At 38.7% G+C, this 70,534-nt stretch overlaps 5 protein-coding genes and 1 non-coding gene across 12 annotated transcripts; 3 read left to right on the top strand and 3 right to left on the bottom strand.

The window, feature by feature from the left end:
* Positions 1-15,671: 15,671 nt before the first annotated feature.
* On the bottom strand, positions 15,672-34,373 carry LOC115680937 (piezo-type mechanosensitive ion channel homolog). The gene is made up of 21 exons (XM_030604789.2): positions 34,325-34,373; positions 33,607-33,687; positions 32,536-32,695; positions 32,277-32,434; positions 31,833-31,989; positions 31,536-31,722; positions 30,533-30,648; positions 29,396-29,477; positions 28,581-28,790; positions 28,327-28,504; positions 26,193-26,321; positions 25,811-25,984; positions 25,418-25,651; positions 22,748-24,289; positions 19,713-22,204; positions 18,902-19,297; positions 18,204-18,362; positions 17,108-17,611; positions 16,849-16,990; positions 16,615-16,759; positions 15,672-16,239 (listed from the first exon to the last, which is right to left on the bottom strand). Exons 1-21 carry the CDS (start codon positions 34,371-34,373, stop codon positions 16,104-16,106), a joined length of 7,431 nt encoding a protein of 2,476 aa, XP_030460649.1. The 3' UTR covers positions 15,672-16,103.
* A 1,020-nt stretch (positions 34,374-35,393) lies between these two features.
* Positions 35,394-35,466, top strand: TRNAA-CGC (transfer RNA alanine (anticodon CGC)). Its single transcript has one exon. It is a non-coding gene; the product is annotated as a tRNA-Ala (tRNA).
* A 6,062-nt stretch (positions 35,467-41,528) lies between these two features.
* LOC115681044 (uncharacterized) lies at positions 41,529-42,666 on the top strand. Its single transcript, XM_030604904.2, has 2 exons — positions 41,529-41,848; positions 42,070-42,666. Exons 1-2 carry the CDS (start codon positions 41,638-41,640, stop codon positions 42,372-42,374), a joined length of 516 nt encoding a protein of 171 aa, XP_030460764.1. The 5' UTR covers positions 41,529-41,637; the 3' UTR covers positions 42,375-42,666.
* Positions 42,667-42,980: 314 nt separating this feature from the next.
* LOC115680909 (uncharacterized) lies at positions 42,981-48,306 on the bottom strand. Of its 5 annotated transcripts, none has more exons than XM_056310245.1 (12): positions 48,092-48,302; positions 47,648-47,688; positions 47,091-47,191; positions 46,874-46,954; positions 46,390-46,472; positions 46,027-46,123; positions 45,839-45,928; positions 45,500-45,568; positions 45,253-45,354; positions 44,287-44,355; positions 43,641-43,697; positions 42,981-43,354 (listed from the first exon to the last, which is right to left on the bottom strand). In XM_056310245.1, the coding sequence occupies exons 1-12, from the start codon at positions 48,160-48,162 to the stop codon at positions 43,268-43,270; spliced, it is 948 nt and encodes a 315-aa protein (XP_056166220.1). In that variant the 5' UTR covers positions 48,163-48,302; the 3' UTR covers positions 42,981-43,267. The 5 variants fall into 5 exon arrangements, with proteins under 5 accessions (XP_056166220.1, XP_030460606.1, XP_056166222.1 ...); XM_030604746.2 differs by having other exon boundaries at positions 46,027-46,078; positions 48,092-48,297; XM_056310247.1 differs by having other exon boundaries at positions 47,091-47,147; positions 48,092-48,120.
* A 2,976-nt stretch (positions 48,307-51,282) lies between these two features.
* LOC115681022 (branched-chain-amino-acid aminotransferase-like protein 1) lies at positions 51,283-64,075 on the top strand. 2 transcript variants are annotated; one of them, XM_030604877.2, is made up of 19 exons: positions 51,283-51,376; positions 53,022-53,120; positions 53,746-53,817; positions 54,232-54,324; positions 55,528-55,665; positions 56,422-56,480; positions 56,625-56,727; positions 57,404-57,577; positions 57,672-57,772; positions 58,167-58,221; positions 58,384-58,470; positions 58,733-58,784; positions 59,379-59,464; positions 60,916-60,969; positions 61,389-61,472; positions 61,647-61,718; positions 62,193-62,273; positions 62,826-62,861; positions 63,691-64,075. In XM_030604877.2, exons 1-19 carry the CDS (start codon positions 51,302-51,304, stop codon positions 63,811-63,813), a joined length of 1,644 nt encoding a protein of 547 aa, XP_030460737.1. In that variant the 5' UTR covers positions 51,283-51,301; the 3' UTR covers positions 63,814-64,075. The 2 variants fall into 2 exon arrangements, with proteins under 2 accessions (XP_030460737.1, XP_056165837.1); XM_056309862.1 differs by lacking the exon at positions 54,232-54,324.
* A 631-nt stretch (positions 64,076-64,706) lies between these two features.
* Positions 64,707-66,684, bottom strand: LOC115680915 (transcription factor bHLH96-like). 2 transcript variants are annotated; one of them, XM_056309967.1, is made up of 4 exons: positions 66,238-66,684; positions 65,436-65,843; positions 65,007-65,083; positions 64,707-64,900 (listed from the first exon to the last, which is right to left on the bottom strand). In XM_056309967.1, the coding sequence occupies exons 1-4, from the start codon at positions 66,610-66,612 to the stop codon at positions 64,894-64,896; spliced, it is 867 nt and encodes a 288-aa protein (XP_056165942.1). In that variant the 5' UTR covers positions 66,613-66,684; the 3' UTR covers positions 64,707-64,893. The 2 variants fall into 2 exon arrangements, with proteins under 2 accessions (XP_056165942.1, XP_030460614.1); XM_030604754.2 differs by having other exon boundaries at positions 64,707-65,083; positions 66,238-66,683.
* Positions 66,685-70,534: the final 3,850 nt, after the last annotated feature.

Raw genomic sequence — 70,534 nt, 5'->3', positions numbered from 1 at the left:
GAAAGATTTGGTTTTAATGAATTTGTACAAAAAGCATGTGCTCCACAAGCAAAACGTGTTCCTAGAAATTCAATTAAACGAGTAATTAAAGATCTTTACAAAAATGGAAAAAATGATTTACAAAACTTTTTTATGCAATTTAATGGATGCGTGCATATAGGTAGTGATATTTGGAGTGATCATTGGCAAAATCATTCTTACATGGGCATAACATGTCATTGGATAGATGACGAGTGGACTATTCAAAAAAGAGTTATTGCATTTAGAGTTTTCGATGATCATCATACGGCAAATAATATTTATAGAATAATTAGGCAAGTTTTAGAAGAATATTATTTGCTTAACAAAATATTTTCAATTAGTTTTGATAATGCCGCAGCAAATACCGCTTCAATTGCCGAGTTAGAAAATATTTGTAAACCCGCTTTTGGCGGAAAATTTTTTCACATTAGATGTGCTTGTTATGTTTTAAATTTATGTGTACAAGATGGTTTGAAAACTCTTGATATTTTTCTTCAACCAATAAAAACGGCGATTCAATTTTTATGGAAACATCCCAAAAAAATGAAAGAATGGGGTAGATTTTGTAGAGATAATGGCAAAAAACCAAAAAGATTTCCAAGAGATGTTCCAACTCGTTGGAATTCTACTTTCCACTTGCTTAGTGAATCTTTAGCATATAAAGATTTATTCTGTGCATTCATTTCTAATAATATACCTGAGATTAATTTATACCCACAAGAGTGGCATATTTGCCAAAAAATTTTAGATCTTTTAAAGGTTTTTAATGATGCAACTTATACTTTGTCGGGTGTTTATTATCCTACTACATATTTATTTTTAGTAGAGTGTACTAATATTGTCGGAACTTTTGATGAATATGAAAATGATGTTGAATTACAACATACTATAGTTGCAATGAAAATGAAATGGCTTCATTATTATAGTGAAATTCCCATGATTTATTTAGTTGCTTGTGTTTTTGATCCGCGTTGCAAATTGGATGGCTTAAATGATTTTTTGCATGCGTATTATCAATGTTTACATTATGATGTGACAAATGTTACAACCATAGTACGTGAGGTTAAAAACGTAGTAATAGAATTATATAATGAATTTTATACTAAATATAATTTAGGTGATATTAGATCTTCTCAATCTACGGAGATACAAAATGACAGTACAGGTAAAATTAGTAGAGGGTACCAACTTTTATTACATAGACAAAAAAAACAAACGGGAGTAATAGGAAATATTTCTGAATTAGAGAGTTATCTAACCATTTTATTTGAGTTTACTGAAGCCGAAGGTGGTACAGATTTTTTTATTTTGGATTGGTGGAAGAGGCACGCAAGCCAATACCCAATCCTTTCTCTTATTGCAAAACAGATTTTTTCAACCCCTTGTTCCACAGTTGCGGTCGAACAAGCATTCAGTGCCGAAGGTAATATTTTGAACGAACATCGTTCAAGATTAGATCCAGAATCAGTGGAGATGCAAGCTTGTGTTGCTGATTGGACGAAGGCTCAATACCGGCAACAAGAGATAGATCGGAATAATGAATCCGAATTCTTTAACGACGGAGATACTACCGCTACCACTATCGGTACTGGAACGGGTAGTGACGATTGAGGGTAAAAGAACTATTGGAGTTGGCAAATATTTCGGGAACTCTTGTTTCTCATACCGGGTACGCCCACGTGAGCTTAGGAAAATCGAAATATAATCCGACGATATTTGACCTCTGGTCCCCTGCGCACGGAATGCGTAGGTTTTGGGATAATTTTAGGGTATATATATTGTACTCCTTTTTTTTTAAAATCGTTGTAACGAATTGTAATGTGCTTAATGATAATTTATTAAGTTGAAGCCCTCTCTTTCTCTCTTGTCTTTTTGTCCCCAAATTTGAGTACAATTTACATTTTAATCACAATTTATATTGAATGATGTTCTATCACAAGAATAGTATTTTTTTTATTTTCATTTCTGTTTTTCCTTTTCTGTTTTTCTTCTTTTTCTTTTCCTTTTCCTTTTCTGTTTTTCCTTTTTCTCTTTTGTCTTTTTTCCTTGTTTCTGTTTTTTAAAATTATAATTTGTATTTTAATTTTTTTTTCTTCTTCCACGGCCGCCGGCCGGCCATGGCCGGGGCCGGCGCGGAGGTCGCCGGCGTCGGGCGAGGGCGGCCCTCGCTGGGCCGGGCGAGGCCGGCCTCGCCCGACGCCGGCGAGGCGAGGCGAGGCCTCGCCGCAACCGGGCGAGGCTCGACCTCGCCGGCCGGGCGAGGCCGGCCCTCGCTCGGGCCGGGCGAGGCCGGCCTCGCCTGCAACCGGCGAGGCTCGACCTCGCCGGCGTCGGGCGAGGCCGGCCCCCGCGAGGCTCGACCTCTCCGGCCGGGCGAGGCCGGCCTCGCCCAGCCCGGGCGAGGGCCGGCCTCGCCCGACGCCGGCGAGGGCCGCCTCGCCTAGAGGCCGGCGACCTCCGCGCCGGCCCCGGCTGTGACATTCTGGATTTTGGCCCATTTTTGGGGTTTATAAAACGTTTAATTCGTCAGTGCGCTTATAATAGAATTTCGCCCGGGAACTGATCACTCTTGGGTTTTTGTTTTTAAAAATAGAAATTTTGCTAGAATCGCACTCGATCGGATTTGGCCGTTATTTAGACCCCGAACTTGGCAGTCGATTTCCGGGAGTTTCGGGACAAAATAAATTGGACGGTGTCGATATTATTGTGGTCAGCGTCGAGATGATCAGGAATAGTGAGAAAGTGGATTTTTGACCGGGTGCGAATTTGGACTAGTAGACCTCCCTCGTAGTGTCTTGAGATATTTTATTTTGGCCTTTTGCCCTAGATTATTATTGGGATTTATCGTGGACTGTTAGGCCATTTTCCGAATTTGAATCGGGACCGTTAGGTCAATTTTCAGTTTAAACCGTGTCCATTGGATCACGCTCGAAAAGTTTAAATCAGTCCTTTTCTCTATTTTCTCTCTCTTTCTCTCTCCTCTCTCTCTCTCTGCCGACCCCATTCCCACGCGTGCCCCTCTCTCTCTTCTGCCGACCCCATTCCCACGCGTGCCCCTCTCTCTCTCCTTCCCCCTCTCTCTCTCTCTCTCTCTCTCTCTCTCTCTCTCTCTCTCTCTCTTTTCCCCCCCTCTGCCGTGCACGTTCCCCATGCACGTCCCTTCTCCCCCTGCATGCTGACCAACTCCCCTGACACCCCTCTCTCCTCTCTCCTCCTTTTCTCTCTTCTTCTTCTTCTTCGGGCGTCCGTTCCGTTCGTTTGCGCTCGAGCCCGCCGGACGCCGCGCGATCGCCGACCGAGCTCGCCGTCCGTCCCGCCGCCTCACCGTCCGCCGGCCACCGCCCTAACCGATCGCTTCTCTCTTTCTCTCTCGTCCTCCGCCCCAACTCGCGGCCCGAGCTTGCCGTTCGTCCCACCGCCGCGAGCTCGGCTCGCCGGGCCGCCAAGAGCTCGCCGCCGCCATCGCCGGCCGGCGACGACGCAGCCGCCCCGCCCGGCCGAGCCCCGCCACCCCCAGCCTTCTTTCTCTCTCTCTCTCTGTCTCTCACCTTCGCCCCTCCCCACCTCAGCCGCCTTCTTCCCCTCCTCCCTTCTTGCTGTCCAACTCGCCGCCGGTCGCCGCCGTCGCCGGTCGCGGCCGCCGCCGTCGCCCCCGCCGGCCAACCCCGGCCGGGCCAACCCAGCCCGGCCAGCCCAACCGGCCAGCCAAGCCGCACCCGTGCTCGTGCCCGCACCCGCGCCCGTCGCCCGTGCGCATTGCCCATTCAGCCCGGCTCGTCGCCCGGGCGCGTTGCCCATCCACTCGCCCGTGCGCCCGGGCACTTCGCGCGTTCGCCGCGCCGGCGCACCGGGCACGCCGATCGGCCATTGCGCCCGCTTTGGCCGGCCAGCGCGCCCGTGTGGCCCACGCCCGCGCCTAGTCCGAACTGTTCACCCGGGCCATTTTGGGCCCAAGCCGACTTTTCCCGGGCCAAAACTTGGTAAGTGACTCCCTAAACCTTACCTAGTACATTGGGTATTATTAGACTTGTCTAGGGGATAATTAGTATCGGTTTAGGGGCTAAACGTGGTCTGTGGGCAATTTTTGTGCATGCGTAATTAATAGATTAAATTGTGAGAATTGTGGGGCTTAATTAATGACTAATTATGGTGGGCTAATTGATAATATTGTTGTGGCATTCGTGGGTGGGCTTGATGTTCGTATGTGGTAGGCGTGAATGACAGATTTGTGGGCAGGTGGAATGGGCTGTGATGTGAATTGGATTTGTACGTGGGTACTTATAGACTTGTCTCGGGTTTAGAACGGTTAGGGCACGGTTTAATTTAATTATATTGCTATATAATTGTGCTATTTGAATTGGATTAAATAATATGTTTGATTTGGGTGAGTGTGCGTGGCCGACTTGAACGTCGGGTTTGTGGATTGAGGTGGCGAATTGTGAATTGGACTGAGTTGTGAATATGGATTGCTTGGTGGAATTGGCGTGAAATTGATTGAATTGAATGGCGTGTGTATGCCTGTCGGTTACAAGCCCGGATTGATCGGAGGGCTACGGATTTGGGACGTGTTGACGGCGGTCCGTGTGAAGGCATGAATGGCCGGTATGCCAAATGGATGCGGGCTTGAGACGTGTTGACGGTGGCCCGTTGAAGGTGTGTTGGACCGGGACGTGTTTACGTCGGTCATTGGAAATTGAGCCCGGATTGATCGGAGGGCTACGGACTTGGGACGTGTTGACGGCGGTCCGTGTGAAAGTATGAATGGCCGGTGTGCCGGATGGGCCTGAGGCGCAGTGGCGCGGGCAGTGAGAATGGACCTGAGGCGCAGTGGCGCGGGTCGTGAGAAAGATGTTCGACCACGCATGCGATTTGAGTGTGATTGAAATGGCTGGTTGAGTGTGATTGAATTGGCTGGTTGAGCGTGTAATTAAATTGGCTGGTTGAATGTGTGGTCGAATTAGTAAGATGAATTGCGTGCAAGTGTGGTTGGCGTTTGAGTAATTGCGATGTGCTATTTAGTTACTATTACTGCATTACCATATTATGACTAACGTGCAGTGTTAGCATGGGTTCGATGGTGAGGTAAGTATAAGGATGCGATTTTTATATGTTATGTGGTAGATTGCATGTATGACCTGTCTGGGTACGCATTGGCCTACGTGGGGTATAAGGAGTTACTTATTGAGACTCGTTCTCACGGTTATTATATAACCATTTCAGATCCGCGACCGTGAATGAGTGATTGGAGACACTGCAAGAGTATCTCGGAGATCGAGGACGGGTCAAGTACTCGGCATTTGAGTCCCATTTTGTAGAGGAGTTAAGTTTGCGAACATTTGCCTCTTTTGAGGAATCTAGTTCTGTTGTTGTGGCCTAACTTAGGGATTGTCTTTTGTGGACGTCATCTGTATCTGCTAAGTGTAGGAATTACAGTTATTATTTTGTGCTATTGCTAACCTTTGTCATTATTAATCGTCCGAGTTGTTTCTATTTGTTTCCGCGCGTGTTTAATCTCTGATGTTTGGGTCGGGTCGGCGACGTATCTGGGACGTCGCATTCAATGTTCGACCATCGAGGGATGATCGCGCGCTCGTAGGGTGCGGGGCGTGACACCGGCTATGGCCGGCCGCGGAGGAAGAAAAAAAAAAGAAAAGGAAAAGGAAAAGAAAAAAAACAAAAAAAAAATAGGAACCGGAACGGAACCGGTTCCGAACCGGAACCGGCTCGGAACCGGACGGTTCCGGTTCACACTTGGCCACGAACCGGAACCGCCGGTTCCGAACCGTGGCCACCTCTAATGGCAACCGCGTAACCTCTTACCACTTTTCCTTGGAAATTCTTGGTCAATGCATGGTGGGATTAGCTGGCAGAAAGTAAATCTCTTAGTGGGGTTCTTCAAGAAAAATAGAAATATATATATGATTGAAATTAGATAGCCAAATATAGCCAATCACCGTTATGAAAAAAATTACATACTAAGTAAAACTTATTAATATAATTAGAATGATCTATTAAATTATAAGATTAGGAAAAAGAAAATTTCAAGAAACCACGACTCTATTATTCTTTTGAAATGCGTAGCTGAAACAGTACCGTTATAAAATTAAGAAGTAACGAAACAATAAACAGGCTTTTCTTTATTTTAAAAAACAAATCCAAAAAATAATGTTATTAAGCAGTAAGGTATTTATGGGATTCAGTTTTTAAATGGTGAACATAGCCCAAAATAGAAGGAAAAAGATACTGATTGTAAATCATTAACTTATGCATCTACAAACTCTCTTTTATTCTATTTTCCGTGACAGCTAGTACTAATTATCTTTTTATTTTCTAGAAATATACTTAATCACACATTGACTTCTTAATCATATGAGATTGCATGGGATCAGGTATTATGTAGTTATATGCGCTCATTAGCAAATTTTCTTTAATTTCTGCAATTCAATTAGGTCCTAATGCATCTTTTTCTACAAGATTCGATTCAGTAGGTAATAATCTCGTCTAACAATATTACACTGCTCATGTTTCGATCATTTTTTTATTTCGTATATTGTTATGCATAGTGTATCTTCCATTGTTGTTATGCATTGTTGATTTCGCCAATACCTTGAATTAAGGACTTCAGAAGTCCTAGCACAACTTAAGGCATGCGATAAGAAGGTTTTATTAACTTAAGAATGTTAGAAAATATAAAGAGAAAGATATTATAAGATTTGAAATAATTAGCAATTTAGGTGGCACTATCTCCCGTGGATGGCTTAAATATTGCTTGACTGGCACTAACTTTAATAACTTGCCGGTTAATGCTAATGAAGTTGGGTATGTTTAGATGTAAAGTATGCAAGAAACATATAGGGCAATTGCACATTCGTGTATATGAAAAGACAAGACCTGGCTTGCTATTTTGACTAGCCAGATGAGAAACATTAACATCGATGATTCCATCACAAAGGGCTTGACTTATATATAAACTGATATAACGTGCATAGTGGAACAAACAGATCACGAAAGCACATCTCCAAAGCAAAACCATTAGCCTGTCATCCCTGCAAAAACCCTTTTGACTTAAGGAGCAATGGTGAGACGTTGACAATGGATTGCTGTGATCTGGCAGGGTTGCAAGTAAGCGTGGAAGCACAAATTCATCCATGCTTTAGAGACAGAGATTGCGGGCCACCAGGTTGTTGCCAGTGTTTCCCCTTATATTGTGTGTGCAAATGCACACAAGGAGAGAGTTTTGTAGGAGACCTCGAGGGAAAAGGAGATGGCGCAGGAAGTTCCTTGAAAAGAAATGGAAATAAATGAGTCTCTTATGATATCTAAATAATTATTTACCAGTTGTTGCATTTGAAGAATAAAAAATCTGCTAAAAGATATATATATATATATATATATATATGTGTGTGTGTGTGTGTGTGTGTGTCTCTCTCTCTCTCTCTCTCTCTCTCTCTCTCTCTCTCTCTCTCTCTCTCTCTCTCTCTCTCTCTCTCTCTCTCTCTCTCTCTCTCTCTCTCTCTCTCTCTCTCTCAATGCATGTAAAAGAGAGAGTCAAAACATGGCATCTGATTTGAATTCGATTTCGTAGAACATCTTTCTAATGATTTGACCTGCCGGAGGAAGAAGAAATGGAAAGAAAAGAAAAAGAAAAGAAAAAATGAATAAAAAATTCGAAAATATTAAAATGTTATTTGAAAGTTGTCCACGTCATCACCAGTAGTGCCATATAGGCTGGCCGGTGTCCACGTCAGCAATATCCGGCCAAAATTAGCTGGAATGACTAAATCGGCACAAAGACAAAAGGTAGAGGATAGAATTGGCACAAAAAAAAGGTTTATGACTAAATTGACATCAATACAATAGGTTTAAGACTTTTCTGATACTTTTCCCCATTTAAATGTATAGTCAATGTTTTATATCTAAAGAAACACATAAGAAACTGTCTTTTATTTACAGAAACAAATCTACAACATGATGTTATTAAGAAGTAAGTCATTTATGAGATGCCATTTTAAGGAAACATCTATGATTCCATCGTGAGTGGCCTGACTTATAAATACGCTGATATTACACACACGGTGGAACAAACAGATCACAAAAGCATAGCTCCAAAGCAAAACCATTAACCTGTCATCCCTGCAAAAACCCTTTTGACTTAAGGAGCAACGGTGAGACCATCCTTCACATCCATTATGCTGCTTATGTTCTTGCTAGTTGCCATCGGTGATCTCTCTCTCTCTCTCTGTGCGCGCATGAGATAAGGAAGATGTTGACAATGGATTGCTGTGATCTGGCAGGGTTGCAAGTAAGCGTGGCAGCACAAATTCATCGATGCTTTAGAGGCAGAGATTGCGGGCCACCAGGCTGTTGCCAGTGTGTCCTCTTATATTGTGTGTGCAAATGCACACAAGGAGAGAGTTTCGTAGGAGACCTCGAGGGAAAAGGAGATGGCGCAGGAAGTTCCTTGAAAAGAAATGGAAATAAATGAGTCTCTTATGATATCTAAATAATTATTTACCAGTTGTTGCATTTGAAGAATAAAAAATCTGCTAAAAGCTAAAAGATATATATATATATATATATATATATATATATATATATATATATATATGAATGTGTGTAAAAGAGAGAGTCAAAACATGGCATCTGATTTGAATTCGATTTCGTAGAACATCTTTCTAATGATTTGACCTGCCGGAGGAAGAAGAAATGGAAAGAAAAGAAAAAGAAAAGAAAAAATGAATAAAAAATTCTAAAATATTAAAATATTATTTGAAAGTTGTCCACATCATCACCAGTAGTGCCATGTAGGCTGGCCGGTGTCCACGTCAGCAATATCCGGCCAAAATTAGTTGAAATGACTGAATCGGCACAAAGACAAAAGGTAGAAGATAGAATTGGCAAAAAAAAATGTTTATGACATATAAAAAACATCTTTTCCCCATTTAAATGTATAGTCAATGTTTTATATGTAAAGAAACATATAAAAAACGGTCTTTTATTTACAGAAACAAATCTACAACATGATGTTATTAAGAAGTAAGTCATTTATGAGATGCCATTTTAAGGAAACATCTATGATTCCATCGTGAGTGGCCTGACTTATAAATACGCTGATATGAACAAACAGATCACAAAAACATCGCTCCAAAGCAAAACCATTAACCTGTTATCCCTGCAAAAACCCTTTTTGACTTGGAAGCAATGGTGAAACCATCATCCCCATCCATTATGCTGCTCATGTTTTTGCTAGTTGCCATCGGTGATCTCTCTCTCTCTCTCTCTCTCTCTGCATGAGAATAAGGAAGATGTTGACAATGGATTGATGCGATTTGGCAGGTTTGCAAGTAAGCGTGGGTGCAAAAATCTTCAAATGCTTCTATGACACTGATTGCGGGCCAGCAGCATGTTGCCAGTGTCTCCTCTTCTTTTGTCGGTGCACATGCACACAAGGAGAGAGTTTCGTAGGAGACCTCGAGGGAAAAGAAGCTGGCCCGGGAAGTTCCTTGAAAAGAAATGGAAATCCATAAGTCTCTTATGATATCTAAATAAATAAGTATTTATTAGTTGTTGCATTTGAAGAATGAAAAATAAGTTAACGATCTCTCTGTCTCTCCCCATCGGTGTGCGTGTGCGCGAAAGAGAGAGTTAAAAGATGGCGCGTATTGATCGAAAAAGAAGCGAGTTGAGACCGGTGGCCAAATACGACTATTTAAATGATTTTCACAAATTACAAGTGTTAAATGATTTTTTTTTTTTGGGGATAAATGCACCAAAAGTTCTAAAACTTGTCACGAAAGTGCAATTGAGTCCTGAAACCTTCAGAAAACGTAATCGAGTCCTAAAACTTGTCATGAAAGTGCAATTGAGTCCTAAAACTTGTCAAGTTTGTGCAATTAAGTCCTTCCACTTAACTCCGTTGCCACGTGTCTTAAGAAAGTAATAAAATAAGATACGTCAATATTTTTCGTTAGCCTAATTAAACGGAGTCAAAGGAAGGCTTGATCGGACCAATTTGATAAGTTTTAGGATTTAATTGCACTTTTTGAAAGCTTTGGGACTTAGTTATACTTTTGTGACAAGTTTTAAGACTTAACTGCATTTTTTAAAAAGTTTTAGGAATCAATTGCATTTTCATAACAAGTTTTTGGAATTTTAATGTACTCATATTTTCCGTTTTTTCTTCAAGATTTTATAGGAAAGTAGCCTCATTGTTAATTTTCTTTTCCTCTAGCTAAGAACTATTCAATTCACAACGACAATATGGGTCTGTTGGGAGCAAGATAAATTTCGTCCTAAAAAGGTAAGTTTTATCAAGAAAAAAAATATACTAGTAAAAAAAATCTACATACAATATCTATATCCTTTTTACCCAAAAAAAATATCTATATCTTTTGCAATCCAAGTCGATTGGCTTCTTGTTATATAATCGATCCGCAAACGACACGACAATATCACACCAAATAAACTACATGCATCAGCATAGATGATTACCATCACATATTAAAGTAAATTTTTACCATTGTGGACATATGGAACATCAAAAAATGACAAATGCATGATGAACTTTTTTATGGCAAGCAATGTTCACAAATCAAACCAAAATCGCTGGAAATTGGCGGCTGATTTGGTGCGAAGACAGACTTATTGAAGTTGGCTAGTAGCCCGAGGAATTATTCTTATATTTACAGAATGACTCACAACGCATATCTCGAATCAGTACGATCTGATCAAAGTCATAACAAGCAACGTTCTTCCGAAAGCTCCAATGGCTTTGTGCAGATAGTACCATCCTACCTCCTTTAACAAGTACGGTTGAATGGGCAGATGAATCGTGTGTATAAGGATTTTACATATGATAATTACATTGCAAAATGGCATATTGACTACACGATTAACTATAAAGTTCCTGGAGGTTATTGTAGGAGATAACAATCGCTAAATTAGAAAAGCTTGTCAGGATCAATTTGATAAGCAAAGCTATTGATTACTTTAGTGAAAAATTAATTCCTACCAAGGCTCCATTCATTTCACGGAAAACAACTTCGAAGAAAACATTTTTCGGATTTTCCGGTGTTCGCTTTACGAAAAATAAACTAGTCAAGGGAAAAAATTTCCACCAATGGAAAAAACACCTTCAGAAAGTGGAAAACATATTTCATCCTCTTTCTTTCAGCAATAGATCAGGCACTTTCTTTCACCAAACACATTTTCCTTTTATCTTTATCCTTTTTTTTTAAATTCGAGTTTTAATTATTTTTTCTTTTTATTTTTATTTTCTTTTCTTTTTTTTCTTTCTTTCTTTTTTTTTTTCTTGGCGATCGGCCAAAGGCGAGGGACGAGCTCGCCACAGGCCAACAAGGTCGTCGATTGCCGAGCTCTGGCGAGCTTGTCCCTTGCTGTAGTACTGGCGAGGCCATAGCTAGGGTGAGCGCTTCCAGTTTCTGTACAGGTTCCACTTGGAACCTATCCGTTGGAATAGATTCCACATTTTTTGGAACCTAGAATCTACCCTACATACCTTAGAACCTATACTATCATAGGTTCCGGGGTCTTACCCACTTGTATTATTAATTGAATGATTGTAGTGAAATATTAGCATTGATGACCACCATTTGCTAAAACATCATATGACCATAACTTATATTTAGACACACAAATAATATGAAAAATTAACAAAGTAAAAGTCACAGTCATAAAATGGAAGCTCAGACTAGCGGTTCCAGATTTTACACTCATCATTGGACGCCATGGAATACCATAGGATCATGAAGAAATAGACCAAGAAAAACACAAAAACTTACTCCAAGTTCGTGGAACCTGAACCTGCCCGGCGAAATAGATTTCCTAATTTTTAGAACCTAAAACCTACCTGTTCCATATCAAGCAGGTTCCCATTGATTTGGTTCTTTGGTTCCAGATTCTACCATGAAACCATGCTCATGCTCACCCCTAGCCTCAGCCTCGCCTGTGATCGATCGTTAACCATCACTCTGCCAAGGAAGAAGGAAAAAGAAAAAGAAGGAAAATAAAAAGTATAAAATAAAAGTAAAAAATAATTAAAAATTTGATATAAAATAAATTAAAATAAAATGCTATTAAAAGGAGTGCTCGGAGGAAAATCAAATCAGATTTTCCATACTAAACGGTGAAAAATATTTTCTAGTTCATTTTCAGGTTTCAGCCGAATACTAAGAAATTTTGTCATTTTCTTGGAAAATGACTTCTCGAAAATATTTTATAGAAACGTCACATTGTCAACCAAATGAAAGAAAGAAAGAAAGAGCCTAAATTTCGTTTTTCCTTCTGCCCGCTTGCCCTCCGACTCTGTGGCTGAAGTTAGGTCAAATTTCTGTAGCAACCTTCAATTGAACTCAAAAGCACAAGACCACCTAGATTGTTTGGTTACAACGATTGGCCTAAGAGTTGCCCTACAGAACATATTTTTCCCATACTGAGAAGAAAAAAGGTTGCTGCTATAACTGCAATGTCGTCATTCCTTCTATGTTTCTTGCAGCATTCAAATACGGCAGCTCGGAGGAGTTTCTAACATAATCATTATAAAGCAATACAGCTCATGGGATCACATGGTCGACACGCGCACGCTTAACTGAATTCCAATCCCATATCCGCCGAAAGCATCTCGCTCTTGATTTGATGTATGATATCATAAAATGTTTCACCCGACTACGTGCACGTACTGTTAATTTTCTACGGAACATGCATGGTTAAATTAAATATAAACGCAGCGAAAAGATATAACCATATTTGTATCTCCAAAGGCGTTGTTCGTACGTTTCAATCAAAAATCGGAAAACCATAAGGGGTTAAACGGATTACCTTTCGTAGCGTGCCCAAAACGATTTTGGTTCCGATGTTCTTCAGTTCGAGCCCCACAAGCGTCGGACCTCCAGTTCAGATACACCACCAATTGCACGACGAACGGAAGGAAGAACTTGCGGGTAATCACCAATATAATTATGCTAGCAATCTTGTGGCGACAATTCTCCGCATTCTCAAATATTTCAGTCACAGCGTCGGAAGAGAGAAAACGTATTTTCTTAAGTCTCACGAACACATGATAATTCCCTTATTTGCACTCTTTCTTTGTCATCCTCCAGCAACCGTTGCTGATCTCCACCCTTCACACGATCAGCGACCGTTGCTGATCGTGTGTGCATAGAGCACACGACCAGCAACGGTTGTTGGCCGTGGGCGATGCCCACGGTCAGCAACAGTTGCTGACCGTGGGTGATGCACTGTGACCGTGTGCATGCACCACCATCTTCTTTGTTTGTTTGGTTTTTTTTTTAATCTTAAATTAAAACACACGTGATCAGCAAGAAGCTGATTATGTTCTGCACATACACTTTTAATTAATTTAACTTTATAAAATTGAGAGTGCAAGATCATTTGGCACATTAACATGTGTCCACTTTAGGTTTGCGTGTGCATCATATACATGCACGCTCATGACTAAAAATAAAATAAAATTAAATCACATTTAATTTAATTTCAATCTGACTAATCGATTGCTATAATTGCAAACATATTTGCAATATCGCATCTCCCGTTCAATGTCATCCTAAATTGGTTATGGTGTGTGACATCCCTAGATTCATCACTGAGCTAGTAGTAAGACTTGCACTAACACATTAATACTCCCAAGAGAGTTGATTGTCCCGATCAATTTCTAGGTTCTACAAGCCACGATTAATATCTAGCAACATGTCATGGCTACCCAAACAGTGTGAATGTTTTAAGAACATAATAAACCTGTCAGCTTTTGTTATAGTGTAATTCAATTCCTCTATCTTACTATGTCTCGATCGAATAAAGACCATGGAATATTTGTCAAGCCACCAATTCGATCATATGCACAAACCTAATTGACATGCATTTTATATGAGACACGAACAGTTCATTCTCGGTTACAACCCCGGCAGAGGATTTTAATGCAGTGTCAAGATTAGATTGCATAAGACATCATTATTGTACCTTGCGTATAACAAGGAGATAGATTCCATTTTGCGCACACGTGTAACTTCGTATGTGAATGAACTATAGCCATCAAGTACATAGACGGATCAACGAACCAACAATATGTGCACCTATGAACCATAGCCATCCAACACACAAGTCAACATTGTGCCTCAGATCTAAGGATTATTTACACAAGACCAGAGCATGAACGATTAGGCATTAACCACGTTAAAAGCTTCCATGTTACTAATCGTTATATGCGTGTTACGTTCAGTGAACTTGTCTGATACAAGCACTCGTGTTCTAACTCGGGCATCACAATACCCAATGACTCGTGACTCATCATTTCCTTAAATATCCAATACTTAACGATGAAACTAAGAACACACCGGTCTCAACAGGATTATTGATATCCACTCTTTGATCCATCGACCGGGAACAATTTAAAGATTCAGTCTAACTGTGAACCTGTCACACATATTCTTAACTTCTCAAGAATAGGTCCAGTCACAACTGATCTTATGGAATCATTCATATATTTAAATAATTGGACAAATGAATGAATACGTCATTACCATTAAATAAATAATGAAATTGAAAATACAACTTAAATCCCTAACATGTAACTATTACATGATGACTTTAGGGCATACATCTAACATGTACCTCATGCAAATCGCCAACTCGTCTCTCTCTCTCTCTCTCAATCTCGAATGGCTGATCCACCTCTTCCATCCCCAAACAATGAAATCCAGTTAGCAACACATACACAAGCAAAATCTCTTTCAAAGGCTTGCTCACAGCATGCCCTGCACAAAACCCTGACAAGTGCTTCTAACCTTGCCGATCTTCTTCCCACCAGCACCTTTCTATCTTTCCAAGCATTAACACCTTTATTCTCCAACAATGGCTCTTGCCGCCTTTATAACAAGTACCTGGCCAGCTCCTTAATTGTGCTGCGTGCCGTTGTCTGTTACTTTTCTTCATTCACGGACAGCATTTGAGGCAAAGACGGGAAGTTATATTACGGCATTGCAACATTCAGAGGATTTTACATATTCAATTATCGTGATCGTGAAGGAGATGTCATAAATGAAACAGGGATGAAGAAGTTGAGGATTAGTTTCATAGACGTGGTTCATGCCTTTGTGTCACTCTTTGTCTTCTTGATCTGTGCCTTTAGCAACCAGAATGTGTGGTCTTGTTTCTTTCCCGAAGCAGGAACCACGGAAAACGAATTGGTGATGAATCTGCCACTCGAAGCTGGAATTGTCTCCACCTTCTTGTTCATCATTTTTCCGACTAGAAGGAGAGGGATTGGCTACACAGATGTTCCTCCGCAAACCAATTAACGGGCAAAGCGTTCTCTTAACTGATATGTTGAACTCAAGTATGCTTACATATGCAGCTAATCATGATAAGAAGTACCACTTACCAAATTATTTGAAGGTAAATCCAAGATCATCCCAACATATACACGAGAGCATATATATGTACATAGACTCGACTTAATAAAGAAGCTCTTCAACTGATAAATCTTAGCCTGTCAACCAGGAATCGCCGTGAAGAACCAAAAAGAGATTTCTAGACTTCGCTTGCATTCGTATTGGTAATTATGAAGCTGCAGCTAACATTTCACATATGATTGTGAGCTCAAGAAAAGACAGAGAGAACACAAAATCTAAGGACCAGCACTTTAGATCCTTATCCATGTTTGATCAGGTCAATTGCATTGTTAAGCATATGACTACTGGTTTGCTGCTTGGCATAGTTTTGCACTACAAGATTTACAGAAGCTCTCATCACTTACCAGCTTCAAGACTTGTTCAGCAAGCAATACATCCTACTAGAATGAGGGGCCCGTCCTTGTATTTGGGAATCCGCAACACATATTTCAGTGAAGGTTTGGTGGAGCCTCAGCCAGACGGACAACACTGAAAAGGACGGCAAGCTTCTCTGGATAAGATAGAAGCTATACAGGAATGGGGAATTTCAGACAGAGCCTCCTAATAGACTTGCATTTCTTCTATTTCTTGCCTTCAGATCTTGTGCCAAAGCAATGTACGTTGTGGTGCATTCAGCCCCAACTATCTCGCCAACATTCACTCACGTTTGGTGTACTCCAGCAGCATATGTGGTGAACGATAGATTTTCACTAGTGTCCAGTAAAGGACCTCTTCAACCTCAAGCTCACCTTCTGCTCTTGCAGCATATATATCCTCGCATATTGCGAGCAACCTGCATCAATGAAATTGGCTGAATGAAGGAGGTGAGGGGACAAAAATGATTTTGCAAGGCTTTAAGTCATTTCCCGCAATGTACGAGTTTTGTCTGGTAAAGACTTAAGGGAAATGCAATTTATCAGTCATTCTAGACTGAGTAATTATTGTACTTCTTCTCCTTATGACTCGTGCCACCAAGAAACAAAGGAGCTTTCGCCGCCATGCGAAACCCTAACGTAATATTTGGTAGAAATAAGAGCAAAAATGCAGCATATGCTGGTGTTGGAAGACAAATTGGATGATAGATCATTTCCAAGAAACGATACAACGAGTCCGAGTACTAAACAATGGTAAAGATATTGAAAGACGGAAACTTATGCTAGATTAGTACCTGTCACAAGAAGGAAGATTTTCATATGGGATCCTCATTCTCAAGTCAGCACATTGGAGCCTAATAAAGCGGCCAACCGCCAGCACGAAAGTAATGTAGAGGCCCCATATGCTGAACTTGCTAAGTGTCTCACCAAGAATCCCCTCTGCAAAAATTCAATTAACTTCCTCAAAAGTGAATTGTCGAAAGAAACAGCACACAAATCCCCATTCATGATAAATATTCAGAGCTTACGTGGTGTTTCTTCAGAAATGACTATTGCCATGGGTCCCGCCAAAGTCTCACATCCCCTTATAGGAGGGGCATCAGTATCATGAAATGACCACCATTCAGGATGGCCACGATTTAGAACAAGATCTCCACTAACTGACGCTACCTGCATGATCAATGTCTTTTTCTTTTTAGATATTTAGACTCGGGTTGATGAAATCAAATCCTAGTTCCATTAGAGAAATTTACTAGCATGTATTATGTATAACAAAGAATGGCATACCACTGGCTCAAGAAGCCGCACATCCCCGGAACCTGTGACACGGAAGAATCTAGGATAGACATCATAAATTTTAAAACTGTTGGTCGTACCATTGAGAACTTCCATAACTTCTGATGAGCTTGGAAGATTAAAATCATCAACATCTAATTCGTATTTCACTAATTCTTTTCCTTTTGGCCTATCTCTTGTCAGTTGCCAAGAAAAGGTGATTTTCATGCTCCATCTAAGAGACTTGATAAATCTGGCCTGGACCACCGGAGGAACAAGCCAAAAGGTACTTGCATCAGCTTGGCAGCAGATTACTTGAACATCTTTCACATTGTATGCACTCAAATAACCTAGAGGATCCAAGTTGTGATCTGAATCAAGCTCACCCCATGATAGCTTCTCACACAAAGTGGTCTCAAACAAAGTTAGTTTTCCACTTTCAGTCTCTATGTTGACTCGAGCACTTGCATCTTTAATAGGGTTTGCAATATTTGTGGGGTTGCCACTGCTGTACATCTGTCCGAGACATGAAGCATTCATAATTAGGTAGATCAAAAGTCATACTACTGAATTTACAATAAATGGCATCAAGGAGGAATATCACGACTTCCTTCTCTCTTGAAACAGAGAGTCGAACCCCAGACAACACAAAGGAGAGGTTAGTTGTTGTTGACTTGTGAGACAAATTAGAGACCCAAATTACATCGGAACTTAAACTTGGTCACAAAACTTATTTCGGAAGAACTAAATTCTAACAGAATTCAGAAAGAATTTTGACGTTAAATTTAGACTGAGGAGCCTCTTAACTCAGAGTACCATGGGATCATGAGTTCTCGTTCAAGTCCACAGTCCTCAATGGTAATCTGCATATTTCTCACATCATGAAGCAGGCAGATTCACTGTGCAGAGAAATACTATCAACATATCATGTGACATAGAACAAAGGTTAATGTCAAAGGAGAAATGTACTAATACATGGCAGTAATTTTACTATGCTAAGCAATCAAAAAGAGAACTGATGAAAAGGGTGCCTCGAGAAGAATGGTAAAGACAGAAAGCACGATTATCTCCTATGCTTTATGCAGTCATACATGGTGCTTTGCCTTACCAGCATAGGTGCCCAGATAACACATAGTAAGACAAAAAATAGGCATATTCCACCAAAGAATTTCGTCATTTTAGTTTGTTTTTGTCCATGTTGGTGTCTGGCTCTGTTCAAATCCGCATCGCATTTGACAAGAAACAAGCTGGCATGAATGTCCTCCAACTGGGGAAAAAAATATCAGATTCAGCTATATAAATTCCTCAGCATATGGCAACAAAAAACTAAAAGTTGAATAAAGTTCCTCAGGATGTAAGTGTGATCCTGTGTGTGTACGTGTGCTTATCCTCTCTGTGTGCCTGCTTGCTCGCTGCAAGTTTATTCTGGAGAAATGTTCTTATGCTTTAGGAGTTTCATTTAATGTTCCATCCACTCTGATAATGAAGTAACACTTATGCTAGGAACATATCCTCAATTTAGAAGAAAATGAAACAGCCCGTAGCAGTTGTCACCTCGTTAAACCATGCATGAGAGAGAGAGACACAGACACAGACACAGACAGAGACAGAGACAGAGAGCATGACAAGCCAGTTATATGAACTATGTTAGTAAGACTATCACACATTAAATGCTGGTAAGCACGCAAGAGGGAAAGAGAAGCAGAAGTTATCACTCATAAACATCAATGGCTTATAAAAGCACACAAAACAGAAACTAAGAGAGAGAGAGACAGAGAAAGTTAAGGAAGAAAACAGCGCTAGTACCTTTAACCAGTCGTACATGGTCAAAGATGTAGATGTGCAGGACCAATCAAGCACACATCGCAGTTCATAGAGGAATGGAAGCGCTCGATACAGCCGGAAACCCCAAAAGTTTAGTTTTGAAACACTACTGGTCAAAAATTGCCTATATAAAGTGCTTTCATGAGGAATCCCAAAGCGGATTTGGACAGCCTGCAGAGCCAGAGAAACTGCCTTGGTGAGAAAGATGGCACGAAGCGCCAACCTCCCCGTATGCTTATTTGGTAGTGCTGTATACCAAGCATACTTTGTGACTGAGTAGGTGAAGAGGCCAAGCGAGAAAAGATAGAAAATGACTTTTCCAGTGGCAAAGGAGCAAAGATATATAACCCGATCTAGTACAATCAGGAAAAAGACTACCTGCAAAGGGGAATGCACCAAATACATTTCAGAAGAATTAACACGGAATCATACACTACTATATCAACATACTATAATCTTGCCTCAGTTCTGGGGTTACATATCCTCTTCTTGATTCATTGATTATAAGTTCTAGATTCAAGGACATACAGTAACAAATATTCAGTACAGAATTGTGAACATTTTTGCCAAAACCAAAGTACTACTCCCTCTTATGGAAATTGCAATGAAAAAGATGAGACTAAACCTTGAACTTTTCTGCACATCTAGATATAATCAGGCAAACCGGAACAAGTATGTAACTTAAATAATCATGTGAAAGTATTAATTGTACCAGAAAGAGTGCAAGCAAGACTCTCAAGCACACGTTGTAATGCAACGGATTTAGCATTCAACAAAAGAACAAATAATTTACCATCAGGATAAAGACAAATTCTTCTGGAAACTGATCTTCAAGCTGATAAACTTCAAGGATCTCACTTTTGTTCTTTATGATCGATTGGTAGAAAATGGCAACCAGGAAAAAAACAGCCAAATCTGCACAAAAAATGTAGGCGTACAAGTCTATCTCTCGCTTGCCTCCACCTATCGCAGAAATTATTGGGTATGGAATTCCAACTTCTTTTAAAATACCAGCCCCTCTATTTATTAGAATCTCATGAGAAACATCAGCAGCTGGAGTTAGTGACTTATGCCACATGACTGGAGCGGATTCTGTTGAAGGCGAAGCGTACAGGACCTCAAACACGGCCAGAGCAATATTAGGATTTTCAGTGCTTCTTTCGATGCTCTGGATACGGATCCTGCTTGCCAAGGATAAATTATCAGGTTTTTTGCATCTTCGATAGTGGATAATCTTGAGTAACGCATTCATTCCTGACTCAATCCTCTCTGGTTGAATGCCATCATCAGGCCACTGCTTAACTTCCAAGGAAACTTGGACAAAATAAGGAGGAGTTTCAGCTCCTTCTGTCAGAGATTTCCAGTACCTATAAAGGCCTCTAACAAATTGATTAATTGAATTTCCTGCAAATAAAAGCAGCCTGCATATTTTCTCCTTGCAGCTACAATTAGTTAAAGCTTCCCCCTGTCTCTTGTTCCTTTTCCTATGAAAACTGAACTTTGTGACTGTTTTCCAATCACCATCTCTTGCAGTAATGGAGGTCTGTAGGAGAGTGAAGATATACACCAAAAAAAGAGGCAAGTTGCCGATCACAAAGAATGACACGATCTTGTGTGCAGGAAATCCAATTTTTTGAAGGAAGTCGGTCTCGATGGACAAGTCACAGTGTTGGATGACGATTTGGTATAGATACTGAAGTAGAATGCACACCTCACTGTATATAAGCATGATGACCCAGAACATGTAACTTGGACCGGTATTTACACAAAGAGCATATAGAAACAGAGCTGCCAAGTAGACCATGGAGAGAAGACTAAAGTTCCATAGAAACATCAGGACAAAGCAGCAGTAACAGACAACATCATTGTTTGACCGCATTTGAGCCCACATATATCGGATGATTACTCCGAGTTGGAGGCATGAAGAACCAGAAGCTGTCCATTCATTCACAGATCTTGTGACAAACGCTTGGTCCACATGTTCAAAGCCTACGTTGTGACTCTCAATCTCATAATAAACCTCATCCTCAGAAGACTGGCCATCCATCTCTTGTTTTTTGTTTTCTATGTTCAAAAGAGTGACAAGATTGGCAACTGCGAGATTCCCAAGAGATTGCACTTGAGAAACTCCATCACCAATCAGATGTACCGCAGAAATTAGTGGATTTTCCTTGGCTTGGAAGTTCGCTTTATCACTTCTCTCCAAATCCCATAACCGTGTGTCCACATCTCTCTCCCCATGCTTTGACATTTCATGTAGGGACTCCAACGAGAGTTTAGGTGAGTCCATGGTTGGTGGATTGTCACTTCTTTCACTCTTAGGAGATTCATTCATTTCAAAGGCAAATACTAAATTAGAGCTTGGATCATAATCCTGCTGCATGAACTTATCTTCCCCCTTCCCAGGATAGCTACTAGGTTTGTAAGTCTTAATTGAGTTCCTCCTCCGAAGGCCATGGATTTTTGTACAGTTATTGTCACTATTTGCATGGGGAATCATGCTTTGGAGCTGAATTTGTAGGTTGAGCATCTCAGATTTCATCTTCTCTACTTGCAAGTTTCGCAGGCACTTCAGTTCTTCACACCGACGTATATTCTGCAGCTGTGCAGTTTTCCAAGCAGCCCTCTTCTCCTGTTCACGCACTATGGCACCAATCTGTTCTGCTTCAAGATACTTTGATACATAGTCAAACTCCTGGGAGGAGAACATGAACGACTGAAGTGATACTAGCATAAATATGATTATCTCAACCAGTGCAGATCTTGAGGTAATTCTGAAACCATAGTCATACTTATAAAAGCCAATGACTTGACCTATGTATTCAACTGTTGCAAATTTCCCCTCAATAAAATTTCCAATTAGAGGAGATTGGTAGGCAAGAGAAAGGACAATAAGGGAGAAATTGTAAATTCTTAGGAATTTGAAGATCGTATTCTTCTTCTTCAAAATATCAAGCCTCATTCTGAAAAAGATAAGAGCAAAGCCAAGGTAACCTAGGTGAAGCACATCATATTCAAGGGTTCCCGTGATCAATATCAAAGCGAGAACAAAATCCAATAAATGGCAATAACTGTAGTGCCTCAGGTAGTCAAGTAGCGTCCACAACTCTTTCGTTTCAAAAGAGAGATCACTCAACAGAGATGTGTTCTTGCATCGAGAAATCAGTTGTTGATACATCTGTGATTGTGGGAGATCCGACAAGTGATTAGCACGAAGCTTGAAGCACGAAAACATGAAAACCATATAATAGCTGATAAGCATTCGGTGATCATCGACTATTACTCCTGCAAAAAGCACATGGCAGTTTGAAGTGAACTTTGGAACTGATTTCTAGAAAAATGGAGATGATTCCCTCGAACAGTCTCTAATACAAATACAATCAAGTTCCAAAAAGAAACTTTTGCGACAGGAGACCTCAAGCTTTGTTCTCAAGTGAAATCAGAAATGGAACATGTATGTGAATCTATAATGCCAGCCACTATTTTCGGTTGTTCCCTGTCTTTAGATTTATTCAAATATTTCTAATATACCATGGTTTCCTAAAATTGTAAACTAAAAATTGTAGAAAATTACTTAAATTACTTGTTTATGGATCAAGGTTAAACAAGCATATTCAGCCAAAAGAAAGGTTAAACAAGCTCAAAAAGATACCCAAAATGAAAATGAAGGCATATTTCTATCAATCATTTCTTTCACTTGAAAAGCTGGAAAGAGACTTGTAAAAATGCCAGAAGAGAGTGATCCATGTGCTCCACATTCGTGTCAGAAATTGGAGGAGAATAGTGAACCAAATAACGATCAAGAGCATTTAAAATTGATGAACGTACCAAGCCAACAGCTCTTGCAGAACTCATAATTGTGATCAGAGAACCTCCAACAGTCATGACACCTCACTAGTGCTTTGCCTCCCTCATCTTGTTTCTTGGACATCAAGTTTGACCACAGAGCCAAGTATTCAAGAGTGACGATAGAAGCAAACAAAAACACAAACATAGGCCACAGCTTTTGTAGAACATTTCGATGTAGAAGAACACAAGCAGCGAGTGATGCAACATATAACAAAGAGACAGAATTTAACACTGCAAAGCTGGCAAGAAGTAACGCAACCATATTAATCTCCAGGCCGAAAAGGCTGAACATGTTCTCTATATAAAGCTTCAAATATACTTTTAGTATCTTCTTTTGCTTGTGAAGTCTCTCCATTCTGAAAAAGAGAATCCTCTTTCTGTCCCACTTATTACTTCCCTTGCAGCTTTCCCAGAAATAGGTGTATAGGTACTCTTTGCTTTTTCTACCTCGAGGACCCCTATTTCCAGAGGATATAGGAGCCATATTTCCAGATAGACCAGAGCTAGAAGATTCCCAATAGTGACTTGGCATGTGTCTCCCATTATCTAGTAATGGACTGGAGCTTGATGCGGTTTCTTCAGTAAGATTGCAGACTTCACTTAAAATTTCCTCTGCCGTCCCAAACAAAGTGCAAGCCTCATTCCATCTTCCTACGTTTCTTTCATGTGGAATTTTCTCCAACCAGTGGAAGACGTTGTAGTGAAGCAAACATGTAAAAATTACTAAAACTTCCCCCCTCAACCCAGATTCTAGCCCCCAGAAACCAGGTTTATACCACTGCAAACCTAGAAAAAGAGAAAAATAGGAGTTCTTTTGACCTGGGAACATCTCTGCCTCTTCACCCCACATTTGGAAAAGATATTTAGTCATTGCAATACATCCTGAATAAACTAAAAATAGTTTTGATGGGACCCGAGAGGACTTCGGTAGGGTTGAACAGAACACCAGGAAAAGAAGATACAGGAAACCAAATGCACTGACTGGGGACAAGGACGTGTATAGCACGGCAAGATATAGTATCTTCTCAACATGCAAGATGAGGAGCCGTTTCAAGAAAGTAATGGTCCTTTTAATTGTTGCATTACTGTCAGTCGACATGGTATGTTTGCTCCGTCTCCTCTCATAGCTAAACAGTTGAATGGCAGCAAGCACGGCTAGAGACTGCCGCACATTCTCCAATGGTGAAGCCTCTGAATTATAGCCAAAGACCGCGTACAGATCTATTAAGTTGGTAAAGCATGTCCGCATCTTGTCAAAGACACTCAAACAATAAATGAACACAAAGATTGCAATTGCATATAACTTTAGAGGAAGCCAGAGGTGTATCGTTGTCTTTTCTAAAAGTTGCCTCCCAATGATCCATAAGAGAAGCAAGAATAAGTAACCAAATGAAGCATAGTTCGGAGTAACTAGGTATAGTGCAACAAGAATAGTCAAAAATGCAATGTAGCTTCCACATGACCGGTATACTGACAGAAACTTCTGACCAATAGCACCCAAATGTATCATTATCTTCTTCTCTGAAAAAAAAAAATAGAGGAAAACAAGGTAAGGTCCTGGAATTGTCGATTTTTATGAATTCTGTAGACTGTTGTCATGTTCAGATATGCTAAAAATCTACAATCGGATCAATGACTGCTCATAAGGTAAGTTGATGTGAAGACTGCAGAACAAAAATGTCCTGCAAATGCTTCTCTGGAGAATAAAGCAAACCTCGTAAAGAAATTTCGGCTGAGGTCTCTGCAGAAGTCACAAGTAACTTGACTTACCAGGGCAGAGACTACTGCATCTCATATGAAGATTTAAACTGATACTTTATGCAATTTCCTAGACATGGCTACTTAGAGCAGTTAGGCCGGACCTATTAATTCACTTAAATCTGGTAATTCAATTAAATCCACTGTATAGTATGATCTAAACAACACTCAACCTTGTGGCTAAACTTGATTGCAGCAGCTGTGATCTTTCCTCAATGGGCAGCTGTAAGAAATTGAGATATGTAGATGCTTTCTTGTTTCCTCGAGGATGAACTCCAGAATTGAGTAAGTTTTTTTACAGTTTGACCCAGTGGTCAATATGTTGATGGCAACAGCAACTATAACAATTCAAGTAAATCACTTTTGTTGTGGGGAATTGCTACTTCTATAATGTGAAACTAATGCATGTTACCTTCACTCGTGCAAATTTAGATCTCTTCTACACGATAGCATCCTACTAAGCCTCTTTTTTTTCTTTGTTCATTTATTCTGACAAGGAAGTCTAGCAAGGTAAAACCTAGGCTCATGAAATACTAACAGATGAGGTAAGACGAGAATCAAAACCAGGATCTGTGGTCCGAACATAAAGTTGTTTGCATTTGATGGTGTGGGGAATCAAACTTATCCCATGCGCCTAATCCACATGGACAAGTCAACCCTTAACCATTAAACCAACCCATGGGTTTGATACTAAGCCTATTTTCCTTCAATCAAACATATTAATTGACAGATGAAGAAATAAAGGAGTTACTTAACTATCAAAGTTCCAATCATTTCTTAATTTCCACAAATGCGGCATGCATTGATCATTCAACATTGACGGTCCATTCCAACAACTAGAATGGTTGCAATAGCCATTGAGAGAAAGTTTGGTTTTGAAAGAAGCTGTACCGTTAGAAGAAAATTCATGTTGCCTCTCACGGGATTGTGAAGTGTACACAGAAAACAGAACTGATTTGATCAAGCCAGCTCTCAATATACTAAACCCAATGGGTGGGAAGGGTGTTTGCTGCACCACATTTGAAAATCTGAATAGAATTTCAATCCCGTGATTGTGAAGGGAACAAAAGCATCCAAGCATCGCTATCTTCAACAAATGGCCATTCTGATCACATTTGTAAAGACCTAGAAAGGAAACTCATAAATTGCAGACAGAAAAGGATCACTATGTAAACACAATATATCAAACTTCGCATGCACGTATGCAATGATGAATACACTTCTAAGGAAAGGTGCAATGTCTTGGTACTTGAAAAAGGGGTGCCTCAATTGTGATCGCCTCACCTAGTTGTTTCAGAATTTCTTCAGCAAATGACCCTCTCTGATCCAAGACTTTCGAGATGAGATTAAGGTGAAGAATAAATAGCAGAGCAAAATGCGCCTCGCAAAGAAGTATCAGGGACTGGCATATCTTTTTGCTGATGCTGTGGCTTAAAAGATACACCAGGAAAAATATCACTGGCATATAAAGCAAAATAGGCAGCAGTAAGCTCAAGGCAGGATACTCCTGAAAAAATAGCAGATAAATGGATTCGGAAGACCGCTTAAAATGGGCCAAGATATCATATCCATCTGATATTTGTATAATCATATTGAAAATGTGCTTCAGAGGCCACCGACAAATAGCACAAGCAGGTGATATGAAGCCAGAGGTCCAGAAACTTACTATATACGGCATGGATGAGGCCAGGTTTGACTGCAATGAGAAATATTAAACACAATGTGATTGTGCGAGAACATTTACGCAACCCCCATGCTATTGTAGCCACAATAAAAACTTTCATCTCTTCTTCACCTGAAACGAAGGCCAAAGTTAATGTTATTGGGCCACTGTATAGTATTACATAAAAGCAGTAGCCAGTAACATCCTGGAGATGAAAGAAGAAAACTGGTGCTTGTCAAAAATGCAACGGTAAGGGTCAAATTGAATGGCAGAAAATTTCCTAGGAGCCCAGACAAATTACAGATTAGATTTAACTTAGAAGTTAAGAATATCAAACGAGTCTTACCTTTCTTGCATATCTACAAAGGACCAGGACAAGCTGTAATCCCCCCCCAATAACATCACACCAAGGTATGACTAGGACTGAATTACTTTCATCATATTCAGTTGAGGAGATGAAGTCTGGCATTACCTCATGTTAGACTTCAATTGGGGTGAAAAGCTGATTTCTGACTGACTAATTTCCTGAATTTCATACTTCTTTTGTATCTTTTATCCAAATATCCTAGAATAAATTCTCTTGGAACTTCCTAAGCATATCCTCAAAGAAATTGGGAGTTCGCAAGTCAAAGACCAAGATGCTTGATGAAATTAGGACACACAGGATATTACTTATTGTCTATGTATAACCAAACAAATGAAGACTAAATTTCTTTCTTCCATGAATTTATCTGGGTTTTTTCCCTCTAGTGAGAGGATGGCCAAATGGCAAAAGTACGACCGTGCTCTTCTTGCATAGGCAAGATGTGTCGAAACTGTTCTTTTATAGGATAAATACTACCTTTCGTCCCTGTACTTTTAGGCCTCTTCTAATCAAATCCCTATACTTTAATTTGTCTAACCAAATCCTTCTACTTTCACAAGTTTTCTAATCAAGTCCCTCTGACATCAAATCGCGCCTAATCTAGCTGACACGGCCTTCAGATTATGACATGGATAAACTTTTTCCAACACAGATGTCAACTTGTTCAGCCATATTGGCTAAATCTTATCCACATCATACTCCAACGTTATTCACATTGACCAATTTTTTCCACAGTGGCGTCCATGTAGGTGTCATATGACTAAATTTTATCCGCATCATACTCTGGCATTGTAGGATGTTCACGTCAGCTGAATTTCAATGCTACAGTAGTTAGTAGGTGAGTCTTAATTGTAATTAGGGTTTTTGGATGTCTCTTATGCTTTATAAGTAGAGTCAGCTCGTGTGCTCTCTCATTAAGCTATTGAGTAAAGACAAAGCTTCTGAATCTTTTCTTCTCCCTCTCTTTTGAAGATCTTAGAATATTTACATGGTATCAAAGTAATCAAAAGAGAGGGACCCAAATCAAAACCCTAACTTTTGTCCCTAAACTTTTAATTTGTTCAATATAGTTCCTGAACTTTAGTCTAATGTTCAATGTGGTCCCTGAACTTTTAATATGTTCAATTTGGTCCATCGACTTTTAGTACATGTTCAATGTAGTCCCTGAGCTATATGAAAATATTACTACATTGAATATTTTCATATAGTTCAGGGACTAAATTGAGCATGTAAGAAAAGTTCAAGGATGACATTGAACAAATTAAAAGTTTAAGGACCACATTACACATTGGACCAAAGTGAAGGGACTGTTTGTGTCATTTTCCCATAAAAGAACAATGACTTGATTAGAAAGGGCACGAAAGTATAGGAACGAAAGAGGATGTTTCTCTTTTTAAAAACACTAGAAGTATGCTTGGACATTTCCCATTGACATCACAACAATTCATAGAATCCTCAGAGGTTCTGTCAAGAAATTGTGAGTGCAATAGTCTTGCAAGTTTTTCACTTATCTTTCCCAACTTGCGAAGAATGAAATTGATGAATGACCATGCATAAGCATAAAGTACTTCTTGCTTTCTCTATTTTCTTTTTCCAAATCTTCCATCAGATGGTCAATCTTTAATCAGCAATCAACAACTGATAGCATGAAAGTTCCATCAAAAAGGAGTCACAAGAATGCAATCCTAAGTACAAAAAAGAAATTCTAGCAAATATTTCAACCATAGAGTTCCATGAACTAGTTTAATTACCAACTGAACACCATTATTTTACCTTCTACAGTATGGTTGTCATTGCCAAGCTGTCTGTCGTGATTAGACAAAAAGAGGAAGACAGAGCTGTTCACAAGATTACCCATAGCAACTAGAATTCCAAGGCAAAACTGTGCCAGTAGATAAAATCCTGGAATGGAGTAATGCCACAAGCCAAAAGTTTCCCATATCTCCATATCCTGCAATGGTGGTTTACAAGAAAAATAAAGTGCGATACTAAGCGAGCTACCAAAGCAAGAAGATAGCTGAAAATACCTTTTTCATATTGAGGACAGCAAATGCCAAATTGAAGACATAAGTGCTAGCAGTCCAGAAGAGAATGAATACGAGCAGCAAGCCATTTAACCAATGGAAGAGAAACACGGAAGGGAAGGCATACAAAACATAGCCAACATAAGCAAGTAGTCCAAAAGAACATAAACTGGCAAAGTAGAAACTCCAAAGGGTCAGAGCTAGCAATAAAACCTGCGTATTCCAAAGCAAGGATTAATCGATAATTTTCATTGTGCGTGCTATAAGAATTCGTAATAACAGAACAGGTTCAATGACATGTAGCTTAACTACACTACACAGATGAGGTGAAAATAATATCGACTGAAATGATCATATCTTTTTTACCTGATATTTATGAATCAGATATTGTAACTGTAAGAGGATTTCAAAATTTTAATTGTTTAGAACTAGCATGACATGAATGGTTCATTTTTTTACATTTTTCCTCCGAATCAATAAAGCCAACAGTTTCTCCCTCGATAACCATCTTCTCCCCCTCTAGTCTTCTGGAGTGAGTATGCTGGGCTCTCCATGATTTTTGCTTCTTATGCAAGCAATCAATCAAATGTTCCTTGGACAGAAGTAGTTTTAACTTTTCCTTTTTTTTTTGGCTACAAGGCACTCTTGATTTTTGGTGTCCAATCTAACATTTTTGACACCGCAAAGTTCCATTTGCACTTATGCAATGAAATGGGATAATTATGGATGGCTCACAGAGGTCAAAGCAATTCAGCCTCTTAGAGATGAGTCCTTTAGGTGATAATGAGATTCTAGAGAAACAGAGGTGGAACTCCTACCGGAAATCCATAAGTGAAAAAGTTGATGCTAAATGCCTGGAAAACAGTCCTCCCTGATAGGTTACTGTACCTTAAATCAGACCTGCAAATTTGAAAAATAACAGTGAAAAAGCTACATAGAATAGTAGATACGTAATAACTCACTGTGAAACACTAGATAGGAGGTTATAAGCATGTCTACTGCAGATAGTCTCACATTTTTCACTCAGTGAGATGACATGATAGTAAGAAAAAAATTTACGAGATGCAAAAAAGGGTATATAACATCACTGCCCGTTCCAACTCTCTCACAACACAAGAACTGTCTGGTGGAGATGGAGACTTATTGCAGCAGTGGAGATGAACTGGAAAAAAAAAAAAAAGGAAGAAACTGCAATACCCAAGGTTCCTAATCAAGTAAAATGCCACCAAAAATCGATAGAAGCACAATTCGCAACTACTCTATGTAAGTAAATAAATCGGCATGTCAATAATGACACGAGGTTGTTCCCCTTTCTGCTAACTGTGTTGTACTTTTCCAAATAGTTTAGGACATGTTTGCTTTCAAAAGGCTGGCAAAACTTCTACTTTTGCCACCTTTCACAATGAAAAACACTTCCTGAGGTTCCCTGACCCCCAGCAAACTTCCCACTATTCCTTATGCCTCATTCTCAGGTAATAGAGATTTATCATGCTCCCAAAGAGCAATTTACACTCCCAAAATTTCTGAATTAAGTTTTTGAGTAACTGAACCTCTAATGCAGACACAAGATCATAATTTATAAGAGGAACAAATTTAGAGGAGGACAGGACTCTCAGAGCTCTTTTTTGGTTCAAGCATCTACTTGACTAGTTCGGTTGTCTATCACTTATCAAATATTTCAATATAGCCACCAAAGGACATGCATAAATATTGATGTGGCCATTGGGCTTGTCATATATCATGTTTCAGTTTCCTCGAGAAAAATTGTTGTACAATTTTCTTTTCCACAAAATGACCATTCAATCATGTAGTCAGAAACAAAAGATCCATCTTCTATAGAATGTCTATACCATTTTTTTTTTGGTGAAAGAATGTCTCCTGACATATCTATTAAAATACAAGAGAGTCCTTGGTTCTGAAAAGCACCTTGAACTTTAAAGTAATATGAACTTTACCTTGATTCACTGATTAAAAAGGAATGCTTTGAGGGAAGAAGCTGCTCAGTTAAATCGCTTTCCCAAGTGGACATTATGGCATCCACGTCTTCAAGATAGTGACGAATTGATGATAGCTGAGAAGTGCAGCAATGAAGGTGACGATTAAGAACTTCATCAGGTTAGAAAGCAGATAATACTACTCAAGAAGAAACATATACAGACTAGTTCATGCATGACTTAGTGACATGTATGCTTATGCTTTGATAACCGACATATTATTCTACAGAGAACATAAAAAGAAAACTTAAACTTGATAGTCCATAAGGAATTGGCAGTACAAGCTAACTTCTGTCTAAACTCTCCCACACACTAGACCCAAATGATGTAAACAGTGAGTTTCTGCAACAGATGATTCTCTTTACTTATAATGGACTTTAATAAGATGAGTAGAGCTCCATGATACGCATTTCTGATTGGGAAGAAACCCAGTTTCCTTAGCACAGAAGAAACAAGGCTGAAAATCACTTGACCTATTTCTTCTCTGACAGTGGATATCCCTAGATGTTTTTGTCTCAAACGTCTCACATAAAATTAGAGGACCATTGACAGTTCCTCTCTTGTACTAAATCAGAAAAACTATAGGTTGTCACATGAAAAGTGAAGTACTAAGCTGAAGGAATATTTGGCTGAACAGTAAAGTAGGTATTCTACCAGTAAATCATATTCCAGTAAGGGAAGGCCCAGAACTTCAAAACTAATAAGCCTTTGCAGGCCAGTAGCGAATATATTCAAATTATGCATTCTCCATAGCTTCAATCATGAGGCTTATAATGATTTTGAAGATTTGTTTGAGATGTCTCCTGATTGAGGCCTCTCCTGATATTTTCCTAAATTTTCGTTTTCGAATTTGTCGCACGAGACATAACTGATGGATCTATGTACGACACTATAAGGGCAAGAAGCAAAAGTCAAGAATAACAACTTAGTCAAGGAAGTCTCATTCTGAACAGGATCTGCTCACCAATATGTAGAAGGATAGGAGAGAGACACCGCAACACAGTTGCGACCACTCTGACTTAGCAGTTATTTTGTACAAGCCAACAAAGTCAGCAATCCTCACAAAAAGTTCGGAAAACTCAATTGGAAGTTGGTAGCTATACAACAGGAGAATGTTAAAACCTGCATAAAGCAAAAGAAACCTCCACCACCTTGAAATGGATGGTTGAGTGTAATCAGTAGATTTAAAAGTAAATAGTATGGATAGTAGTCACTGAAGCTATAGCTGCTGATCTGGGAAGGTGAAATACGGACTACATACCGAAAGAGCCCAAGAAAACTGCTTGTTAAAGACCAATCCACGAGGCCAATGCAGCTGCAAATAAAAAATGGGAAAGAAGTCCACGATGGGCTACTTATCCCCACAACTAACTGTACAGCAGGCAACAACAGGTAGCATGGCGTTCTGAGATGAGACCCTTCAAAAGAAATTATACCATAATCAGACAACCATTTACTCAATTGATTATTTTTAATCAGTACTACTCAGTTGATTTAATATTCTATATGGAAACGTACAGATGTATATGACGTTTTATTGTATAAAACTGTCTTGATCAATACCATGATTTATCCTTAGTGAAGAACAAACTAAAAAGCAATTGCAGGTAACCAAACAATGCAGAGTTCCACATAATTAACTAAAACTTTATCAGACCAAAAAAAAATACTGAAACTTTATCATGCGTACTCAACTTAAACCAACCTATGTAGCCAGGAGAAGAACAAAAACGTTCCAAACGAGAATCTCCCTGCAAATCTTGTCCAAGCCAACCCCCTAATATTCTCCTTAGGGCAACAAGAGCTATGGAAATTTGAATGAGCAAAAAGTACAATTCAGAAGGCGGTCTCCATGAGTAAATTCTGCAAAACTCAAACCAAATTTTGTTATGACTGTGTATCACAGAAGCATTACTGATGATCTTTGCAATAACTTCAAGAATTTAAATTCGTATGAAAGTTACCTTTCAAATCCAGCCAGCTTAGCCCACTTAGAATTGATTGCAAACCATTGATCTCCCTCGACAGCCCATATGAAGTGGAATATGGCATGTAGAAAAAGAGCCAGAAAGGAGAAGATGCAAATAAAATATGATACCAAATGGTGCCTCTTAGATTGATAACCTAATAGGAGCACAAATCGACATTATATTCAACATGATCAGAATAATTTATTTTTTGGCAAAGAAAAGAGAAGTGGACCAACAATCCATTATCGTCAAAAGTTACAACAAGATAATTCTCCTGACAATCTAAAAAATAACTGTGAAAAGAAAACACTTCCACAGAAAAATACAAGTCCAATGAAAATGGAGAGTATCAAATACTAACTAAAAAGAAAAAGAACATTCAAATCAAAAACACTACTGCAACAATAGTTCAAGAGTAAATGAAGAGGAGAATGGGAATATAAGAAAGGGAAACTGGTGTAGCCAAAGAAATGGCCGCTCTTTCTGTGAGGGTCTGGACGAATAAATAACTTCCCAACTAGCACAACGCAAGTTGGAGACCAACAAGAGGCAAGGCATAAGGACATTAGAGGGTAAGAAAAATGGCAGCATATATAAGGTTGTAGAACTTCCAGCTAGTAAGCACAACCATCTTTATGCATGCTGATATATATCTTGAGCATTTATTTTCGTATCCTTCTTTGCATGTTAGAAGTGTAAATCGTGGTTCTTTTCCCCAAAAGCAATAAAACTTTTTCAATGGCTCAAGTAGAGGGGACGTAGACGGCACGAGTAAAAGAGACGTAGAGGGGGCATAGGAATACAATCTGTACAAAAAAAGTACCAAAGAGTGAAAGTGAAGTCCAATACAAAGTCAGTTAGGCAAGTAGCACCTCCACTCCCCACAGAAGATAAGAATGCTTAAAAAGTAAACTAAAAACAACATTTCCTTTTGTGTTGTTTCAAGGATAAAAATCACTCTACGATAGATAAGTGACATTAATGTCGATACCAAAACATCTGCTAAGATGGTATTGATTAGGAGATGAGTACATTGCGAAAAGAAACATTAGCACAGCTTTTTACCTGCTTTTGAACCATTGAACTGCATGATAAGAAAAGCCGACAAATCGACCAGAGATATCAGATTCAAACTGAGTAAACCAGCTGGAGAGATCATGAAAGAAATGAAGTTCCATTAGAGATGCAAGGAATAACATTATAAGAAAACCCATGGGGGAATCATGTTCATCATGATAACCCACTTAAAGCAAACACCGACTTGTTGTGCGGTTTCTCTACTCCTACTTGTCTGAGTGAAGTGTTAAGTAGATTACCTGCACAACTAATCACTCCAAAAACTTTGCTTCTTAGAGTATAGCGCGATATCAAATTCACATCTTGAATTATTAAAGGTTGCATTGCATCATGCATACAACTGACCAAAATCAAAAACATTTGGGATCCCATCGACCAAAAAAATCGTTAATGACTCAATCTCAGGACCTTTATTTTTCTTATCCCTTCAATGCCTTACTGTATATGCGCAGCATAATCGAAACGACGGCCTAAAACAACCGAGTGACACCGAACAGATAGACTACCCATCATCCTCGAACACTATACCTATCCATATGCACACAACGATTGATAACTAATCCCTCGTATAGCCTAAAAGGATCTCAGTGAATCTCTGTTAGTGAACACAACTACTACGCCATAACCTCGACCTTGTCATCCCAGGGTTGCCATGCACCATCACCATCAAAATTCTCGGGTAAGCTTCGACAAGTAAGACGGTTACCTGTTAAAAGAAGCATTGGCAACACAAATCCATCCATGATCTTCCCCATTGCCAAACCCCTCTCGGTCCGCTGCCCTTCTGGCCAAACAAGTCACCAACTGCAATGAACGAATCGATTCCCAGAGACCATCACACCCACCGCGATCAAATGTTGCAATCGGTGTCTAACCTGAAGGCTAATCAGGACCTCCCCGTGCGAACCGAAGGTCCACGACGGGCATGATTTCACGAATAACGAACAAATCGAGTCGATCAGCTCTCGGACATTATCGTGCGGAAATCAGGAGCGTTTCAGAAATCAGAACAGAACAGGATCGAGGACAGAGGAATGGGAATCCCGGGTTTTTTCGAGGGTGGCGGGACTCGGAGGGACTGTTGATCATCGAATGGCGGGAACAACCGCGGAGATTTTCGCAGATCTCGATGGAGGGATCACGAGAGAGATCGATGTTGTCGTCGATGGAGCGAGCAGATGCTGGTGTGCTCCAGGCTCTCTGCTTCTCTTCCCGTTCTTTCGCAGCAGAAGAACAAAAAATGTGATGTCGTTATGTTCGTTGACGAGATTGTATTCATGTGGACCCCGCCAAATCTCTTCTTGGAGGTTAGTCATGTTTGTCTTCTATTGCATGAGCTCATACGTTCTACAATTAGGCCTGACTTCATTAAAAAAAAAAAAAAGTTAATACCACAAAAAACTCCAAATTAATACACCTGCGACACTTTTACCAAAAACTAATTTTTTGACCACAAAAAACTCCAAACTGGTACACCTGTCACCTGTGATAAATTTACCCTAAACTAATATTTTGACCAGTAAAAACCCCAAACTGGTACATTTATAACAAATTTACCCTCCATTAGTTTCCGCTAAATTGAATTAAACCACAAAAAATCACAAACTGGTATACTTGTGACAAACGAAGGGTAAAATATAAAATCGGTACATCAGTTAACTGCTGTGTGTCATTTAACAAAATAATTTTAATGAATATAATGGGGGTTAAGTCGGGGACCACGAGAAACAAATTAACTATCATATATATATTAAGCTCATTATAGAACAACAAATGGGGACGTAGCTCATATGGTAGAGCGCTTGCTTCGCATGCGAGAGGCACGGGGTTCGATTCCCCGCGTCTCCACATTTTTTATTTCCTTCGTCTTTTTTTTCCCTGGTTAAATTATTAAACTTTCTTTTTATGAGAATATAAATTTCGTTGCAAACCAGAATTTAACTTAACTTATATTCATACAATAGCATACTTTCAAGAGTCCCCAATGTCCTTAGTTTGTTTTTGAATTAAGAGATAATGATACAAACAGACCCTGAATTTTGGGCCAATGTGCAATGTGGTCCCTGAACTTTTAATTTATCCAATGTAGTCCCTGAATTTTAGCCTAATATTCAATGTAGTCCCTGAACTTTTAATTTGTTCAATATGGTACATGAACTTTTGGTACATGTTCAATGTAATCCCTGACCTATATGAAAATATTCAATGCAGTCCTCCGCATTGCATATTGGATCAAAGTTCAGGGACAACATTAAACAAATTTAAAAGTTAAGGGACCACATTGCACATTGAGCAATGTGTCATTTTCTCTTGAATCAACTCAAACTTTAAAAAAATTGTCCAAGTTTCCATTCTTTTTGGTGAAATTTTGAGTGTAGATGTATTCATTCCAAATTATTTTAAGCAGAAACCAATGACATACCACCCGACTCGATGGATGTATGCGAATATCTTGTTCCGAAAATAAAATATGTATTAAAAGAAGAGAAAATAATTATAAATTCCTAAAGGGACCAACCGTGGATGTGGATTTCTCAATTTGTCGTGACCAGCTTACCTGAAGGAAACTAATCTCGCTAGTCACTAGAAGGAATTTGGACTGTTCGATCTTTTTTATTTGGTGTGTTTTAATCGTTAAAAGTATAATTATCGAGTTGACGCAGATTTGTAATCGTAAAATTTCAATTAACAAGTGAATGTTATATTATAACCATAAAAAGAGTATAGAAGATTAATGTATCCCAAATTCTTCATATCAGATATAAGTAGAAACAGCCCGACTTAATGGATATTGATATATGTGACAAGAATTATCTCAAATTCTATTTACCAAAAATTCAATCGAATGACCCAATTGAATGCATCCAAGTGGATTTCCTACACAAAAGAAAATATATTTTATAAGTAGGTGAAAACGGATTTAAATTTTAAAGCGACTGGCAAGTGGACATGGGTTTCTCAAATTGTTGCGATCAACTTGCCTCTCACGCGAGTAATCCATTGCTTAAAAAGCAAAAAAAATACGGATAAAAAATTTAACCTGTAGATCTTATTTACTTGGCGTGCCATCATCGTTCAAAGTACATTAATCGAGTGATTAATCCCGGCTTATAATTATCGATCCAATCAGCAAATCGCGATAATCAAAATAATTATCTAAACATCGAATTACCATTGGCTTGTGATATATATCAAGACAAGAAATTTTCGATATGCACAACGAATTCAAATGAAAGAACATATAGGAGACATTGAAACGATATAATCATATAGATAAAGAGATGAGGCTGGGTCTATTAGATGTAAATTATTAATGGATTCAACAGAATCTTTTAGATATTTTGTTTATCTAAAACGTTCTTTTTTTAAAATATTTTGAAAAGATATGATGGGGTTTGATTTGCCAATGATTCACGAGATAAGAATTAATTTGGTTAAATACGTCACTTTCTCAAAGATATCATAGATGGGGACGTAGCACATATGGTTGATGCAAAAGCCACGGGGTTCGACTCCCCGCGTCTCCACATCTTTTGTTTCCTCTGTCTTTTTTCTTTTCTGATTAAATAATTAACTTTTTTTTATGAGAATCCAAATTTCATTGCAAACCAGAAACTTGTAAATTAAAGTTGAACTTAGTTTGCATTATTTCGCGAAAAATAAATGATTTGCAAAATATTTTTCTAAAAGTAATTGTTCGTGTCACGTCGCTCACAAAAATGAATGAAGTATCACCAATGACGATTGTCTAATATTATCATTATAGTAACATTATTGATCTAACAATAAGATCTTTATGCTACTATGGTTATACTATATAATCCCTCTTATCTACTATACTAAGCCACTAATCACAAATAAACTAATCATCAATAAACGGTTCATTACACAGGTGCAGTTATAAGAAACGCCCGCACTGAATGATACTATTAAACCTTTATGCGATTGATCTAGTGGTAAGAGCGTGTCTATGCTTTCGGCTCAAGAATTGATGATTGTGCTTCGATTTCTACTTTGAGGAACTCGGATTTAAGTGGGAGCCAGAGCAGTGGGTTGCTGCAACGGGTTACTGTTCAAATTCCATCCAAGTAACCGGCTAATTATGATTGTGTCCCTAAGTCATGAATAATTAATACTATTAGATTATTTAATATTAGATGACTATAAATATTTTTTATGCTTCCTTGTGGTGTATGAAGTTAGAACCATCTGACCTTGAAGTACCAGTATTACTTGGTAAGTATAGCTTATATATTTTATGAAGTATATAAGTACATTATTAATTACATACCACATAATTAAGTGTATTTCTACAATGTAATGAAAGAATTGAGGGTTAATATTACAAAAAAAAACCCCCCAAAATGGTATACATGTGATAAATTTACCCTCTGTTAGTTTACGTTAAATTTTGCGATCAATTTACTGAGTTGGATGACGTGCGGCAGTTGACGGGTGTACTAGTTTAGGGTTTTACCCCTTTGTTTGTCACAAATTTATCAATTTGTGATTTTTTGTGGTATCAATTCAATTTAATGGATGGTAAATTTGTCATAAGTGTATCGGTTTAGGGTTTTTAATGGTCAAAAGTTAGTTTACGGTAAAATCGTCACAAGTGTCAAGTGTACCGATTTGGGGTTCGAGCAAAATTTTAATTTTTAAAAATTAAAACTCTAATCTTTCTTTCTAACGCAGAGAGATATTGTAGTCTTGACGTGTCAAACCACCTAATCGCATCTCTGATTAATTGCTTCGCATGTGTTAATTAGTAATGACGGTCACAAGAAATCAATAGAATTCTTTAGATATTTTGTTTCTCTAAAACGTTTTAAAAAAAATGTTTTGGAGAAATATGATGCGGTTCGATTTGCCGATGGACCACGTGATAAGAGTTAATTTTGGTAAATATATTAGTTTCTTGAAGACATAGCAAATGGGGGCGTAGCTCATATGGTTGAGAATTAAAACCACGGGGTTCAATTCCCCGCGTCTCCAACTTTTTTATATCCTTTGTCTTTTTTTTTTTGTTAATATCACAAAAAATTCCAAACTGGTACAATTACGATAATTTTACCCCAAACTAATTTTTTAACCGTAAAAAACATTAAACTGGTACATCTGTGATAAATTTACCCCGAACTATTTTTTTTTTACTACCAAAAACCCCACACTGATATACTTATGACAATTTTACCCCAAACTAATTTTTTGGCCACAAAAAATCCCAAACTAGTACACCTGTGACAATTTTACTTCAAACTAATTTTTTGACCACTAAAAATCCAAAACTGGTACATTTGTGACAATTTTACCCTCCGTCAGTGTCCATTAAATTGGATTAATATCATGAAAAATCACAAATTGGTAAACTTGTGACAAACAGAGAGGTAAAATCCCAAACTAATACATCCGTCAACTACCACGTATCATCAAACTTAGCAATTTGATACTAAAATTTAACAGAAACTAACGATGGGTAAATTTGTCATAGGTGTACCAGTTTAGGTTTTTTGTTGTCAAAAAATTAGTTGAGGGTAAAATTGTTATAGGTGTACCAGTGTGGGGTTTTTGTGATCAAAATATAATTTTTAGTAAATTTGTCATATGTGTACTAATTTGGGGTTTTTCGTGATATTAACCCTTATTTTTTCTTGTTAAATTATTAACTTTTTTATGAGAATATAAATTTCATTGCAAACCACAAACTTGTAACTTAAAGTTGAACTTAGGGTGCGTTGTTTCGCAAAAAATGAATGATTTAAAAAATATTTTCTTAAAATCGATTTGTATTAGAGGTGATTGGTTCCTAATCCGGTCCGATTCCACCTAGGACTGGCAAGATCGGTTCCCTGTTTTTGGGACCGGGAACCGGATTGGCCAATCTTGGAACCGGTCAATGTAAAAATTCCCCAACCATACGATAAGTCATTGCATGAAGTTGGACGAGACATACCAGTTTGGTTTTAACCAAATATCCCAAGACGAAGTCTTATTTCATGGCTTGCTCTTCTGGATCGGCTATGTCTCTGAAAGATGGAGAAATCAAATTGGGGGTTTGGCTTGAGCTTTGTGCGTCTTTTGTAAGCATGATGCTGAAACTAGCTGTCATTCTCATATATATTCTTTGACTTATATATAAATAGGTCGGTCCAGTTTCCACTATGGAATCGAAAACTGGACCGCCTGAACACCGGTTTTATTTTTAGGAATCGGAAACCGGACCAATACTCTTGAGAACCTGACCCAACCGACCGGTTCGGTTTGGTCCGGGAGGTTTTTAATTTGGACGATCCGTTTTGCACATCCTTAACTGTATTATTTACAAAGATGAACAAGCGAAAAATATTTTCATTGTCCACGAAAATATTTAGACATAAATTATTATCGACGATGAAAACATATTTCATTGACTAATTATTTCAAGCGATATAAGTAATTATTTTTAAGAAAATATTTTCAAAATCATTCATTTTCCTAAAAAAAAACGGGTCTTAACTTATAACACACTTTCAAAATTCAAATAGTGGGCCTCGTGTATTTTTCTCTAGCCACTCACGAGTCCCCAATGTCGTTAGTTTGTCTTTGAATTAAATCACACTTTAAAATGATTGTCCCGGCTTCCATCAGTCAAATCTCTTAAAATCGACTCTTCCATTTTTATTTTTTTTGGTGAAATTTGAGTGTAGAAGATGTATGCTCCCACAATATTATATGCATAATATAATTACATACGACCCGACTCGATGGATATATGTGAATATCTTGTCCCGAAAATAAAATATTTATCAAAAGAAGAGAAACAATTATAAAAAAAATTATAAATTTTAAAAAGACCGCCCGTGTACATGGATTTCTCAATTTGTTGTGACCAACTTACCTAAAGGAAGCTAATCTCACTAGTCACTAGAAGGACTTTGGACCGTTCGATCTTCTTTATACGGTGTGTTTTCATCGTTAAAAGTATAATTATTGAGTCGACTCGGATTCGTAACATAAATTCAATTAACAAGTGAATGTTATAGTATAACCATAAAAGAGTATAGAAGATTAATATATCACAAATTCTTCATATCAAATAATAATTAGAAATAGCCCGACTTAATGGATATATGTGACAAGAATTATCGCAAATTCTTTGTGCTAAAAAATTATTTGAGTGACCCAATTGGATGGATCCATGTCAATTTCCTAGCCCAAAAGAAAAAATATATATTTTATAAGAAGTTATAAAAGGATTTAAATTTTAGAACCGTAGACAACTAGACATGGGTTTCTCAAATTGTTGTAATCAACTTGCCTCTCACGCAAGTAATCCATTACTTGAAAAGCAAAAAAAGAAAAAAGAAGAAGAAATTAAGATACAAATCAACGGAAAAAAGCTTTAACCATTAAATCTTATTTACATGGCGTGCCATCATCGTTAAAAATATATTTATCGAGTGATTAATCAGGATAATCATAATAATTATCCAAACATCGAATTACGGTTGGCTCGTGATATATATCAGGACAAAACATTTTCGATATGTGCAACGACCTCCAATGAAAGAAACGTACACAAGACGATTGAGTCCCGATTTGAGCCGAGATCAAAACGTACACATAAAAGAGATGAGCCTTAGCCTATTTGATGTAAATTATTAAGGGATTCAAAAATATATATGAAATTAAGGAGAGAAAAGGATATGTTGGAATCTGCTTATAAGATGGTCACTTGTAACAGACGATCGAAATCGGTTAATTGATTTTTATCCCGCTTTCATTCCAATTAATTTCTGTAATTTTTTATTCAATTCATAACCTTTAAATTCAAATTTCTTCTGGGTCCCCCTGGCTTTCTCTCTTCTTTGCCTTTTTCCTGTTCCTTCTAGCTTTAGATTTCTGTGCATGGCAGGTTGACATCACTTCTTCTAAGAGCAAGCGTGACAGTAATCCTAGATAAACAACGCTAATCTCCGTTTGAGTTTGCCATTAACTTCTTTTTCGTAGTGTTTCTTTGGGGGGTTTTGGGGGGGAATTATGGTTTGGAGAAGAATTCGTGCACACTGCAATCAAAAGTTGCTCAAAGGAGCTGTAGTTTTGTTGGGTGTTTCTCTAGTTGTGTTCATCGTGGCATCATCATTATTATACGACGACAGGCGCTTGAATTATGGTGCGCGCGCCCAAGCTTCTTGCGGTCCGTGCTCTTGCATTTGCCCTTCGAAGAGACGAATGTTTCCCTCGGCTTCGGGTAAGTCGTTAACTGAAGAAATTCAGTTGATCATGAACAAATTTGTAGTCTTCTATGATAGCATTGGCACCTCCAAGCGTTTGATGGCTTATAGGCAAGTTAGTATGTTTGTATTTCATCCTATAGGAGTGTTGCTGGTGAGGCTTGGTATCTTGTCTCGGGAAATCTTGCGTCTAAAGTAGTCAATTCGTCAATCTCTCTCTCTCTTCTTTCCTACACAGATTGTGGTGAAAATGATATGACGGAGAGCAGATTGGATTCGTTGAAGGAGCAACAGAGCTTACAAGAAACCGTAGCGAAGGAAACCTTGGCACGCACGAAAGCATTGACAGAGGATGCTAAGAAGACCTCGATGAGATTCAGGGTCGAGGCTGAGAAGTGCAATGCCGGGGTGGCAGCTTGTGAGAGAGCCAGAGAAAGGGCCGAAGCACGGCTCGTGGAGGAGCCTAAGCTGGCGGCGTTGTGGGAGAAACGAGCCCGCGAAAGAGGGTGGAAGGACAGCGACAAAGTATACTTGTACAGATAAGGGTAATATAACCACAGCAGCTAGGTTCTTGAGGGCAATTTTATGGAGGATTCGTGAAGCCTCGTGTAAAATATCACACCTTTCAATAGCTTTGCCAGGTGAATATGAGTAGGAAAGAGGGTGCACTCTTTATAAGAGATCAGATTAATGTGTAAGTCTGCTCTTTTGTGAAGTCCTCACAACTGCAAATTATCTACTAGCTACTCTGTTTTGAGTGACTACACACATATTGAACTTGGATTGTTGATCCATGACATACAGGTTGTTCTGAATTCCTAGTGGATTTTCTTCATCTGCAGTTCTCTTTTAGGAACATCTGCAGCATGCAATGACTGTTGGAGTTTGATTTTGCAGCATCATGTTGTCATTGACACACTGTAAAGCTCTATAAGCAGTTTCTCGTGTCCAGAATTTCTTACTATAGCCGCCGCCATCATCCAACCTAAGCTGGGACGAGACTCGAAGACGTGTGGTTCGTCTTATTTTATTCAATTCACCATAAGAATATATATACCGAAGTCAAAGCTCAAATGATAAATAGTAAAATGTCTTGGAAAGAGTCGCTAAGCACGGAAACTAAAGAACCATGTGAAAGCCGACCATGTCTGGAGTACGCAAAGAACAATTTCTCTTTTATTTCCCAGGCACAAAAGATCAACTTCGGACAACATTGCTGCAAAACCACAGGTATCGTCATTGATATCATGAAAACAAGAAATTGATACAAAAGTATAAAATGACAACCCTACAAAAGGAAAATGAAAAGTCTAGATCTCGTCTCGCTATAAGTTTTCTCTCCGGGAGACATATCCTAGCTTGAGAAGCTTCCAATAATCGGTGACCACTTCTTTTCCAATATCCCCTCGACCAGTTTCTAACTGATGATAGCCTGGTTATAATACAATCTTCCCGCAAAGACGCCAGTAAGATCCACGGTGGAAGAGGGACTTCTCGAACACCCAGATATCACGCACAAGGACCTAGAAAAATGAGACAAGCACCAAGAGTTATGTGACCAAAAAATGGTCATGAAGCGAGTATAATGTCAAATAGAACAGTTATGAACGAATGGTTGTCTAAGAATATTTTTATAAACAATCTAAATTACTAAATTAACAGAAAAGTTGAACAAAGCGTGACGCAGTGTTCTTTTCTTTGCTCTTCACGAACTAAGCAATAGTGCCTAATTTGTTGCTCTTAAAAAGTTTCAGAAAAGCAATCACTCAAGGACAGCAGCCTCATAGAGAGATAAGATGTAGAGCCTACCTCCTTATTTTTATCGCCTGCCACCACATTACCATTCGAATCATATGCTTCAAACTTCTGCAAAAAACAATGTGCATGAACTGTAAAAATGAACTAAAAACTTCTTACTTAATCAATTTAATAAAAGTGTGAGACAGGATGCATAAGCAACTAAGCATCGACCCACATCTTCTTTCATTCATGTGCAACGCACTTGTAAACTTTTGTAGTAATAGAAAATTTGTCAGAAAAGGTTGGCAAGAGAAGAATCAGCGAATTATAACTCCGTCCATTTCTCTTAGCTTTTGTAACTAGGTTCCAAATTCCTCTCTGATCTTCATTTTCTCACTTTATACTACATCAATGCTTGTATTGTACCTATTAAATAGTCGCATTGAGTCACGATCTTCCTCTTTGTGATTTCCTTCTTGTGATTCACACTTAAAACTGATCATTGATTGAGAAATGATTGGGATCATCATTACCATGTGAATACTAAGACATCGATGAACACGCAAAAGGTACCAAGACCTCCTCAAAATTTTGCAATGGAGGAACCCAACATAAATCAGGTGGCTATTATATAATAGTACAAACAGATGGATTGATGAAATTGCTGAAGACACAAGTACAATTAGAAGCAAAGTTCCCAATCAGTGAACAGTACCTGCTTAGTCATGAACTCAAGAGTAAGCTGAATGAAAACTTTGTTGACATCCTTCCGGTCAACACCAATCTGAAAATAAAAGCACATGTGCTGACTTCAATTGCACTATGAGAATTCAAAACAAGCAAATAGCTTGCACATATAATAGCATAGCACTCTTTTGGTATACTGAAAATACCAACAAAAAATAAAAATAAAAATAAGATAATCTACCTTAAAGAGAAGGGTGTGGACATCGACTAATTTCAGAGGCCATATGATACAAATCTCATGGGCCAGAAGAAAATCAAAATACAAGCAAGAATCTCATTGGACCAGATGTTTATGAAAAAGGCCAATGATGTATAGTACTGAGCTGACATACAAAACCCCATACTTTCTCTATGACTGACCTAAGGCAATGATGATATAAAACCCCATAATTTTTCTATGACTGACCGAAGGCAATGATGATATATTCTGAAGAAGAGAAGACTATAAGCAGTATTTAGTTCTAACTTGGGAACACTTTTCCTCAATTTTGATACTTATTACTGATTATTTTTAACTCAATTGATCATGAAGAATTCTGCTGAACATTCACATAGAGCATGCATCATTCACCAACTTCATGATATTCATACAAGTGGTTGGAACTTCACCAAGAGATCCAATAGATAACTTGCCAAGCAATGAGTCAACTATTGCTGCTGCTTCTTTTTTTCATAGGTAGAGCCAACTAGTGCTGCTTCCTCCTCTGCTACAACCATTTGCGTGGACGTTTCACTCTCATTGAATAATGAAACAGCCAGTGGACCAGGTTTATCACACATATACATCACGCTTCATAATATATCGACATCGTACCGGAATTCATTTTTTCGTGCTTACATGATAAAACTGCTCGAATACATAAGGAAATAACGATATCTTACAAACTTGGGCATAAGTAAAATTGAACTCAATAAGTGGAAGCTGAATACTTGCCAGCCTAGCTCGCAAAGTTCGTATCTTCACGACTGGTTCAATCAATTCCCAATAAACCTTATGCCACATGGATTCCCTCATCTTAATGTCATTTTTTAGGGTCTGTCAAACAAAGAAAAATGATGTTCCAGATGAGGCATTGTATTTCATGAAGACAGAATATCACCCCCAAAAACTAAAAAAAGATTGGTCTAAATGAGATGATTCAGCATGGAGAGGGCATGGATATTGGAGACCAGAAGCATACAGAGTACATCTTCTCTGTAACTGCCTTCCTCAATGATTTTTTATCACCGTGGGCTAATAGAAAATTTATCTGGAGAAAAAGGAAAAATAAGATTGCAATCCAGGAAAAAAGTCAAATTTGCTGCATAAAGGCCAGAAATTCTAACAAACACAAGTTGGATTAGGAAATTAACTCGAGAACTTCATAACTAATAGCATATGACTGCCATATCTTGGTATGCATTTACATTGACCAACAATTAAGTATGCCGGACCATTTTCAACTTACAGGAACTGTATTCAAAGTAATGGGCTGCAGAAATTTAATGTTCAGACAAATTACAAAATTAAGAGAAGATACCTCCTTATATAACTTTATGGCCTCCTCATAGAACTCCTTTTTTGAGTATCCAGACTTCCTTAACTTAGCGATGGCATATGCACTTTTAAGCTATAGAATGAAAAATCAGAAAAAAAATTGATCCTGGTGAGAGGTGTATTAAATGAAAAGCAGTGAGAAGTAAATACAAGTGCCATACAAAATATCACCTCTAAGATGATATCATCTTTGGTTCTCCTCCAACCACTCCGAGTGAACCATCTGAGAGACAATAAATCAAAATCTGCATATGAAAGGAAAAAGTATCTGCCAGACAACCATATCCATATGAAAGCAGCAACAATATTATTTTTTATGTCCTTTTACCAAGTAACACCGACTATTCACCTAAAAATGGATTCCTGTTTAAAGCTCAAACATTTGAAATTAGAATTTTAAAATACAAAGAGATTCAAAATGTGATGCTCTTCCATAAATATGATTCACGGTACAGCTCAAACTAACCATCTGAACAATATTCGACTTGCTTGGCCAATGTCAACTAAAAAAGAAAAAATCTTCAAAAAACCTACCTCTTCCAGAATGGAATCGGTTCGCGCAGGGCATACGGTTCATAGACAATTCCTGGACTCAACATGGTCACCTGAAGGGCACCCTGCATACCAGACAAAATAGCCATGCAGTTACAATTCACAGAGAAGCATGAAGTTCTAATGATTCCATTCAGAAAGTTGGACACACTTTTCCTGACGTAAGAACTCCTACTTGTTCATCCAGGCTCTTTCCTTGTAAATTTCCATGAGATGTTTAGTAAGAGTAATTCGATTGATTCTTTTTTATGTGAAAGAGGGCTACTCCCACATTGTTTGTAGCCTCGCCTTTCATTCAAGTTTATCATATTGTAGGGTTTGGATACTAAGAAGTAATTCATTACAAGTTACACGAAGTTGTAAACCATGATTAAACATTGTACTAAGCAATTATATTTTTCGTGCTAACTGCTAAGCAAGCAAAAGAAACACTGTACGGCCAGAGTAGTGAGAAAGGAAAATATACCATCTGTCTAGCTTGTGGAGGAGCTTTTACTTGTGTTGTCATAAACCTTGCCCAATTCGAAAAAGTTAAGAACTCGGCATTCTAAAGACAAGACAATAGATCTAGTGAATACCATCTCCATGTGAAAATATCAGACATATCAGCTCCTGAGGAAATAAATAAAACCAAAATAGTATCCGTGGCCAATGGACATATAAACTTAGCTTCCAGGAGTTACCTTTTTTTCCTGAAGAGTCAAGGCACTTGCACGAGTCAAAACAAAAGTACTCTGCCCCTTATGTGAGAAAGACGAAATACCCCGGCAATTAAACTCAGGAACTAAAATTACAGAGGACAATCACTAGAGCATGTCAGCCAACTCACATTCTTAAAAAGGATTAACAAGAGGCAATGATTCTCATAGCTGGAGCAGAAAAATTACAACCTGGACCTAACGTTTTCCCACATACAACATAAATAAAACAGTACTCAAAGTTGAAATGCAGCACACATACAGATATACTCTCAACTAGAATGTACAAACACTGAGATTCCCTATATACAGTCTCATCGACTGGCAAAGCATCTAAAGATGAGTACTGTGCAACCTCCAGAACAATCTATTTTGAAAGACTATTGCGTGCCCAACAAACTGCTCACAGGTTTCATCTATCTGATCGTACCATATCGACCCATTCTTCATGCAATCAACCATGTTTCGCTATTGCGCAATGCTAAAACTACAGCATTAACAAAAAAACTTGAAAAATAAATCGCCTGCCCAAGAGAAACTACCATTTGGAATCACGCGTGAATAGCTCCTTGAGCTCCCAAGCCTGCATCAGGAAAAGGGTTAAGTTAAGAACTAGAAACTTCAGGGCCAACTTCCATATTCGAGATTCCATATTCAAGATTACGGGTGACTTCGATACAATTGCTAATCCTCATTTCCAAGTACCAACTCACAGCAGTCCTACTGGACCCACAAAAGCGAACAGGCGCCTCATTTCAGCTATAAGACGTGCACCACCAAGGATGTTGTTCCTTCAGTAATACAAAAAGACTCAATTTTGCTCGTTCCCGAAGACAACCCCATTCTTGCGCATACAAAGCCAAATCAAACCATTTCGATTCTTTCGCCAAAGGGAAACCGACCCAGTTCAACAAACAGTCTTCCACATCATTTCGTCGAGGATCAAGGCGAAATGCGTAAGAACAGATCGAAGAGAAGCGACTCACAGCTGCGAAAGTCCTCGATTCTGCGAGGCCCCGAGAAGAGCGCGAAACATGGGTGGTCCTCGATACGCCATTCCTGGGTCGTCTTCCTGGTTCGATTTCAGATCGGAGACATCGCTCGATCTTGAAGATGTCGCCGGGCACGCGAACGCTCAGCGCCGGAGGAGCTGCAGGGCTTTCGGAGGGTTTAAGGAGGAGAAGTTTTGTGTTACAGCGGTCTATCGCACGGTGCGGTTTCGTGCATTTTCTGCTTTTTCCTATTTCTGGCCCTTAACTTTGGGGAAATTTATGGAATCGCGGCCCCGAATTTTAGCTTTTCGATTGGGTCCTTCCACTATTTGCTCTTCATTTTTTTTTTCATATCTCGGTCCTCCTGTTCATGCGGTGAACGAGAACCTGCGGCTGCTGAGCTACCAAAACCACGCATGAATTCACAGTAAAAATCATGAAAAGAAAATATTTCAGTATAAGATTAAGAAAAAAACGAAATTTGGTGAAAAGAAGAAAAGGGTACAAGAGAAACAGGGAGAGAGGAGCAAAGGGTTGGTGGCTCCGTTCCGTTTGCCATCGGCCGCCACGGCGAGGGGCCAGTTTCCCTGATCGGGCTTAGGCGGACGCTGCGCATCCACTGTTGTTGTTGTATCATATGAACACACACAGAGGGAGAGAGAGAGAGAAAACCAATGACATAGCTATAAAAAGATATTCCAAATCAAGTCCGACCTATTTGGAACCCCTAAAAATATTATGTCAAATTTCGCACACCTTGTATCCTTAAATTTACGTTTCATAGAAAAGAGGCGGTTATATAATTAGAGGTTAATATCACGAAAAGCCCTAAACTGGTACACATGTGATAAATTTACGCCAAATTAATTTTTTTTAATTCCCAAACCGGTACACTTGTGACAAATTTACCCTAAACTAATTTTTTGACCACCAAAAACCCAAAATCGGTGCATTTGTGATAAATTTACCCTCCGTTAAATTGAATTAATATCACGGAAAATCACAAACTGTTAAAACTGTAATAAACGGAGGGTAAAACCCCAAACTGGAACACCTATCAACTGCCACGTGTCATCCAACTCAGAAATTTGGTGGTAAAATTTAATGGAAACTGACAAAAAATAAATTTGTCGCGGGTGTACTAGTTTATGGTTTTTTGTGGTTCAAAAATTAATTTTGTATAAATTTATCACAAATATACTAATTTTGGGTTTTTCATGATAATAACCCTATAATCATACACAAATTACCTAAGAAAATCCCTAATGTGCTTTATCTCTTGTAGTCTCGATACAAAATCAATAGAGATCATTTACACTAAAAAGACAAAATAGGTTCAAAGATCACAAAACACAAGTATCTTGATATTTTTCGGGGCATCTTTCTCTATATATGTGTGGTCACATCCACAACATTTACACTAAAAGACAAAATAGACTCAATCATTCAATTGAAAAGTGATGGACCTTTTCCTTCTCTTTTTTATTTATTTATTTATATATAAGATCTAGTTGTCATAATTAAACATTTCATATTTTTTGTTTTTTAGCAAATTAAACAATTTTTGTTAGAGTATTCCTAGATATTTTTATAAGCGTAAACGTATCTCGCAAATAATAAGGAAAAAAAGACAATTCTTTTATATAGTAAACAATTTAAAAGTCTCTTTTTCATCATTACTCTAATAATAACTTATCTATTATTTGTCTCTCTTATCTCAAAAGCTTACTTTCTTGATGAATTTTTTATTTTAATTTCATTAGTCTAAAATATATATATATAAAGTCTCTTTACTAACTATATATAAAGAATTTGATAATACTACGAAAAATTCAAACTAATATACTTGTGACAAATTTACTCAAAACTAATTTTTGAGTTACCAAAAACCTCCAATTAATAAACCTGTGACACATTTTCTCCAAAATCATATAAATTTGTATGTGGACTTGTCAGTTAATTGAGTTATTGCCATACATCATCCAGCTCAATAATTTCACTGTAAAATTTGACGGAAATTACCAATTTGGGATTTTTGATAACCCAAAAATTAGATTGGAGTAAATTTATCTCAAGTGTATTTGTTTAGGATTTTTCATATATTAACCATAAATAATTTATCTTTTTTCTTTACTATTGGTAAGATATTTTTTTACAAAGCATATATGACGTTATAGAAATATTTAGGAGTACACTAACATTATTATGCACCATAAGACATCTTGGTATCTTTTCATACACATTTTATAGATGATATTAATTTTTGTTAATCCAAAATAATGAGATTGCTGGCATTTAAAAAAAATATTATTTTTATGAATTTTTTTAATTTAATTAAATGTCATCTTTAAAGTTTCACGTCGGAGAATTTAATTGAGAGTTTATTTTGGAAAATCTTCAAAAAACAAATTTTTGCTTCATCTTTTTTTTTGAGAATTTTTTTTTGAGAATTTTTTTTTGCTTCATCTAATCATCCCATTATATATATAAGAAGACTGATAAAGTGGGCTTTTTAATGGTGATATGGACAACAAATGTGAAAATTTATAAACAAATGATTGTGCTAAAACATTGTTTATGTGAAATTATTTCTACATTTCACCTGACAATTTATCCATAAATTTGATCGACAACGTAGAAAATGACTGGATTTCTTGGAAATTTCTCTTTTTGACAGAACTAATTTTTTATGGAAGTAAAATCTAGCGATTATAAAAATATAGTGCCTTTTATTTAATATACGTGGGGATTTTATCTTTTTGGTAACTGAATCCTACATAAAAACAGAAAAACCAACAAAAAAAAGGAAAAGTAAATAAATCGTCACGGGCAGGCGGGCGTACCAATCCGAGATTTTTCGTAATATTAATCCTATTAAGTATTAAATGCCCCAAATGGGAGTTTAGCGGTGAAAATGGAAAGAAAAATCTATTTATTTATTCTCTTTTTTCTCAGGACACGAATTTAACCACGACCAGAAAAACACTTCACGACAAAGGAAAGAATCACATGGTGATTCTGGGGAGCGACAGAGGCAATCAATCAGCAGGCAGCAGCCTTTCATCCTCGTAAAAGTAGGCGAGGCGTCGCACGAGCACCGCCGCACTGTCCTCTCATCACCCACACCATCACCATCACCGCCGGCAGTTCTTCAAGATCTCTCTCTCTCTCTCTCTCACTCGCCGTCGGCACGTCCGTCGAGCAATGGAGCCGGAGTTGATCCATTCGTGGTCCGCGCCCAGGTCGCTCAGCACCAGCCTCATGTACTCCTTCGCTCAGGTGGGTCATTCGCCTCTTTGCCTCCGTCTGTTCCCGTCCCCTTCGTAAGGCGTCGTGCTTTGGTTGTCCGGTCACCGTTATTGGGCGGCTTCCCGTGGGAGATGCTTCCGTAATCGTGGGCTTGCGCGAGGCTGGAACGGTGTTTTCTTGGGCTGTTTGATAGTTGTTCGAACGTTACGTCCCCCGCGTGGCGTACGGCAGTTGGCTGCGAAATGGTGGGGTTGCTGTTCATTCCTCTGTGTTTTTGTCGGTGGCGGTTTTGTGTTTGAAGCGGTTCTCTCTATCTGTATGGCCGGTTCTGTGCTCTCGGTGTTGTAGGCAGGCGTCATTTGTAATGTTGGGATTCGAAGTCGGAGGATTTCTTTTAATTCAATTGCACGGCGTTGAGCGGCTGGCAACGTATGTATCTCTGTTTTTGGCGTAGTTTTCTTTATAAACACCTTTAGGCTATGTTTGTTTTGGGGAAAATGAACGATTTTGGAATGCATTTTCTTAAAAATGATCACCTGCGTCACTTTCAAATATGAACGAAAGGAAAAATAGTCTCATCATCATCCACGAAAATTTTTAGACATAAATTGTTGTCGATAATTAGAACATTTTTCATTGACTAATTTCGAATTATTCATTTTCCACGAAACAAACGGAGCCTTGGGTAGATAATGTATGGTTTTTTTTTTTATGGATAATGATTTCGACAAAGAGCATGGAGATTCAATGAGACTGGCTTACAAATATGGATAAACACTCACATGTGTGTTAGATGTTGCTGTATGTACAAGGGGTCGGTAGCTGTCATACTGGCAGTCAAGTTCATTGGAGGAGAGCCGTTACACTTAAAAATCTATAATCAGGTTTAATAATTTTAAGAAAGCTGTCATAATATAGAACAGAAGAAGGCTTGCATAGGACCTGCTTCTCAGTTTGTCTTCAAGCATCTGTTATTTACTGTGATATAGCAGTGTATCTCTCAAGTTAATGCAGTTGTTTACGTCTTGAGGGAGCGGTTCAGGTTTAAATGTTGTCCACTCTAAATTTAGGTCTGAATGTTGTCTTAGCAGTCATTTCTGTTGGCCTGATCTTTATAAAGTTGGTGAACGTTAATGTTTTTCATTGAGGTTTTGGAAAGGGCAACATTCGTTTCAGCAGAAATTAGCATTTTGATTAGTTCTTTAGCCGGAAGATATATGGATACTATCATAATCAGAGTCAGGAGAAGAGTACGCTGCCTAGTTTACATCTTAAAGTAATTTCTAAGATGATTTTTCAGAAGATACAGCTGCAGCTTTTTAGATGGAGCTTGACATTATAACTTGGAAATTATATATATTTGTTAGATGAATATCCTATGTAATGTAATTGCTGTGTGGTAGTTCATTCAGAGAAAAGTGGAGGAACAAAACTTTTGTTCTAAGCACTTTTATACGAAAGGTTTTGTGATTTTAAGGAAAATAAAATAGAATTTTTTAGGGTGTCTTAGCTTTGGTTGTGATCTTCGGTTTCTGCTTTTCTGTTCTTACAGAAGTGGAGAACAAATCCACTAAGTCAGAACCTATTCTGCTATGTATATGGTCATTACGGGTTGAAATGCTATTGCCTAATTGCTTCTCTACTAACTTGCTTAAATACATGTGCTTGTTCTCAGAGGGATGACATGGAAGTGCTTGATGAACCTCTTTATGCAAATTTCCTTCGGGCGACAGGTGTAGATAGGCCTTACCGGGAGGATCTTTTGTCCAAAACGGTATGTTAGATGAAGTAGTATAACGCTGGCACAACTCTCAAGTGTTACCATAGATATGTCGCTGAAGCTCGACATTGTTCTCTATTTTCTTGTTCTTGGTGAATTCAACATAATCATCATCTTGATTGTGTCAAATAGCCTCTAGATTATGGTGATCCTTTCTTTATTACGATAATATGTGCTATTCTCAAAATAAGATAATGAAGACTATACTGGCTGGATGCTCTGCCAGCAACCGTTTCCTTGAAACAACAATTCACCGAAGAACTTCCCCTAGTTGACTAGATTGCACTATCATGTGCATCCTATTATTCATGATCTCACTCTCCCGCTGCTACAGGTGTACTTGATGACTGTAGCAGCTTCCTTTTATTTTGAAAATGTTTGATTTGCTTCAAAGTACGCGCATGTGTGTGAGAGAGAGGGAGGGAGCGGGCATTAAACTTTTAAGTACTTCAACATCATGTTAAAGAGAACCATTTGTGGTTTTGCTTTAAATGACTAACACTACCTGTTCTCTCGTTAAGTTTCTGTTGCTGTGTGCTCTTCTGAAATTTTCAACTTGCATGCTTTTTACTTGTGATATTGTTTTTCTTACTCGTGTCCTCAATTGACAATTGAACAGGAGTCTGATGCCAACAAAGTTGTAAAAGATATCATATTTGGTCCTGGGAGCAAGAAATACCGTTATTGTAAGGTATAAGTTCTCATGCCCAACAAGCAGGATAGGTCATGTTCTCAATCTATATGGTCTTCACTCTTTAGTACTTCGAGTCAATGTTCTATGACCATCAACTTTTTTGAGATAGAATATTGGAAATGCAATAAGTAATCTTGTTCATCGTTGTGTTACAAAATCCGTTGTGCAAATCATGCGTTTGCTTAGTGTGGTTCTTCTGGTTTGAGATTGATGTACTTTTTCCAGGTCATTGTACTTCCTAATTTTGGTCTCCTACCTAATTAATTAAGAAAGGAAGAAAGAGAAATAACTGATGTGTTCTAAAGTTTTAATCAATCAAAGGAAATGGTCACACGTGTCATAATCATGGGACCAATTTATTTAGATTTGGACCAATGTTTTGACTTTGCCCGTTTGTCTCATTTTCAACAGCATATTGCAAAGCAACGGGTGCCTGGTATTGCAAATGATCTGATGAAGAAAGGAAAGCATTTCATATTGATTCGTAGTCCCATGGATATATTGGTAAAGTACTTCATGAATTTTCTTCATGGGTTGTGAGTGCATGAAATGCAAGTTACACAAACCTCCATGATGGAGTAAAATCTTTTTCAATTGAGGCAAGTCTCATTTAAAGAGCTTCAAGGAAGAGTTTGGCCATGTAGAAAAGCTGTCTTCTAAGCCAATCTATGAATAAGATCTCATTAACAAAACAAAAGAATATGGGGTTTCTTTGATGTGACATGCTAGCTTGCAAGTGTTCCACTTGAAAAGTGCATATTCAACTTTCTATTAACTTTGCCAAAGAAGACTTTGATCCTGCTAATATATTCTAATTTCTATGTTTTTTTTTAGAAAAGGATTGGACAAAGACATGCTTGCAAGTGCTATCTAAGAAAAATTGCTACTTTTACAGTCAACCTTGATTACCTGGTTATTTGGAAGAATAAGTTTAACAAACACTACCGAAAGGGAGAACTACTTTCAGACACAATATTATGAATTTACAGGGAAAACCCAATGTTTCGTTTGAATATGCAAATAATAATCTCTTAAGGTTTCATCTCTTCTTCATAAGATTTCAAATAGTTGTGCTAGACCTTTTGGTTCTCAAACCTGTAAGATTGTGAGTTCCTCCTTGCGGTACCCCTCCATGCCAAAAATGGCTAAAACCAAACATACATGCTTTAGCTCTTAGATTTTTTTTTTTGGCCAAAGAATATGGAAAGCTCACCAAAATAATCTTCCCCTCTCAAAAGTTGTGCTAGAATGATGTGTTTTTGCTATTGTGAATTTGATGCTCATACATGCATACATATCATCTCCTTCTTTCTCGTCCTATAAGAACCTCATGCCCTGAGCCTGTCTAATATTCTCTTAGTGGCTCACTCAGGTTCTTCCGAGGCTCCATTAGCCACAAGTATTGTCCTTTCACTACTTTTTCCCAAAATAATTAGATTGACACGTTGATGTAATTGGCAATCTTTTTGACCTTGCTTCCCATCCCAACAGTCAAATGGCTATAAGCTTGATGATAATTGGTGTACTCAAATCTTGCAGTTGAAGTTTTTAGTTATGCCTGTTTACCTTTTCCACATGTTGATCCATCCACCATGACATTGTTTGGTTTGAAATATCGTGCAGTGAAGTTATTGGTTATGTCTGTTTACCTTTTTTACATGTTGCTCCGTTTGCCATAACATTGTCTGGTTTGAAATATTGTGTCAGCCATCCTTTGACAAGATCACTCCTCCATCCTTTCTCGAGATAGGCCTGGCAGAGTTAGTCTCCATATATAGTCAGCTGTATGAGCTGGGGAATCCCCCGGCAGTTGTTGATGTTGCAGATCTGCAACAGGATCCTGAGGTAGTAGAAACACCTATTATGCTGTACTCTGTTATTTTATTGTGTTTGTACAATCATAGATAATGAATTGTATTCCCTGCATGTGTATTTCCAGTGATTGGTAGATCACTCTGGTTCACAAAGTTCTTGTCTCTTGCATGGGTGTATGGCGTTCTGTTGAGATGAGCCTATCAATAAAGTGTTGTTCCTTTTGTATGAAGATATCCCATCCCTCTTAGCCATTGAAGCACTTTTTCATTGTTGGATCGATACCCATATAAACATTTCCTTAAATAAAGCATGTACAAGCAACAATTTAGGAACCAAGCTCATAATATTAGAGGATACCTTTGGCCTTGTTCAGGTTTTTGGTCGTAAACTTTGAGGATGTAAAGAGTAAAGAAGATGTCAGTAACACTGAGTTATGAACGTTCTTCTGTAAAGGAATTTGGAAATAAAGTGGTTAGGTGTAATATAGAAATCAAAGCATATGTGGATTTTGCACTGTAGAAGGTCAGAGTATTCACATTACAGTCTAGAGTTGAGGTGACTCCTTGCATTGCATGATTGACTCAGAGCACATTTTTTTCTGGGACCATCTAGATTTTTGCATTGCTTTTTATTAAACATATTATCCTCCTGCGTAACTTGAGTTTCCCCTCATAATTCTGTTGCTCTTTGCCTCTTTCCCCTTTTATTTTCTAATTATTTGTTGAGCATCTAAATGTCTATAGCCTAGTTCCGTAGCCTTTTAATGGTCGTCTATTCATTTTGCAGGCTACTTTGCGTGGTCTTTGTGAAGACTTAGATATTCCTTTTCAAGCTGCTATGCTCAGGTATGCTGATGGTGTAATTGTATAGTATTTAGTGACCTTTTGTTCTTAATTAATCTTGAGTCTTAGTTAAAATTCATTTTAAGATAATTTGTCATTTTCCATTTCCATTTGCTTTTGAAGAGATACTAACCTGAGAATTTTCAGATGGGAAGCTGGTCCAAAGCCTATAGATGGCATATGGGCTCCATGGTGGTACAAAAGTGTACACAAGTCTACACGCTTTGATCCACCTAAAAAGTATCCCTCGGTATGCAGTTTGGGGTTTTTCAATTTCTCATGTAATCACTTCAGGGGTCAGTAAACAGAATTGCAGTTCCAATTTGTTTGGTCTGGCTTTTTATCCATAGTTATTTAAATTCTCTCGAGCGAATATGTTTCATTTATTTCTCTTGTGATTCCCAATGCTGTGCTCAATTAACATACTTATTCAGGAAGGTGACTGACAGGCCATGTACACCTGCAGCATTCCTTCAATCAGCTTCTGGTATCTTTCTGGAAGTACACAGTGTCTTCCTGCACAAATTCTTTGGCTAGAATGGACAGCATATATTGCTGTCCAGCATGCAACTAATTATCTTGCTGGAAGTGTCCAGCCAAGCCCTTCCTGTTTTTTGCAGTTAGAATCCTACAAAGTATATGGGTTTTAGGCAAAAATCACTATTACTTATGATTGAGGTGGCTCTCTTGGGCCCTTTTAGAAATTGGATGACAGAAATACCGTAGCTCTACGAAATCCAAAAAAACGCAAAGCATGAATAGGTTTTCTTCCAGTAGTCCAGAAGGAACAGCAGCGATTCTTTTTTTTTTTTTTTTTTTCGTTTTTTCATCTAGAAACACTTTTCCATAGTCTTTTTCATAGCTTATTCATATTCAATTGTCCATGTTGCAGCAGGTTGTACTAATCAATTTTGCAATTATTTCAGCAATTCCCGATGTCCCTATATTACTTGCTGGAGCAAATTTTACCTTTTTACAACCTGCTCAAACGCCAAGTGAGACGAAGATCATCACAGCCCACCCCTGGTCTTCCAGTACCAGCTAATGAAAAGCTACTTGCTTGGGTTGGTGATGAGATCCTCCCGCGTGACAGTGCAAAGGTTATACAGAATGTTAATTTGCTGTTAGTAAGCTAATTTGTCTTGTTTAACAAGGTTTTCTATGTTCCTGATGCTCACATTGTAAATATGTCAGGTTTCTGTCTTTGATTCAGTAGTCCAAGGTGGTGATTCAGTGTGGGAGGGTCTTCGAGTTAACAATGGGAAGATTTTTAAACTTGAAGAACACTTGGATAGGTCTGCGCAGGAATCCCCGGCAATTCAATTTTTAATGCATATTCGTGCCGGTTAAGTTGTTTGCAATATAAAGTACATTAAAAAAGTTAGTAGTGAAAAGGAATGAAGGATGCTGTTCATTGTCTCCCGTTGCATTGTGTGAGTACCAGACTTCAGCTATACTGTCTTCAGGCCAATGAACAAGCTTCAAATATGAAAGACGTGTGATGGAACTTAATGTCTGACAACTTCTCTCTCTCTCTCTCTCTCTCTCTCTCTCTCCCCATTAATTTCTATGCGCGTGCCTGTATTGCTCTCTCTGTCTTTGTAAATGTGAAATTAGAAATGTCAATTTGAGGGATAATGGTTTAATGTGTAATAGCTGCACTTATGTTTTTACTTGCTCTTATGTTAGGTTGTTTGACTCAGCCAAAGCTCTGGCTTTTAGCAATGTTCCGACACGTGAACAGGTGAGGATTTGAAAGACGAACAAGTTCTTTTGTCTCATTGCTTGGGGGATTTTGTTTGCCTACACAAGCCAGTTCACAAGCATTGGCCGGGACAGATCTATCTTTATTCATTGGTCCGCATTTTTGTTGTTTATTTTTATGTTAACTAAATGCCTATTACAGGTTAAGGATGCGATCTTCAAGACTCTTATTAGGAATGGGATGTTTGATAATGCACACATTCGTTTGTCTCTAACGCGTGGCAAGAAGGTCCTCTCTCTCTCTCTCTTGTGCGTGTGTGCAAAAAGCACTCATGCGCACACTTGTCTGGTTGTCATTTTTATTGTTTGGCCGATGAAATGGAGGTCTGAAACCCTTATCGACGTAAATTAATATTTGGATGAACAAGTTTATGCATTCACATCCTAATATTCCCTGCTACTCATGGTTGCATTCACTTGTCTCTCTTGAATGTTATGAACCTTTGCTGTTGACTTTTCATGACTTTTTCAAATTATTCTGATTTTGTCAGGTTACTTCTGGCATGAGTCCTGCTTTCAATCTTTATGGTTGTACATTAATAGGTACCATCAACTGCCTATGCTTTTGCTCTAAGTTAAAGCGTAATTGCTGTTTTTCGTTTGAATTCGTTTCGCACAAGCATGAACTGCATATTGCTGGTTATGTTTTTTTTTTTGTGTGTGTGTATCTGTCTATCCAATTATCTTTAGCTTCACCATTGGTCCACCTCTTTCTGTGGTTGCTTCCAAGTTTTCACAGACTATTTTTGTTATCTTCACCATATTTTAAGTTGATTCTGGGTTGAGGTGATTGCTTTCGGTATTCTTTGTTCTCTGTTTTCTGATTGTGAGGCTGCTATGTGGAAACTCTCACCTCATCACAGGCAAGCAAGCATTGTTTAGTCATACTAAGTTCGGTATTTGCAGGGCATTTTGTTAGTTTGTACTAATCCAGTTTTCTCATTTTCTGTGGTTTTTTCTTATCCTCTTTTATTTGCAAGTTTAACTTGCTAATGAGAGATTGCAAAGTGAAAAAGGTTTCAATACTGTGCACTGTGGCAAAATCCTAATGCCTTTTAAATTTCGCTTTCTTTTTCCTTTCTATTCTACTCTCTGTATACATTCTGATGCTGCATTCCTGCTTTCTTGATAATTCAGTGCTCCCTGAATGGAAACCCCCTGTATATGATAATATACATGGAATTACTCTGGTAACAGCCACAACACGACGCAACTCGCCCAACGTAAGATACATTGGTTTAATGATATAAAATCATTTTGGATATTGAGGTTATAATTGTTTTCATCTTATTGGAGTTGGTAAAATATTTTCATTTTGTTCCTATTTTAATCATTGGAGGGAGTGCTGTGCCCGCATTTCCTTTTGGAGGGTAAAATTAGCTTGTAGGAGATATCTGTATATCTAACGTTCAGTAGGTTTAAACAGTCTACTGAGATTTGAGGGCATTGATCACGAATCACTTCCATAATTTGGGTGCTGGCAAGTATTATAGTGGAAACTTGGCTGCTAATCATACGCCTAGCTTATTTCTTATATCTTGACTTTCCAAGAAAGTGGAAATGACAAGAATTATGTTTTTGCTTCTATTGTCCTTTCAAATTCAGTGAATGAGCTCTTGAAAGTTACTTGTAAAAGAGCTCCTTTTTCACCTCTGGAGTTAGATAAAACCGTAAAAGAGCTTCCATTTTTATCTAGCCTTGCTTGTGAAGAGAGTATTGATAATCTGCTATCAAATGCTGTTTATCAGATCATTGTCTGGTCTTTATGTTCATAAGAGCATCAACTTCATCTCTTCTCACAAAAGAAGGTAATTTTGCAGCTTCTCAATATTAATTCTAGCTAAGTTATAACAGTGACAACAATGCACGAGTACGAGTATTTTTTCCCCAGAAAACTATTATGAAAGAAGCATGTCCAAACTTTTCTATTTTTATTGCAATGCTAAGATTTGATCAATTGAAAGTGTCACTTTTACTTAAAGGAAACACAGGTTCTCATAATCATAAGAAATCTACCCTTGGAAGGTTAGGTCTTTCTCTGAACCTCAAGGCTTCTTCCATTTAGATGATATTTTCCCTCCCCTTTACCCGCAACCAATGAATAGTACCATCACAAATTTTATCAACTTGTAAGCACTAAAGGAGCCACTGTTGGTAGGAGTTCGCTTGCCACCTTCTGAAAAGCTCTTTTTTTTCTGTTTTTATTTTTTTGTAAAAATGACCATCACGTAAGCACAAACAGGTTCACTGCTATCATATTCATCATCCCTTGAGGGCGGTGCCACTCAGTGAACAATGCTTAATCATACTGTGGTCATTATGCAATTAAGATGCTCTCATACATATTTAGAAGCAACTTTTATGTGCACTATAAGCATTGAAGACTGGTTCCCATTCCCTGTAATTCATGTTCAGCCTTCTTCTACTGGGAAGCTTTCTGCAGGAAAGCAGTCTAATGAGATTGTGCTGTTATGATGCCATTCATGGCATTCGGATGCCTCAGAAATGTTTTATTGAATTTGTAATAGTGATGTAGGGTAGGGTGTACTTTTAGGTATTTCAGTTTGACAAGTGTGAGTTGACATGTTATATTTAGCAAAAAGATGATAGCATTTTCTTCACGTCTCGTCGATTCATCTTTGTGGTTGATTTTGATCTGCCGTTTGTATTTCAGAACTTGGATTCCAAGATTCACCACAACAATCTTCTGAATAACATACTTGCGAAGGTAATGTTGCTTTTTACAACATAAACTGGATTGTCATATCATGCTAACTTTTTACTGGAAAATGGCCTGGTGAACTTTTCTGTAGCATTAATAAAATTTATATTTTCTGTCCCATGAACCTGAATTCCAGGCTTCACTCTACACTGGTTTCATCTTTGATAGTGAAAGTTTTCTGTTTGCATTTCTAAACCAATATGTTGTTTACTTAATGTCACGTTCTTGGGTGGTTTTCTTTGGTGAGATCATATAGTCATCATTTCTTTCTGTTGGCAAGCTTTGCCCCATGGAGTGGGGATTTATGGGCATGTCAATCGTGCTATATTCACATAAAAAAATTCTGTGCAGCTTGTGTTTCGCAAGTGCGTGCTAGTTCTTCAGATCGACGTATTGATACAATTTGAATTGTGAAAATGATGCAGGTAGAAGGGAACAATGCAAATGCAGATGACGCCATCATGCTCGACAAGGATGGTTATGTGTCAGAAACAAATGCTACGAACATTGTAAGCTTATTTTAATGTAAGCGAGTGTTGTTCAGGTTGCAGCGCATGAGGCTCATTGGAGTCCTAAAGGATTTATAGATCTGCTTTCATTAGCAATGAAGGCAGTGTCTCCAATTCTGCTTGTTTTATTCCATGAGTTACTGACTGGAAAGCCCTTTTCCTGTTTTAATGCAGTTTTTAGTAAAGAAAGGGCGTGTTTTGACACCTCATGCTGATTATTGCCTTCCTGGCATTACCCGAGCAACTGTAAGTTTTAAGAGCCTAAAAGCTCTCTAGAGAGGGCCGGAATTGTGAAACTAAGAAAAGGAAAAATACAAAAAAAAATTAAGTGCAGAAATGGATAAGTCATCATCTTATTGTTCAATTATAAGCTGGTTTACTCTTCAAGATCCTGGAGCAATAATCAAATGGTTGATACGATTATTTGTGATCCACTAAATCACGCTACTGTAGATAAGAGCTCCAGGGTAGACTTTTGCATAAGTATCTCAATACTTTTTCTGCTTGAGTTATATGCTGCATTAGGTATATTGTAAGCAGACAGAGCCCTCATGATATTTGCATCAACATGTAGTTGATTTCTAGTTAGCTTGGTGTTTTCCTTTCTTTAACCCTCCTAAATTGATTAATGGATTGAACATATGACTGCTTCCCTACATATTTAATAGACATCTTTGTTTGATGAAGCATGTTATACCAAGCCTTTTATTGATGTTGCAGGTCATGGACCTAGTGGTTAAGGAAAATCTGATCTTAGAGGAACGGAGAATTAGCTTATCAGAATTCCACATAGCTGATGAGGTTTGCGTCTCTCTTTTTGAATTTAAATTGGACTTTATTGCATAAATAGCAAGGATGTGCTCCACAACTATTAAAAGAACATTTCTTGGGTTGTTAATTTGCTAAGATACCTTGTCGACGATAATTTTGAACACCATAAGTATGTTAGATTTTTCAGTGCATTTTTCCTGATTAGTTTTCTTTGGGATACTTTAGATGCCTATTAAATTAGTGTTTGGCTCCTTCCTGGTAACATGTTTGGGTAGTGTAAAATGCCTGGGAAAGGTGCCCTCCCTACTTGCTATAGATGAACCAGAAGATGTTAGAAGCTATGCATGGAATTTTGGAGAACATGTAAAAACATGTATCACTGCTTGAAATGTTAATATTGGAAGACCTCACGCCTTTGTGCCAAAGTTGTTAACTAATATAATATGACATTACAACCCTCTTAATGATAGTCGTGGCTTCAGATCCCTGTTTCTTGTTTTATTCCTTTCATTTTTGAACGAATCAAATTCTTGCATTGTTCTAGCTCGTGCTTTTCATCCTTATTCTTGCAACCAATTGCAGGTATGGACAACAGGCACCATGGGAGAAATTAGTCCAGTAAGTCCCAGATATCTCTGATAATACTGTGGTTAATCATGACTAAAGTGCTGTTTGGATGTCTACAAACATATGCATTTTTTATGGTGCTTGGCACTGTTACTGTTACATTGTACTGCCCTATGTTCATTTAATTGGTTTAGGAAATAGGTTTCTTATGAGCTGATCAACATGGGCAGACTTCTACATTTAATTTGTACTTTATCCAGATAACGTGTGAATCCTGGGGATCAACATACTTCTTAATCTAGCAGAAGTCCCTCGTATGTTATCCTAGATAGTTGGCCATTTCATGGGTCTGGCCTGGTAGCACTGGTCCTATATACCATCTTTTAGTTTCTGCTTGTTGCATTCAATCTCCATTTGAGGAAATGACCTGAGTGCATTGAGCTTAGAATTCATACTGTGTGACTTGGCGATGGATCGGTTGGATATAGTCGGTGAGCTAGTTTTACTTGTATTCATGTAAGTTGCGATGAATAAGCCCTAGTGATGGCCCTGTCAAGTGAATTTGTCTGATCACTGAAGATGGCTTGGTTAAGGAACTCCGATTATGACAATCTAAAGTATAACTAATAAAGATCATAAGAGGTGAATTTAGTCACTGCTGTTTTTATACTGCAAAATATTAGTGGCAGAAAAGCTGTAAATCATCCATTTAAAGCAATTATGCTTCATGGTGCATTCTGCTATATTGCTTATTTAAAGTTGTGAATTCACTTAGATAATTAGGATTACATCTTGAGGTACCAATCCTACTAAAAGTTCGATAGCCAAACATTGTTTCTGATTGACATTTATAGTAATGCCTGTTAATAATGCCTAGCAGGTTGTCAAGATTGATGGACGGGTAATTGGTGATGGAAAAGTAGGTCCGGTAACTCGAAGGTTACAGGGTGTGTACAAAAATCTGGCGGGAGAATCCGGAGTGCCTATACCAACTGCCAAATAATCAAGCTGGACTTGATATAGATCACTTTGTCTCTCTCTCTCCCTCTCTGCACAAAGACATTCACTTCCTGTTGTTTTACTGTTGAATGTGTCTTGGAACAAACTTGCTGCACATTACATGCTCACTTCGATTGCAAGTCGGGCAGAGGCAGATCCAACCATTTGTGTCCTCCCGAGAATATTGTCTAGTTACAAAAGCTGACTTAGGCGAACTATGATCCTCATATTCAGATCGATTGAAGGAGTTGATGAAGCTTGCTGTCTCTCAAATCTTAGACCCGTTAAATGGGTTGGTTGGATTGAAAATGGTCCGACCTCAAATTGATCCATTTAACCCGTTTAGACCCATTACCATGCAAATACAATTTAAGTGATTTATACCCGATTCATATTGCTAAAACGCTTCAACATTTAACTAAATCTAGGAAACTCAAGCCCAAATTGAGGCGAACTGAAGGGAGCGAGCGCCTTATAGAGGTGGGTTAGGTCTAAGTAAATTGTGAATTTATTTAATATTCATAATATTTTGGGCATTGCCATTTCTAAATCCATATATAATTCATTTACTAAATATAACCAATCCATATAACTACCCAGCATATCAAATATAGATTAAGAAATGGATTTATGATTAATTTTGACATGCCTACTTAAATCTTACTGCTCTCTCCGTCCATCAAGGGAAACTGGGAAAGTCATCGTTTAGTCAAGTGGTACTGCATTTTCCCTTACTTTTAGGTAGAGAATGTCAGATCTTCCAAAGAATAAGCAAAACATGAATATGCCAAAGAAACATATACTCTCTGTTGAAATTTCAGGATACTTGTTTAAGATTGTTGATCTGCATGTGGAGATTATTTTTATGGTAAAATGATTAATTAGTGTTGGTCACGATTGCAGATAGCGGGATTTGCATTCCATTAGTGGAAAGACATGCTCATGTGAAGGGCTATTCTCCTCCAAACAGCAACCAAGAGTACCACTTCAAGAGACTCGACAGAAATCGTGTGCTAAATGACATCAGTTGCCAGTTGCCAGTTCTGCAACTTGATACAGACTGAGATTCTAGAAGATCCGCATCTCATCTCCTGATAAACGAAATATTGAATTCAGAGAGAGAGAGAGAGAGAGAGAGGGAGAGTAAGACATAAATCCATCTTCAGGGTTCTCAAGATCAAAGAAAGACTCCCTCACTCTTGAATGCTACTCAAAATCTGATTCGCAGCTGCGGCAATTTCATCCCCTGAAGTCAGCTTGCAATCATCTTCAACCTGCACATTCAAAAGTTTCAAATCCACACCACTCAAATTCTAAATCATACATCTTCCAAAAAATCAAGAACCGTGTTCTGGATGTGTTCTGTCTACTGCTATTGTTTTTCCACTTCTTCCCCTTTAACTTCCTTCTCACTGAGTCATCTAATGCTCAATGTTTGCACAATTTCGCTCTCGTGCCACCTCGCCCGTTGTAACTAGCACCACTAAAATGTTCATACGGTTTTATCGACATGACAAAATTTGGACGAGCTCCTAATGACGTAGCGCCTACTTGGCACCACCTGAAGCGATACATGAAAGAACATCTTAAGGTGAAAAACAAGGAAAAGAATAATTAAGATCGTACCTTGAGAGTGAGACAGTAGAGAACAAAGTTTTCAGCTGTGGTGACATTGAGGTGTAGCACAGTGAGTCCCACACTCTGCAACCCAGAAACCAACCTCAGCAGCTGCTTGGGTCGTCTCTTTGACCTTACCTTGAGATTTGCATGGGTCTCCACCATGGTCGCTTCAATGTCAGCGATTGCAGACTGAGTGAAGGCCATCCACTCGTTCATGGGCACCGAGTCATTGCCTTGACCCGGGCTTGTCGAGTACTGTGGACAGGTGAAGAATTCAGAGAAAGGAGAGGAGGTGTTATCTCCACAGTTTGAACTTTGTCCTTCCATTTCTTTGTGAGCACCAAGCTGCTGCAATTGTTGCTCTAGCTCTTTGACATAATTGATGGCCCCTCCTATAATTGATGCTTGATCAACCTGATCGATTTTACAGTACGAATACTTCGAGTCGAATCAACATAAAAAAAAAAAAACGAATGCAAGGGAACCATAGAAAATTGCTTTTACCAACATGATAGTCTACTTGAATTTTGATTTTTAATAAGCATCTTTTTAAGAAACATACTCGTTTGATTTTACCAAATGTGGTAATACTATCTCTACATATAAAGAGTAGAACAATGCTAGATTCAAAGAATTGTGCAGCCACTGCCTGTGGATTGTCCAAGAGCAATGTGCAATTTCCTCTTGACTTTAGTTAAATAAGTGGACTTCATGTCAGTGATATTTCCACTCATGACTGCCACATGAAGTTTTCTAACAAGCACAGGCAAGCAAATGGAAGAGAGAGAGAGAGAGAGAGATTGTTTACCTTTTGGACGTGAGAGTCGGGCATGAGAGAACGTAAAACAGAGAGATGCTCATTCATCTGCTTTCTTCTATTCCTCTCGGTGGCAATGTGAGCCATCCTCTGACTCTCCATCTCTTTCTTGTTCTTCCTGCTCTTGAACCGACGCCGCTTCGGCCGGTCAATCACAGCCGTCGATGATACATTTGGCTGATGATTCCACTCACTACATTCATGGTCTTCTGTTTGGCTCTCTGGAATACTAAGGAAATGGTTGTTCCCACACTGCTCTTGATCACCAAAGTCAAAGCTCCAACTCTCTCCCAACAAGCTTTGGACTTCTTTGCAATTATAATAATTAAAGGGGTCTTCGGGAAAGACCACTGCTTCAAGTGCCATTCCCTCCCTCTCTCTCTCTCTCTTTCTGAATCAAGGCAATGTCAAAAAGCTGATAGATTAGTTTAATGTGGGGGAGATCCAAAGAGAAAAGGGCCCTGCCCTTTTGCTTTTGAACGGGCAAGGTTTGAAGCCTTTTAAAGACCTTGTTAATGAGTTATCTTTCCATATTTTTTCTTCTGTTTCTTGTACGGCGAATTGCACGTGAAATTTAGACGATAGCCTACCAGAAAGATCAAAAACACAGACAAAAGGGTCATAAGATTTTGTTTCTCTTACGTATATTAGGAGGAGAAAGCATGGACAATGTTTTCAAGGAACATGTTCATGGCCCTGTCAGAGTTGGGGGTCTCATAAACAAATCATTAGCGCCACATATGTTGAATTCTTTTGCCATGTTAAATAAAGAAAATGATGAACAGAAGAAGGACGCTAGTGCCACCGTGAGCTCATATCGAATGTTGAATAACACGTTTAAATAATAAACCACACGACACAATTCGATTTACTTAGAATTATTATCTTTCTTTGAAATTTCATAAAAAAAGTATCAACTTTTTTCTCTTGAGATATCTTACCCCAATTTTTTTCCGTTTCACTAATGCCCTACACTAGAAGTGCCATAACTTATGTACGGCGATCACTTTGGAGCCATAACTTTTTTTCGGATCACTTTGGTGCCAACTTTTTTGAAAATCGATCACTTTAGTGCCAACGCTGACGTGGCTCGCCAGAAATCCGATGTGGCGCTGACACGGCTCGCTGGAGAGGTCCAGTCAGCATTAAAAACCAAAAACGATACCGTTTAGCCCGCTGACGTGTACTTTTTTTTTAAAAAAATTATATTATATTTAAAAAAAAAAAAAAACCTGCAGCAGCGGCGAGGAAGCCCTCGCCGCTGCCGCCGCCAACCCGCCACTGCCGGGAAGGGCCGGCGGTGGTGGGCGCAGTAGTCGACGAGGGTCGCCGGCCCCTGGCCGGGGCCCGGCAACCCTCGCCGAGCCCGGCCGAGGCCGGATCCGGCGAGGCGAGACCTCGCCGTCGCTCGGGTCGCCACGGCGAGATCTCGCCTCGCCGGATGAAGGCGAGGCCAACCTCGCCGTCGCCTGGGTCGCTACGGCGGCGCGGCCTCGCCTTTGGCTGCGAGGCGAGACCTCGCCGTCGCTGGGTCACGACGGCGACGTCTCGCCTCATCGGATCGGCCCTCGGCCGGGCTCGGCGAGGGTCGCCGGATCCGGCCCTCCCGGGCTCGGCAAGGGTCGCCGGGCCCGGCCAGGGCCGGCGACCCTCGCCGACCACTGCGCCCACCACCGCCGGCCCTTCCCGGTGGTGGTGGGTTGGCGGCAGCAGCGGCGAGGGCTCCCTCGCCGTTGCTGCAACTTTTTTTTAAAAAAAAAAATTAAAAAATTTGAAAAAAAGCCACGTAATTTCTACCGTGTACAAGTCAGACCAATTTTTTTTAATATAAATGCCAGGTCAGCTTTTTGGCCGGAGTCACTAAAGTGATCGATTTTCCTCCGACTTGACACCAAAGTGATCCGAAAAAAGGTTATGGCACCAAAGTGATCGCCGTACACAAGTTATGGCACTTCTAGTGTACTTTTGCCCCCTAAATTTGAACAACTCAAAAGCACATTTCGTCACAATTCCATCCTTAATGGCCGTTAAAAGCCCAACGTGACAACATGTGTGGACAACACCATGTAGGATTAATTAGTCATTGTGGGCAGAAGTGGAAGGTATTTTTGGGTCATTGATAAAAATTTTGGGGTATTGGTGAGACGGAAATAAATTTAGAGTAGTGATGTAGTTTTGATGAAGGAAAACAATATTTGAAATAATAAGATCTCCAAACAGTTGTCACATTGGTAGCCACATTATTGAAAGTGCATTCTTTTGTGGAGAACAGGGTTGTCCATTTGGGGGGAATGGTGTAGCTTGTTTAACATTTACAAGAACTTATTCAAATGATTCTTGGTAAAACATTATGCCTCTCTGTAAAAACCAAGAAATGTTCACTTATCCAAGACTTGTTCTATGCATAAATAGGACAAAGACTTCCCTATTCTAATTCCAAAAGCTATAGAACAAGGAAAAAAACCGTCTGAATAAAGGATTACATCCCGCTTTTGATCTTCATATGAAGACACCTCTTCTCTTTGGTGGGGTCTCAATCCCTTTATTTTATTATATTTATGCCTTCAATCTAAGGTAGGCTGATTCATATAAGGACATGCAACCAGATGGTTCCATTGAATCAAACCCTCCTATGTCCACTTCAGGAGCAACGAAATTCAGCCATGGAAAGCAGAAAAAGGTTCTCCTTGGTGATGTGCCCGGGCGAAAAGAGAGGCAGGATCATCTCCCCAAAAAGCTAAATCTAACCCTTTTTGTACGTCGCTAGCGAGAATAACTTGCATCGGGGGTAAGACTATAGTTTGCATAGCGTTCCATCCATCTGATGATAAGTAGTTGTCTGGATTCATGATGTATGCCCAAACGAGTATTTTGCAGCATTTAGTCCCGTATTTGGCACTTGCCTATAGTTAGCACAGAAGCTGGCCTCGACTATAAGTTAGGAAAGCTAAAACTTAAGAGGATTGAAGCCTATCTAAACCAACGCAACTGTTGACTAGACAAAACCAAATCTTAAGTGCCCAGTAGGCTCCTACAAGGAGGCCTAATGCAGGCAGGGCAATTATTGGGTTGCATGTGCATGAAATCTTAGCTGAAAAAGAGGCTTTGCTACAACATAATCTAGCAGATCCAGTGAAATCATCACTTTGTCACTTAAGAACCCACTGGCTATGACCCTTTAGTTTGAAAGCCTCTCCCTAAATCTGTAGCTCTTGCAAAAAGATGAAATCTTCAAGTCATGTATTGTCAAGCAGAGGGGAGACTAAGCACGGCCTGGAGGTCTCTTGCAACGCACGTGCACAGCTCTGCAGGAAGATCAAAGCATAAGAGTGGAGAGCATCCACCGCCCAGAACAGCATTGATCCATCATCACACGTACATACCAAGCCTCTGGATGATGGAAAACAGGAGGGGAAAAAAACTTAAAAAATGAATATATATATACACACACACGATCAGTTACATGTTAAAAATGTATAAATTTTCGGGATAATGACACAAAAACTTTGGCTCAATGTGCAATATGATCCTGAACTTTTAATTTGTTCAATATAATCCCTGAACTTTAGTCTAATGTTTAATGTGATCCATGAACTTTTAATTTGTTCAATGTGGTCCCCTGACTTTTGGTACATGTTCAATTTAGTCCTTGAACTATATGAAAATATTCAATGTAGTCCTTTCATTAATTGAATATGTACCAAGAGTTCAAGAACGACATTGAACATGTATAAAAAATCAGGGGACAAAATTGAACAAATTAAAAGTTCAGGAATCACATTGCACGCTGGATCAAAGTTCAGGCACGGTTTGTGTCATTTTCCCTAAATTTTCCGATTCATCACTGTCCAAGTAGAAATTATATGATTTTAACGAAAATACTTTTCTTTTCTTTTTTTCTTCTTTTCTTCTTCTGTCATGATCAGGCTAAACAAGGACCTGAAGCCTTGCAGATTCCTCTTCGGACCCGAAACAGCGGCGCAACAAAAACCGCTTACCGAGAACAGCGGGGAGACAACATCGACAAGAACATCGCAGAATCATGCGAGGCCAAAAGGCGAAAGATCTTTTCTTTGGACTTTTTTGCTGTCCTCCTCTCTCTCTCTCTCTCTCCCTCTCTCTCCCTGGGTTGTTTTCTTTTAAGCGTTTGCATGAACCCGGGGCCTGGAATCCACCACGTCGGACTGCGGATTCCCTCTGAGGCGCGAGCTCGAGAGAAGTTTGGTGATTGTCTCGACTAGGAATTTGGAATGAGATTCTGTCTTGTTGCCCTGTTTTCTTTTCTTGT

This window comes from Syzygium oleosum, unplaced genomic scaffold (assembly GCF_021117445.2).
Source record: "Syzygium oleosum isolate NSW1041296 unplaced genomic scaffold, Sole_v2.1 Sole_v2.03, whole genome shotgun sequence".
Classification (NCBI taxonomy): domain Eukaryota; kingdom Viridiplantae; phylum Streptophyta; class Magnoliopsida; order Myrtales; family Myrtaceae; genus Syzygium; species Syzygium oleosum.
The sequence above is the reverse complement of the archived record's forward strand: the minus strand, read 5'-3'. Positions and strand labels throughout refer to the sequence as shown.

What these genes read in the sequence shown, in the direction of transcription:
- LOC115680937 (XM_030604789.2), bottom strand. Translation starts at nt 34,373, where the DNA reads ATGGGGAAGATCATGGATGGATTTGTGTTGCCAATGCTTCTTTTAACA. An exon ending in AAGCTGGCTGGATTTGAAAG is followed by an intron (nt 32,435 to 32,535) that starts GTAACTTTCATA and finishes TGAGTTTTGCAG; the next exon opens with AATTTACTCATGGAGACCGC. An exon ending in TGACAACCATACTGTAGAAG is followed by an intron (nt 26,322 to 28,326) that starts GTAAAATAATGG and finishes CCTTCGTTTCAG; the next exon opens with GTGAAGAAGAGATGAAAGTT.
- LOC115681044 (XM_030604904.2), top strand. Translation starts at nt 41,638, where the DNA reads ATGGTTTGGAGAAGAATTCGTGCACACTGCAATCAAAAGTTGCTCAAA. An exon ending in AATGTTTCCCTCGGCTTCGG is followed by an intron (nt 41,849 to 42,069) that starts GTAAGTCGTTAA and finishes TTTCCTACACAG; the next exon opens with ATTGTGGTGAAAATGATATG.
- LOC115680915 (XM_056309967.1), bottom strand. Translation starts at nt 66,612, where the DNA reads ATGGCACTTGAAGCAGTGGTCTTTCCCGAAGACCCCTTTAATTATTAT. An exon ending in CCGACTCTCACGTCCAAAAG is followed by an intron (nt 65,844 to 66,237) that starts GTAAACAATCTC and finishes AAAATCGATCAG; the next exon opens with GTTGATCAAGCATCAATTAT. An exon ending in TCTACTGTCTCACTCTCAAG is followed by an intron (nt 65,084 to 65,435) that starts GTACGATCTTAA and finishes TTGAATGTGCAG; the next exon opens with GTTGAAGATGATTGCAAGCT.
- LOC115681022 (XM_030604877.2), top strand. Translation starts at nt 51,302, where the DNA reads ATGGAGCCGGAGTTGATCCATTCGTGGTCCGCGCCCAGGTCGCTCAGC. An exon ending in GTAGTCCCATGGATATATTG is followed by an intron (nt 54,325 to 55,527) that starts GTAAAGTACTTC and finishes ATATTGTGTCAG; the next exon opens with CCATCCTTTGACAAGATCAC. An exon ending in CTGGCATTACCCGAGCAACT is followed by an intron (nt 61,719 to 62,192) that starts GTAAGTTTTAAG and finishes TTGATGTTGCAG; the next exon opens with GTCATGGACCTAGTGGTTAA.
- LOC115680909 (XM_056310245.1), bottom strand. Translation starts at nt 48,162, where the DNA reads ATGGCGTATCGAGGACCACCCATGTTTCGCGCTCTTCTCGGGGCCTCG. An exon ending in CTCCACAAGCTAGACAGATG is followed by an intron (nt 46,473 to 46,873) that starts GTATATTTTCCT and finishes TCTGGTATGCAG; the next exon opens with GGTGCCCTTCAGGTGACCAT. An exon ending in GAACTTTGCGAGCTAGGCTG is followed by an intron (nt 44,356 to 45,252) that starts GCAAGTATTCAG and finishes TTTTATTTTCAG; the next exon opens with ATTGGTGTTGACCGGAAGGA.